The 72,089-nt window shown below is 44.7% G+C and overlaps 1 protein-coding gene across 1 annotated transcript; it reads left to right on the forward strand.

The window, feature by feature from the left end:
- Positions 1–11,731: 11,731 nt before the first annotated feature.
- LYRM9 (LYR motif containing 9) lies at positions 11,732–43,550 on the forward strand. The gene is made up of 4 exons (XM_069226966.1): positions 11,732–12,035; positions 31,727–31,874; positions 35,642–35,734; positions 38,981–43,550. Exons 2-4 carry the CDS (start codon positions 31,752–31,754, stop codon positions 38,996–38,998), a joined length of 234 nt encoding a protein of 77 aa, XP_069083067.1. The 5' UTR covers positions 11,732–12,035; positions 31,727–31,751; the 3' UTR covers positions 38,999–43,550.
- Positions 43,551–72,089: the final 28,539 nt, after the last annotated feature.

Here is a 72,089-nt window from a genome sequence, read left to right on the forward strand (position 1 = left end):
GCCCAGTTCAGCGGTTCTTGAGACGGCGGTCCCCAGCGGAGCGGTGCTGGAGACGGCGGGGCCCAGTTCAGCGGTTCTTGCCTTGAAGGGCCCAGTTCAGCGGTTCTTGCCTTGAAGGGCCCAGTTCAGCGGTTCTTGAGACGGCGGTCCCCAGCGGAGCGGTGCTGGAGACGGCGGGGCCCAGTTCAGCGGTTCTTGCCTTGAAGGGCCCAGTTCAGCGGTTCTTGCCTTGAAGGGCCCACTTCAGCGGTTCTTGCCTTGAAGGGCCCAGTTCAGCGGTTCTTGAGACGGCGGTCCCCAGCGGAGCGGTGCTGGAGACGGCGGCCATTCTATGGCCAACTGCTCATTGCCTGGTGGTGCCCTCCTGGGCAGCGGGGATGGTGCTCCTTCAATGCCCACCTGGGCTGTGGGTGGTGGGGCCCTCCTGGCCATCTGGGCTGGGTCCTCCCTGGGCAGCGGCTATGGGGGTGGTGGGCTCTCCCGGGGCAGCTGTGCCGGTTCCTCCCGGGGCAGCGGCTATGGGGGTTGCGGGCTCCTCCTGGGCAGCTGTGACGGGTCCTTCATGGGCAGCAGGCCTGCTGCCTGACTTCTCCGCCTTGCTGCCCTTGCCCTCCTTAGTCGGGAGTCTGTGGCCCTTTCCTCCCTTTGGAGCTGTGGCTGTTGACGGTGGCTGGCTAGTGTCCTGGGGGGATATCGAATCCGGGCTCCGGCGGCGGCCCTTCCGCCTTCTGCTCCTCTTCCCAGGGGGTGGGCTGGCTGTCCCCTTGCTGCTGGGCAAAGATCCAGACCTGCGGGCTGGTGGGCTCCAATAGCCCTGCACCCTTGTCAAGGGGGCTGCAGGGCTGGTGGTGGCTGAGGTGCTCTTTTTACCCCGACGAGAAGGAGGGGGGGGCTCAGGGTCAGGAAAGAAGGTAGCAGTAGAGAGATAGATTTTCTTGGGACAATGGAGAGTGGTAGGTACAGTGGGTATGGGAGTGGAGGGAGAGGATGTGGTTGTAGGCGAGACAAGTTTGCTGTCTTTGGGTGCAGGTGCAGGAGCGGGAGGCTGTCGTGAGGTGGATGGCTGTTGGGTGGGTGGGTGGCTGCGTTTGTGTGGTGTGGAAGAGGGGGTGACAGACACAGTGGGAGAGGACACAGGGGACGTGTAAATGGCAGTGGGGGTGGTGACTGCACGTGTGCGGACTGTAGTGGAGGGTATGCTGGTGATGGAAACACTGGCTGATGGTGAGGTGAATGAAGGTGTGAGTGTAGACGTCACAGGGAGGGAGGAGGTAGACGAGGAGGTGGGGGTCACAGAGGTGGTAGTGACTGTTGGCATGTCTGCATCGGAATGTTGCTTGTGTGAATGTCTGCGTGATCTGTGGTGCTTATGTTTGGATGAGCTGCTCTTGGGTGTTGAGGTGTGTGCAGGCTGGTCTGATGGTGTGGGTGGGACAGGCAGAGGAACAGGAGACTGGGAGGAGGGAGTTAGTAGAGGGAGGCAGGAGACAGGGACAATGGCTGCCGTCAGTGCTGAGGCCAGAGCCTGGAACGATCGCTGATGGGCAGCCTGACCCGAATGAATGCCCTCCAGGTACGCATTGCTGCGATGAACCTCCCTCTCCACCCCCTGGATGGCATTCAAAAGGGTAGTCTGCCCAACAATGAGCGTTCGGAGGAGGTCAATGACCTCCTCACTGAGGGCAGCGGGGGTAACAGGGGCAGGGCCTGAGGTGCCTGGGGCGAAGGAGATGCCCGGCTTCCTGGCAGAGCGGGCACGGGGCGAACGCTGAGGGGCTGCTGGGAGGGCGGAGATGGTGCGCTGGGTGGCGGCTGTACCTGTAATGGCGGGGGGCACGGATGGTGCCACCCCCGCAAGGGAGCTCCCTTCCGAGGACGTGTCCGTGTCGCTGCAGGGTCCAGTCGTCCCCGTTGTGGAGCTCCCCTCGCCCTCCGTCTCACTGGTCCAGTCAGACTCTGTGGCATGGCCCTCCTGGGCCATGTGAGATGCAGCTCCCTCCTGCCCCGATGCCACTTCTCCTCCGCCTGATGATGCTGATGCACACAAGCACAGAAAGACAAACAAAAAGGGGGGGGAGAGAGAAATAAAGAGATTTTGAGTACATGGATCACCGGTACAGTTAGCGGACATGACAGACACAGATGCCCCCTGCACTAAGTTGCGCACTTGGGGTCCGCTACGCATTCCGTGGAACATGCCCTACACGCCTAGAGTTGACAACTGCACCCATGGATGACACGGCCCAGGGATGGCTGTACTGACACACTACTGAGGGTGGTGGCTGGGGACACAGGGGCTTAAGGGGGTGCCCAGCCTACAGATATCGCCCTGGCCTAGGGGGACCCACAGCCCTCCTCCCCCACCCAGACACCTCCACTGCGCGACAACAGAGTAGATAATGCTTGTACTCACCCCCTTGTGTCTGCTGTGCTGCCCTCACGCGCCCATCCAAATCAGGGTAGGCCACCGCCAGGATCCGGAACATCAGGGGGGTCAGTTGACGGCAGGCACCCCGCCTACGTTGGGAGGCCATCCCCAGCAGAGACTCGGCGGTCTTCTTGGTCCCGCGGCGGATGTCCTCCCACCTCTTGCGGCAGTGGGTGCCCCGTCGATGGTGGACCCCCAGGGTCCGGACTTCCTTGGCGATGGCACGCCAAATCCCGATCTTCTCATGGGCGCGGACCTATGTGACACGTACAGGGAGGGAGAAATACCACGTTCAAGTTTGTCTGCATTTTCGTTGCCAGTGGCCCAACGCCCCCCATCCCCGCCAGGCCCCCCGCCAGGCCCAACATGCCCCCCATCCCCGCCAGGCCCCCCGCCAGGCCCAACATGCCCCCCCATCCCCGCCAGGCCCCCCGCCAGGCCCCCCGCCACGCCCAACATGCCCCCCATCCCCGCCAGGCCCCCCGCCAGGCCCCCCGCCAGGCCCAACATGCCCCCCATCCCCGCCAGGCCCCCCGCCAGGCCCCCAAGCCAGCCAGTGGCCCCAAATCCATATTGAATTAAACTCACTTGTTGGTCTGGAGGCCCGTAGAGTAGCGCATACTGGGGGAGGACCCCATCCACAAGTTTCTCCAACTCTTCTCCAGTGAAGGCAGGGGCCCTTTCCCCAGGCGCAGCAGCCATTGTCCCTTCCAGACCGAGGTCACAGCAACACTTGCAGTATAGGTCCTCTCCTGTGAAAGTTCAAGTCGCGAGTGAATAAGTAGATAGAAAATGGCGGTCACGCCCGCGGCGGTGCGTACCGCGGCGGTGCGTACCGCCACCGCCGGCGCCCTTCGCCATTGGCTCCTGAAACCCATAGGCTTCAATGTTAACCAATGCGGCTTCGCGCCGCGGTCTTCGACCGCCGACCGCCGCGGTGTGCCACGCCAGCGCATTGACCTCACATCCCATTGTCACACTTCACAGGTCAGGCAGCCGCCATTTCGAGGGTCCACATGGCTCAATTTCAACTGCGTCACACAGGCCTAGGCCTTGCATAGCCACTCAGACACGCCATTCACTGCATAGAGAATCGTTTACTGTGCAAGCTGTGAGTACGTACCTGTGGGTTGCTTGACTCTGTGCTCCATGTTGTCCTTCCTAGGCACCGTCCGCTGGGTTTGGCGAGGAGACGGATGAATCCTCGCGTGTACCGACCGCTGGTGGACCTGTCGACAATGGAAGAACGCCACATTATCCTGACCTACCGGTTTGACCGTGCCACTATACATGAACTGTGTGCCCAGCTGGAGCCCGACCTGATGTCCCCCATCCGCCAACCCACAGGGATTCCCCCTCTGGTGCAGGTCCTGTCAGTACTCCATTTCTTGGCAAGTGGGTCATTTCAGACAACAGTGGGAATTGCTTCTGGGATGTCTCAGCCCATGTTTTCGAAGGTGTTATCCAGAGTGTTGTCTGCCCTGATGAAATACGTGAGGAGCTACATCATTTTCCCTGAGGTGGGCGAATTGGCTACAGTGAAGGGTGATTTCTACGCCCTTGGACATATTCCCAACGTCATTGGTGCCATTGATGGGACCCATGTGGCTTTGGTTCCCCCAAGAGACAGGGAGCAGGTGTACAGGAACAGAAAAAGTTACCATTCCATGAACATCCAGGTGGTGTGTTTGGCTGACCAGTACATCTCGCATGTAAATGCCAAATTCCCAGGGTCAGTGCATGACGCCTACATCCTGAGGAATAGCAGCATCCCTTACGTGATGGAACAGCTAGAGAGACACCGTGTATGGCTATTGGGGGACTCTGGGTACCCCAACCTGTCGTGGCTACTGACCCCAATAAGGAATCCCCGGACCAGGGCAGAGGAACGGTACAATGAGGCCCATGGGCGTACTAGGAGGGTGATCGAACGCACCTTTGGCCTCCTAAAGGCCAGGTTTCGGTGCCTGCATATGACAGGGGGATCCCTAATGTACTCACCTAAGAAGGTGTGTCACATCATCGTGGCCTGCTGCATGCTTCACAACCTGGCTTTGCGCCGCCAGGTGCCTTTCCTGCAGGAGGATGGTCGAGACGGTGGTGTTGTGGCAGCTGTGGAACCTGTGGAGAGTGACGAGGAGGAAGACGACGGTGCTGAAACAGACAACAGGGACAGAATCATTGAACAGTACTTCCAATAGGACACAGGTAACAATTCAAACATAATTTAGTAAATGTGAACTACTCTCCTGCATCTCTGCTGCCTGTCTATTTGCCCCAGTGTATGATGACTGAGTTGTGGCTTTTCCCTCCCTATTTCAGATCTGGGGTCCCCACTACGAGTCCTGTGCTTCGTTTCCCCATGGACTACAGCTTTGTGGCAGCTGTTTGTTGACTTCACTATGTACAAGGACATATTTGCAATGTCATGTCAATTACAATATTTTGAAATCACAGCCAGACTCCAGATAGTTTTGTGCAAAATAGGTGTTTATTTCAGTGCTCAAAATGGGATGGGTGGTTTCAAGTGGGTGGGGGCTATGGTGAAGGAATGTCCAGGGAAGAGTCCAGAGTAACAGTCACACAGGTGCATTGTCCAGAGGCCTGTGGAGAGATGGAGCATGGGCAGTTCAAGGATGGACAGGGTGACAATGTGGGACAGTGGGCTGACATCAGGTGGTATCCTTTGCTGGCGGGGGTCTTGACATCCTACTCTGTCTTCTTGCGAGATCTCAGGGCCCTCTTGCGGGGTGGTTCTTCTCCTGCAGGAGGTGGGGGTCTGGTGGGCTGCTGTTGTGCGGGGGCCTCCTGTCCACGAGCGCCGGCGGAGGTGGTTGGCTGTTCTTGGGCCAGGCTAGTGGCAGGGGCCCTTTGTTGTTGTTGAGTGTCCGTCCTGGTGTTGATTAGGTCCTGCAGCAGCCCTACCATGGTAACCAGGGTGGAGGTGAGGGCTCTGATGTCCTCCCTGTACCCCCGATAGTGTTCCTCCTGCAGTACCTGGATCTCCTGGAACCGGGCCAGTACCGTCGCCATCGTCTCCTGGGAGCGGTTGTATGCTCCCATGATGGTGGTGAGGGCCTCGTGGAGAGTGGGTTCCCTGGGCCCGTCCCCCCCCTGTCGCACAGCTGCCCTCCGAGTTGCCCTGTTTCCCTGGGCCTCTGCCCCCTGGCCGGTGTGCCCACTACCACTGCCCCCAGGTCCCTGTTGTTGTTGGGGTGGTGGGTTATCCTGGGTGCCCTGTAGTGGTAGACACACCGCAGATTGACGCGCCCTGGAGACAGAGGCATGGGCCCGCTGGGTGGGAGCTGTGCCGGTGTTCCCAGAGGGGTTTGGGTCTGTAGTGGCCTGTGCCTGTGTGAGGGGAACCGACTGTCCAGAGGTCCCCGATGGTCCGGGCTGGTCATCAGTGTCCAGGTCGACAGAGCTGCTGTCATCGCTGACGGCCTCTTGGGTGGGGGGTGTGGAGAATTCTGGGCCCTCCGTGGCGGTGTGTTGGTGGTCGGGTCCTGCAGGGGTATAGAGGTATGGTTATAGTTTCAATGTGTGGCATATGGGTGTATCTGTGGGTTCCCGTGTCCCCAAGTGCTGGCATTCGTGTGTGGGGGCTTTGGTGAGGGTGGCTTGTGGGGGGGATGTGTATATGCATTGGGCATGCTTTGGTGATGGGTGTCCATGCTTAGTGGACGCATGCAGGCCTAGGTTTTGGGATGTGTGGGTTGTGATGGTGAGACATTGGCAGGGAATAGGTGTGCTGGGGGTGGGGGTGAGGATGGTGGTGGGGGTGAGGATGGTGGTGGGGGTGAGGGTGGGGGTGAGGATGGGGGTGAGGGTGGGGTTCGAGGATGGGGGTGAGGGTTGGGGTATGATTTGGCATGCAGGTGGGGGGGAAGCAGTATTGAAGCTTCAACTTACCAGTATCCATTCCTCCGCCGACTCCTGCGAGGCCGTCAGGATGCAGGATGTTCAAGACTTCCTCCTCCCATGTTGTAAATTGTGGGGGTTGAGGTGGGGGTCCTCCGCCAGTCTTCTGCACGGCGATGTTGTGCCTGGATACCATGGAACGCACCTTCCCCCGTAGGTCGTTCCATCGCTTCCTGATGTCTTCCCGATTTCTGGGGTGCTGTCCCACAGCGTTGACCCTGTCGACAATCCTCTGCCATAGCTCCGTCCTCCGGGCAATGCTGGTGTATTGGACCTGTGTGTCGAAGAGCTGGGGCTCTACCCGAACGATTTCCTCCACCATGACCCTGAGTTCTTCGTCTGAGAAGCGGGGGTGTCTTTGGGGTGCCATGGAGTGGTGTGTATGATGTGTGGGGTGGAGTATGTGTAGTTAAGTGTGTTGAGTGTGGTGGTGTGTGTTGTTTTGTGTGTGGATATTGTGTGGGTGATGGTGTAGTGTGCCTCTGTGTGATGGTATTCTGTGTTCGCTGATGTGTCTCTCAGTGCTTCTTTCTGAATTTTTGGTCGTAGGGGTTTGTGGGTGATGTGGGTGTGTGTTTTATATTGTATTGTGTGTGTGGGAGTGGTGTGTGTATGTGTATCAGGTGTGTGGAATTCAAATCGTCCAATGTGGCTGAGTTTTGTTCGTTTGTGTGTATTCTGACCGCGGCGGTGTGTCCCGCCATTGGAAAACCGCGTTTGAAAGACCGCCGCGTGGATTCGTGGGTCGTAATGGCATGGGCGTATTTCTGTTGGCGTGACGGTGGAGGTTTGGTCACCTCCACTTTTCCGCCGACCGCTGGTCTGGCGGTCTGTTGTGGCTGTCGGATTTTCGGAGGTTTGGCTGCTGCGGGTCAGAATGACCGTGGCGGGTTACCGCGACCGCGGCGGAATTATGGAGGATTTCTGACCGGCGGTAGGCGCCTTTTACCGCCGAGGTCAGAATGACCACCACAATGTGCCACTGGTGAACATTGAGCAACTAATATGCGCAGTGGTGAAACACAAAGTCATTGGTCAAACAAAATTAAGCCAATAGGCAGGACAGTTCCTCAAACGGGAAAAATTCAAAATGCTGACTCTAGCACAGGTGATTTTGGCGTTGAGCAAAGAGGATTGGATGGTATCTGTTGACTTACAGGATGCTTACTTTCATATCCCTATTCTAAAGTCGCACAGGAAGTATCTTCGGTTTCTGGTGGGGTCGCAACACTAACAGTTTGAGGCCCTCCCTTTTGGACTTACTTCCGCACCTCGAGTGTTCACGAAGGTGATGGCGGTGGTTGCAGCAAATCTCAGGAGGAAGGGAATATCGGTATTCCCTTACCTGGACGATTGGTTGATCAAAGCCAAGTATCCGGAGCTCGTGCTGCATCACCTGCAGATGACAACCCAGTTGTTGTTCAATCTGGGGTTTTCGGTAAACATGCCCAAATCTCACCTGGAGCCCCTCTCAACGCCTCCTGTTCATAGGGGCAGTACTGGATACAACATTGAATCGGGCCTATCCTCCGCCTCTGCGGATTCAGGACATTCAGGCGTTGATTCCAATTTTTCAAAGTGGAGCGGTTGTTCCAGTCCTCAAGGTCCTTCGTCTGCTTTGTCTGTTCACTTCATGCATTCTGTTGGTCACTCATGCACACTGGCACATAAGGGCTCTTCAGTGGTGCCTCCGCAGGCAGTGGTTTCAGCACAGAGGGGATCTCGAGGAGTCAATAAAGATCTCCAGAGACACTGCAGCGGATCTACGATGGTGGGCTGCGGACGGCAACCTTTACCAAGGAAGGCCTTTTTCGCTACCACCACCAGTGGCCACGGTTATAACGGATGCCTCCACTCTAGGGTGGGGAGCTCATCTGGGGGACCTGGAGGTCAAAGGTCATTGGTCTCCAGTGGAACAGATGTTTCATATCAATCTGTTAGAATTGCGGGCGATACGTTTGGCTCTCAAGGCCTTCCTCCCTTCCCTTTGTGGTCAGTCGGTTCAGGTCCTGACGGACAACACTACCACGATGTGGTACATCAACAAGCAGGGAGGAGTAGGGTCGTACCTTCTTTGCAGAGAGGCTCTGCAGCTCTGGTCCTGGGCACAGGACCATCAGATTTGTGTAGTAGCAAATCATCTGGCCGGAGTTCTGAGCGTACGTGCGGACAGTCTCAGTCGGAACTTCTCGCCCGATCACGAGTGGCATCTCCATCCAGACCTGATCCTTCACATCTTCCGGATGTGGGGATTCCCTCAGGTAGACCTCTTTGCCACTCGGGAGAACGCACACTGTCCGTCGTTCTGCAGCCTCCAGTATCCGGTGCAAGGAGCGTTAGGGGACGTGTTTCAGATGTCCTGGTACGGCCAGTTGCTTTATGCGTTTCCCCCCATACACTTGATTCCTCGGGTTCTGAGGAAGATTCGCCAAAACCGGGCCCAAGTCATCTTAATAGCTCCGGATTGGCCAAGAAGGGCGTGGTACACAGACCTTCTCCACCTCTCACTGTGCCCTCCGCTCTGTCTCCCTCACAGGGCAGACGTCCTCTCGCAGTCGCAGGGGCAGGTTCTACCCCTACACCTCCAGAGCCCGCACCTTCATGCCTGGAGATTGAACGGGACAATCTGAGTTCCTTTTCTCTCCCGCCAGAAGTGGTGGGTGTTATTTTATCGGCTAGGCGACACTCCACCAAATCTATCTATGCTGGCAGATGGGCAAAATGTGTTGCTTGGTGTGGAGAGAAGCAAATTGATCCTTTACGGGCCCATTTGTTGGACATATTATTGTTTGCGTTGTCCTTGGCGCAGAGGGGTTGTGCAGTTGCGACTGTTAAGGGCTATCTGTCGGCACTGTCGGCCTTTCTGTGCCTTCCTGATCAACCCTCTTTATTTAAGTCCCCTATAGTTATAAGGTTCTTACCAATAGGTTTCCTCCCACTCCATTTATTATGCCTCAGTAGGATTTGAATTTGGTTCTCACATTCCTGATGGGTTCGCCGTTTGAACCTTTACATTCATGTCCATTAAAGTTTTTAGTATTAAAGACTGTTTTTCTCATAGCCATCACGTCGGCTAGGCGAGTGAGTGAACTTCAAGCGCTTAGCGTTAAACCCCCTTTTACTTCTTTTCATGCAGACCAGGTGGTGTTGCGGACCAGGACACGGCTTTCCTACCGAAGGTTGTTACACCCTTCCATTTGGGACAATCTATAACTCTCTCTTCTTTCTACCCTCCTCCCCCATCCATCAAAAGAGGAGGAGAGACTGCATCAGCTTGACCCGAGGAGAGCTTTAAGTTTCTACAGTGAGAGAATGAGAGAGTTCTGGGTGGACGATCAGCTCTTCGTCGGCTCCGTGGGGAAGAGGAAAGGCAAGGCTGTCCACAAAAGAACACTGTCCAGGTGGGTCATTCTTTGCATAAGAGTATGTTATTCCTTGGCAAAGAAGGTTCCTCCTGTTGGAATAGGAGCCCATTCCAACAGGGCTAAGTCGGCCTCTTCGGCCTTGGCTAGAAGTGTTCCTGTGAGTGAAATTTGTAAGGCCGCAACTTGGGCTTCCCTCCACACATTTGCAAAGCATTATTGCTTGGACTCGGAGGTTAGGAAGGATGGCCATTTTTGCACGGTCCGTGCTGCAGGATTTCTTGGTGTGACCATTCAGGCACCCGCCACCGAGTGCGGTACTGCTTTGGGACTCTATTCATTAGGTGAGGAATCCACAGGTAGTTGTATCCATCAGAAGAACAAGTTACTTACCTTCGGTAATGCTTTTCTGGTGGATACACTAACTACCTGTGGATTCCTCACGGTCCCATCCGCCTCCCTGTTGCCTGGTTGGTCTTATCAAGATTTCCTAGTGTTTATGTATATAAGGATGTGCATATATGTTTGATTGTATTTGTATGTATATGTACATATATGTGTGATATATATATATATATATATATATATTATATATTTGTATATTTTGCTGTTTATATTTGATTAAATGTTGTGTATTATATTTGATTGATGTAGTCATGTCAATTATGTGATGTCAGGTGATCACCTGTTCGCCTCAAAGGCACGTAAAAAATGGTGAAACCTGACGTCAGCACGCCGGCGAGGTCCTCTTATTGCCATGATGACGTCAGACGGAGCCTCGTGGGAGTCGGGCAATAGTGACATCCTCATTGACGTGTAGAGCTGGGAAGAAAATTTCCGTGGAATGCTGGCGCATTGGGAGAATTCATTAGGTGAGGAATCCATAGGTAGCTAGTGTGTCCACCAGAAAAGGCATACCAAAGGTAAGTAACTTGTTCTTTTATTCAGTAAAACACTACAGTTTAACCTTAATATGCTATCAATAAGTACCCTTCGTGATTAGTAGCGGCCACTGAAGTGGGCACATTTTCCAAGTTGCACATTATTTCTAAGTTAATCAAGTTTTATGCAAATTCATTAACACAAATACATGAATAATTTATTAGTAAAATTTCTGCGTTCACACCAGTCAAAAGTGCAGAAATATTTTTTCATTGCTGTTTGACTGAGCAGATGTTTAGTCTACTGTGGCCTTGCGCTTTCTGCTTTCTCCCGCAGATAGGGCCAAATTGGATAGCGAATTCCAACTGAGAAGAGTATTTTCAAACTTTTTAGTAACCTTGGACATTGGAACTGAAGGAGCTTGTGCCACAGATGCTTGGATAAAATCATTTTAATTATTATAAACTCTTTATGCTCTTCAACTTCAAAAGAGAAAGATTTATTTTACTCCATGGGAGAAAATGGCTATGAATATGCTGAAAGGTCTCAAAATATATTAATGTCGATATAAAATGTAAGGAAAAACAAGGGCAAAAGAAGGAGGAAGGAAAGGGTTAATCTTACAGTTCTGGCAGAAAGAACCTTCCTGTAGGTGGAGGCTGTGAAAGGAGGTGTTTATAGTTTTCTTGACTGCTGCTATTTATTAAAGCAAGTTAAGAGACAGCATAATATGAGCCTCAGATCGTGCCATAAAATTGAGGATGAAAGATCGACTGACAAACTCCCCTCCTCCCGCCCGCCCCTCGGCCCAGGGCTTGTGGCTGCTGCCAAAAGCTTGTCAGTAGAGAGAACCTGCAACTTATTGTGTGTCATCATGTAACAGAAAGACACTGGAAATGACATGAAGAATACAGTTCGTTATTTGAAAATACAAAAAACCCATATAAATTCAAGACCTAAAAACCTCTCGTGCAAATCTGGAAACGCGTTTTTGGTTGACTTATGACAAAGCGGGGTGCCGCTGCTAAATCTAAAGCCAACGCGTTCACCCAGTCCAGACCCATAATAAAAGAAGCAGTCTACTTTTGTGCTAGGAACCCTGCGATGCTTTAGCCCTTTCTCTATGTCTATGGAGTACGTTTTCTTTCCTGTTCACGGGTTTAGCTTCGACTGTGGCAGGCATGCGAGGAGTCTTAGAGTGAGTGCTTCCCCTACGGTGCTGCACTTTAAGCTATTTGTCCACTATACTAGATCTGGGGTGGGGAGAGATACCTCCTCGTTACAGACTAGGGCACCGGCCCCTGAGTAGGGGGCGCACAACCCAATGTCACCCACAAGACCCTGATCACTGTCTGGACTGATTGAAGGTTAACGTGACCTGGAAAGAAATGATACCTTGCTCGTTTTTTCCGTGCTTCGTTTTAGCGCCATCTTTGAATGGGGTAAGTCTCAGTGTGATAAATGAGCGTTAACTAGGCTTTTCACTTTTATAAGTATTGAATGCATGTTGCTCAATATATATCGTCGTGTGCATAGGAGGTGCCCGGATTGTCGGGCAGTGTTTCTTTTGAGACCCTGTTCTGTGGGCTTTTTTTAAAGCCTAAAGCTACCTAGGTCCTCTAGCCCAGGTCTATGAGCGTTCTGAAACTTGTAGTCTTGTGTATCTGGTTTTACAATCAGGACAGAGAGTCCCAAAATGGTCCCGATTATAACATTAGAATTATTGGTCTCAAAATGAGAACCAAAACATGGACCGAGTAAGTCACTTTTGTATGGACTTGGGAAATGTGAAAAAACACGTATTGTTTAGTTCTCGTAAAAATGTACTCCATTGCAGTTTGGCGGCAGGTAAAACACGTTATCGGATTGGTCATATCCTTCTATGCCTGCACAATTTGCAGCTTAATCTGTAGTTAGCGAGGCGAGTCAGCGATGGACTCAAATAGATCTAGAATTCCAATCAGTTCCCTGACGAGGCGCTATGAGTAACACCTACTATTTGCAGCGCTTAGAAACGGCAAGTTTAAATGCTATAAACTTGTTACTGTTAATACATAATGTAATCTAAGGTTCTAGAAAGTGTATACATTATCATCCTTATGAAGCGACATACATTAATGCTGAATTCGCAACGTACACTCACGCAATAGCATTTGACTCTTTCTCACGCGTAATGATTCCTGGCAAGTTTGTAATGTTGAGGGATCATGATCTTCGTAATGGCTTCTGAACAGGGCTTTGGGTAAAGTACGCTGGTTTATATTTGGACAATTTCTGAAAACATTTGATTACCTCAATCGCTTGAATGCGCCACAGACCCAAGAAGGCAGGGCTGAAGGGACCTGGATACGCAGAGCCCAGTCAAAGCTGTCAGTTTTTTGTATAGCGCATTTGTGATCAATCCATTCTTTTAGTGTGGTAATGTTTGACATTGCACCACTTTTTGTGTTCGATGCTGTTATCTCGAGCAGTGTTGCTTAGTTTTGATACTGTGTGTGGGGCAATAAAAGGTCTCTGCTCCCCAGCCACGGTTTCTGTCGAAACCCCTTTCAGAGGGCCATGGGGTGAGCAGGAGCTACTGGGCCAAACGTGGGAGTTGAGGCCTTTTACTTATGCTGTCCGGGGGGTCGACTTACTACGAATTTCAAGCAGCTGTGCCAAGTACTCCTTCAGTATTTGACTTCTTATTGGTAGTGCAGGTTGAGCGGTGCAAGGCTTCTTGGGGAGTGTGGTGGGGCATTGATACAGGAGGGTAAAAACCAGCTCACAACTCAAAGTACGTTCAGAATGTGTCCAGTCAAATACTGACATTTATGGCAAAAGTTTTATTTAACTTCCTACACAAAGTGAAATACAGCACTCACAAACAATACACACAGTCCCCTGAGGCTTGGAGCCCACCTGTTGCTTTCCATTTGTTGGTTTGCCTGGTACTCTTCTTTACAGACGCGTAATTCACCACTGCAGGCCTGACATCTTTTCTGTTCCTTTCTGTGGAGCAGGGACCAAGCACTGATTGATTCAACTTAATCAGTGCCCCCGACATGACTGAATTACTATTTTGTTCTTTTTAACTTCTAGTGCCCAGCAAACAGAAGGCATGTGTGTTAGACCTGTTAGCTCTTGCCATGGTTTCCCCTGTCTTTTGGCTTCTGACCTCCTGTTTGATCCTATGCTGAGTTTCGTTTTTGCTGGCTTTAGGACTCTGGGCACTTTACCACTGCTGACCAGTGCTAAAGTGCAAGCGCTTTCTGTCTAAAATTGTATGGGTGATTGGTTTATCCATGACTGACATATTTGATTACTAGTAAGTCCCTACTATAGTGCACCATGTGGGCCCAGGGCCTGTAAATGAAATGCTACTAGTGGGCCTGCAGCACTGATTGTGCCACCCACATGAGTAGCGCTCAAAACATGTCTCAGACCTGCCACTGCCTGTCTGTGCAGTTTTAAACTGCCATTTCGACCTGACAAGTGCACCCACTTGGTAAGCTCAAACCTTCCCTTTTACTACATATGTCACCCCCAAGGAAGGCCCAAAGCAGCCCCATTGATAGGGTGCAGTGTTTTTAAAAAGGTAGGACATGTACTGATGTGGTTTACGTGTCATCATAGTGAAATATTGCTAAATTTGTTTTCCGTATTGCAAGGAATATCTCTCCCATAGGGTAACATGGGGGGGTGGGCTTCATTGATACAGGAGGGTAAACACAGGCTCACAGCTCGAAGTATGTTCAGAATGTGTCCAGTCAAATGCTACCATTTATGACAAAAGTTTTATTTAACTTCCTACAAAAAGTGAAATGCAGCACACACAAACAATGCACACAGTCCCCTGAGGTCAGGGCTCTAGGCTTCAATAGGCAAGCCCCTGAGTCCACTTACCTCTCACTAGCAGTGGTGGGTTACTATAGGCAAGACAGGCAGACCTTAACTTCTAGTCCTGTTCACAGGCAGAAGTATTGCAGAGGTTCTCTTCTTCTCACAGTCCAACTGCCTACTTGAGAGTTGACAATTTTGGGTGGGCTCGGGCTCTCCCTCTAATAGTCGATTTCCAGACACCAAATGTTATTTATGGGCTGAGTCTTTGAAGTTTGTGATGGGGATCTGCTTTCTTTTCACATGTCCAATCCTCTGCTCTCTCCTTTCTCAAGTAAGCTGTCTGTCCCAGCAGGAGTGACACCAAATCTGGAAGCCCCTCAACACAGGCCATGAAAGTGCGTAGAAGTTCACACCTGGATGACTGCCACAGTGATATGTGTATCAAAAGGTTACCCGAGAGCCCGAGCCCCAGCTCCTTCCTTACATGTGCTCAGGTCCCTTGCCAGTAACTTCTCTCTGCAACAAATAGTACCTTTTGAATTGTACTGAAGAGCCCAGCTCTTCTTCCTTCAGGATATGTCCCACCCAGCTCACAGGAATGCAGCATTCCACAGATCTGTCTGCGGGATTCTTCTACCTCCACATGTTCCTCCAATCAGCACTGGGTCTCCCAAAATAGAAACCGGAATCTTCAATGTATTGTACTATTCACAGGCACACATACACCTAGCACGCACTGACACAAACAGTGCTACATACTAACTTGATGTAAGCCAATGGTGAATTAAACACAGCAGCTGAACTTTACATGAGTGAGCCTGTAGCCCTCACCCAAGTGATACAGGCAAAAAGGGCCTGTCCACTTCTACTGATCACTAGATGGTATCCTGCCTCCACCGCATTTATGCTGCTGACAGTAGCCTTTCACCAGTAAGAGGGTAGTGATTTGGGGTCCCCTTCCGGTCCAGTAAGACCATAGTCCGTGAGAGAGGCCTTTATCATGGAGTACCTTTGATGTGTTTTCAATGTGTTACTGTGTGTGTGTATACAAATACTTTACACATTGCCTCTGAGATAAGCCTGACTGCTCGTGTCAAGCTACCAAGGAATTGAGAAGGGGTTATCTTAGCTGTGTGATTCCCTTACCCTGACTAGAGTGAGGGTCCTTACTTGGACAGGTTGGAAACCACTGCCAACTAGTGACCCCATTTCTAACAGTATGAGTGGCAAAAATGCACCCAGCAGGGCAAACAAAGTTGCAAGGTTTTATTTTCTGTAGTTAACTTTTTTATTTTTATTTTGCCAGGTCTTCTTTTCTCACTTTTTATTTTATTTTTGCTTATGGGCACTGCTCTCAAATGATGACGATTATCTTGTTCTAAATATTGCAAAGCGGTATTATTTCTTTGTAATGTGTAATTTCTGAAACTATGTTTGAACACATAATTTTGCAGTACATTCCAATCAATGCCAATTCACCCCACATTAATCCACCCCACTCAGTCCATTCTACCCCAGAACAATCCAGTGCACCCTATTCCAATCCAAACCACTTACCCCAGTCCAATAAACGCCAAGCCTCCCAACCCACCCCCAAAAATCTGCCCCAATCCAACCCAAAACAATCTGCCCCACTCAAAAAATCTACCCAACTCCAATCCAAAACAATCTGCCCCACTGCAGTCCCTACTTCAATCCAAAACAATCTGCCTCAGTCCAATCCAGAACAATCAGCCTCAGTCCAGTCAAAAACAGCCTGCCCCATGCCAATATTCCCCACTCAATTCAAAACAATCTGTTCCATTCCAACCCCATACAATCTGCTCCATTCCAATCCAACACAATGGGCCTCCCTCCAATTCAAAACAAACAATTGGTCCCACTCCAATCCAAAACAACTGGCCCACTCCAATCTGCACCGCTCCAATTCTAAACAATTTTCCCCACCCCAGTCCAAAACAATCTGCCCCACTCCAATCCAAAACAATCTGCCTCACTCAAATATACCCCACTCCAATCCACAACAATCTGCCCCACTCCAATCCACCCCACCCAAACCCACAGCAATACTCTGACACTGCAGTCTACGACATACTCTGCCACTGAACTCTACTCCCCTCTACGACACTGTACTCCATTCTAATACACTCTTCATCAACAAATTCACTCTACTACACTCTACTGTACAACACTTCATGCCATCAACTTTTAGCCATGCTGACCAGCAACCACACTGGTGAACAGCATGGCAAAAACACATTGCTAATGTCAGTAGCTCTTGTACAGACGAGAGAGAGTTTGCAATGTTCTAAAACAGTAGAATGTGTTTTGTAGGAATGGATTGGAGTGGCACAGATTGTTTTGGTATTGTGACAGACTCCTTGATTAGAGACCAACTAGTGAGGTGCACAAATAATACCAGGGTCCAGGAAAAACTGCTGGTGAAAAATCCAGATTTGAAAGAGGCAATGCTATTATTGAAAGCATGGAAAGTACAAACAGTCGAGTACCGGAATTGAAAGATAATGGAATAATAGCACGACATCTCACTCACAGGAGCTATCAGCGAACGTGGAGAATGTGTGTGACAGATTGTGTGAAAAAAATGACAAAAGAGAGGAAAACTTTGGGCAATAGTAAGGAGCTTGAGGATACTAAGTTTAAATGTTACAGGTGTGGTAATCCTGGTCTCTCTTCAAATAGTGTTAATTGTATTGTGAAAAATTCAAACTGTAGAAAATGGCAGGCGAAGGGACATGGTGCTTGAGTCTGCAAGAGTGACCTCCTTAAATGTTGAAACTATTGCAGAAGGCGTGAACAAATTTGTGTTCAATTTAACACCTGGAATGAGTGAGTTGGACAGTGGTCCTGTGGTCATACCTGAGTGCTGCATAAAATGAATGGTACAAGTGTGAATGTTTTGGCAGATTCTGGCTCACCCTACACAATGGTGTGTCAGGAAAACCTTAAAAGGGATTTCAGCAACATTACTTTACAGCCTTCAGACATTAACCCTGGACAGGGAGGCCTTGGCAGTAGAGAGAGAGAGAGAGAGGCAGGGACTGGGGTTAGCACCCCATGGTGGCAGCAGTAACTTTGGTTTCAGGGAACCTAGGGTCAGGGAGGACTCTTTTGATTCCAGAAATCTTAGCAAGGTTGTTCCCCCATACAAGGTGGGGGATGACATCCAGAAGTGGTTTGCTGCTCTGGAGAGGGCCTGTAAAGTTCAGAAGGTCCCCCAGAGACGGAAGGATGCTATCCTTTGGTTCTCCTTCTCTGACAGGAGGAGGATGCTGATAACTACACAGTGTTGAAATCTGCTCTGCTAGAAGGATTTGGTCTCACTACTGAACAGAATATGATCAAATTCAGAGAGACCAAGAAAGAGTCCTCCCAAGATTGGGTTGATTTTGTGGATTGCTCCGTAAAAGATTTGGAAGGCTGGTTACGTGGTAGCAAAGTCAGTGACTTTGAGGGCTTGTATAATCTAATTCAGAGAGAGCACATTCTCAACAATTGTGTGTCTGATTTGATGCATAGTACTTGGTAGACTCAGATCTGACCTCTCCCCAAGAATTGGGAAAGAAGGCAGACAAATGGGTCAGAACAAGAGTGAGCAGAAAATCTCATACAGGGGATGACCAGGATAAGGAAATGGGTAAGTCTCAGGACAAGGGTGGGTACAAAGAGAAAAGTAAAGACTCCTAATCAGGCCCACAAAACTCCTCTGGGGGTGGGTCTAAAACCTCTTCCTCCTCTACACCCAGTAAAAAGCCTTGGTGCTATGTGTGCAGAAATAAAGGCCATAGGCCAGGGGAAATCTCCTGTCCTGGTAAAGGCCCTGAGCCTTACACCACTACTACATCCACTTCCACTCCCAGTGCCCCTAGTAGTGGTGGGACTGCTGGCAATATTCAGCCCAAAAGTGTAGTTGGGTTCACATGTAGGTCCATTGTGGAATCTGGGGTAGGTGTACAGACCCCCAAGACAGTTTCCGTCTCCCAGGGTGGTACGGGCATTGCCACCCTAGCTGCTTGTCCCTTTAACATGGATAAGAACAAGTAGCACATTCAGGTAAATAATGTGTTGAGGTTGAGGCCTACAGGGGCACATATGCCTTTGTCACCATAGTTACTGAAGAGTTTGTGTCACCTGCACACCACCTTTTTGGTCACAAGTACCAAGTCATTGATGTGAATAACTACACTCAGTCCCTACCCTTAGCTGTAATGCACTTTAGCTAGGGTGGCGTTACTGGCCCTAAACAGGTGGTAGTCTCTCCTAACCTACCTGTTGAGTGTCTCTAGGTCATTCCCTAAGAGACCTCAGATTGGGCTGAGGTGGAGGTCCTTGCCCATGCAGCCATGCTGGGCATACCCAAACATTTGCTCCCTTTACTCTCTAAGCAGACTAAAGAACAAAGTAGGGGAGGAGCACTGGAGCCTGGAATAATGGTCCAGGACACTCCTAAAAGGCAGGCAGGATACTAAATTATCCACTGCCCACCCTCCCATTAAGGATCCCATTCCTCTGAGGGAGGATAACACCCCCAAGGTGGAGCCTGTACCACAGGAGCGAAAATCTATCACAGCTGAGCTCCCAGGGGGTAAAAGTACACCTCTGTAAGGAACCTAAGACAGAAAAGCAAATCTGCCCTGTCTTAGAAAACGGGGAGCAGCCCTCCTGCCCTTCCAGAGAAACTTTGGTGCAGCAATCCTGCACCACCCCTAACACTCTAGGACAGGAAGCCTGTCCTCCTGTAGAGCCTGTAGGACAGAAACCCTGCCCTGCTCTACCCCAGGTAGGACAGCAACCTTGTCCTCCTTTAGAGCCTTTAGGACCCTTATTTTGTCCTGCTCTAGGCCTGCTAAGACAGTACCCCTGTCTAGCTTTACAACCCTTAGGACAGCAACCCTGTCCTTACATAGAGCCCCAGGGACAGTCATCATGCCCTGCTCCATCACTTTTACCACGTTTTATAAATAGGGAATCACAGGGTCTACAGTTTACTTCAGGCAGAAATAACCAAACAGGGTGGTTCACCTCCCCACAGGGGAAAGTACCACATAGTGGATGATAAGGGAGTAACTACTCTATTGCAGAGCTACTCTCCACTTATCACCACTTAGACAATAATGTCTAAACTGACCAAGGTTACCCTTATTCTCCCTTGGGGGCTTGGGGGGAGGGGTTGTATAGGAAAGTAACCTCTTTCTAGCTTGGTTACCCCCACTTTTGAACAGGAAGGGGGGTTGGGAGCTCACCGCCTCACATCCTAGCACAGTTCACCCCTTTGCATCCTGGTAAATGCAGTTCACAGTTAGGGCTTACTTGAAAATTATCTGTAGTTTTTCGCCAAAGTTAGTGCAGACATTGCTGTATATCTCTAGACACATGTTTCTGGGTTTAGCCCTTCATCAGTAGAGAGTAGAGAACAAAACAAATTCATCTGGGGTTGCTGGAAATGCTGCCAAAATCCTCTCAGGTCAAGTACCGCACACAGGTGCATCTCCAAAGCTCGTTAGCCCACTGGCTCAAGGGAGCCTTGTAAACAGGAAGGGGGGTTGGGAGCACTCTGCCTCACATCCCAGCACAGTTCGCCCCTTTGCATCCTGGTAAATGCAGTTCACAATTAGCGCTTACTTGAAAATTATCTGTAGTTTTTCGCCAAAGTCGTCGGTGCTGACATTGCTGTATATCTCTAGACACGTGTTTCTGGGTTTAGCCCTTCATCAGTAGAGAACAAAGAAAATTGATCTGGGGTTGCTGGAAATGCTGTCAAAATCCTCTCAGGTCAAATACCACTCACAGGTGCATCTCCAAATCTCGTTAGCTCACTGGCTCAAGGGAGCCTTTTAAACAGGAAGGGGGGTTGAAAGCACACTGCTTCACATCCCAGCACAGTTTGCATCCTGGTAAATGCAGTTCACAGTTAGCGCTTTTTTGAAAATTATCTGTAGTTTTTCACCAAAGTTGGTGCAGACATTGCTGTATATCTCTAGACCTCCCCACTTTTGGCCTGTTTGTCAGTGTGTTTGACTGTGTTCACTGGGATCCTGCTAACCAGGACCCCAGTGACTGTGCTCTCTCCTCTAAATTTGGTTGCTGGTAACTTTTTATCCCCACAATTGGCATACTGGTGCCCCCATGTAAGTCCCTAGTATATGGTACCTAGGTACCCAGGGGATTTGGGTTTCAGGGGATCCCTATGGGCTGCAGAAGTTATTCTGCAATCCCATACGGAGCCCATGCAAAGGACTCTGCAGGCCTGACATTGCAGCCTGCGTGAACCAGGTGCACGCATCTGGTTTCACTACAGGTCACTGCACTAGGTCACTGTAAGTCACCCCTATGGTAGGCCCTCTCAGCCCAGAGGGCAGGGTGCAGGTACCTGTGTGTGAGGGCACCCCTGCACTAGCAGAGGTGCCCCCACAAACTCCAGCTCCATTTTGCGAGACTTCGCGAGTGCGGGACGCCATTTTACGTGTGTACTGGACATAGGTCACTACCTATGTCCAGCTACATAATGGTAACTCCGAACCTGGGCATGTATGGTATCAAAAATGTCGGAATCATACCTCAGATCTTTTACAAGTATTGAAACTATGATTCCATGCACTCTGGGGGCTCCTTAGAGGACTCCCAGCATTGCCACCACCAGTCTTACAGGATTTCCGGGCAGCCCATCTGCTGCCACCCCTCAGACAGGTTTCTGCCCTCCTGCTGCTTGATCTGGTCAAGGCCAGAAAGGCAGAACAAAGGATTTTCTTTGGGCGAGGGAGGTAACACCCTCTCCATTTGGAAATAGGTGTGACTGACTTGGGAGGGGTAGCCTCCCCAAACCACTGTTTTGCTTTGAAGGGCACATTTGGTGCCCTCCGTGCATAAACCAGTCCACACCGGTTCAGGGACCCCCAGTCCCTGCTCTGGTGTGAAACTGGACAATGGAAAGGGGAGTGACCATTCCCCTGTCCATCACCACCCCAGGGGTGGTTCCCAGAGCTCCTCCAGAGTGTCCCTGGGTTCTGTCATCTTGATTCCAAGGTTGGCAGGGATCTCTAGGTGCATCTGAGTGGCCAGGCCAGGCAGGTTCTGTCAGAGGCTCCTCTGATACGTTGTTCCCTGGTTAGGTGACCAAGCCCCCTCTTTGAGCTATATAGGGTCTTCCTCTGGGGTGGGTCCTCCGATTTGGCTTGCAAGATTCCAGCAGGACTCCTCTGCAACCTCTGCTTTGACTTCTGGCTCCCAGAACCGCGACTGGACCCTCCAGGAGCCTACAAGCTGCAGATCCACGAGGAAGACTCTTCTGCAGCATTGTATCCAGAATTCCTGCCAGCTTTTCAACATTTCCCCAGCTGTGCATCCTCAGAAGACTGCAACTCTTCAGCCTGCACAAGACGAAGAAGGAATCTCCCTTGGGATGAAGGCCTCACTCCCCTGCATCCGAGGTACCTGGCTGCATCGACAACTGGCTGCGTGGATCTCCCCTCATTCTGAGTGGTGTGGATCCTGCATCACGGGTGGTGGTCCGGAGAGTTCCCCTTGGTCCTGTTTACCAGCTGTCGTACTTTAGTAGTGGTAAGTCCTTTCCACTCCACCCAAGACAGCACCCCATGCACTGCGTCCTTTGCAGCTGCCAAGGCTTGTTTGCTTCAACTCCAAGGGGAACTTCAGGCAATGTGTAGCACTGCGAGGTCCTCCGACGACATGGGAGCAACTTATGTGGTGCTGGGTGGGCTGCTTCAGCAAATTCTGTGTCCCTGTCCTGTGGGACACCTGTGGGTGCTGCCTCTGTGGGCTTTCTGCGACGCGGAGTGTCCCCTGTGACTCCCTCTCCTGGGTTAAGTCCTCCTGGACCTTGCTGGTCCCCGGCAGCACTAATTTTCCTCCAACCACGAGTTTGCCTTTGCCAAGGCTTTTTGGTGGAAATCCTTCACCGACACCCATTTACAATCCAGCTTCCAGCTTGGGACACCTTTTGCATGAATCGGGAACTCTTCTCCAACGTCTGTGCTGCAGTGCTGACCTGTCTTCCTTCTTCGTCGACCAACTCCAAAAGGTATCTCTGGGTGGGTAGTACAGACACTTCTGGACTTGGTCCCCTCTCTCCACAGGTCTCCATCTTCGTTAATCCATTGCTGATTTCTTGCAGGCTGTTCTGGGTGTCCTCTTTTTCTTCTTTTCATCGTTTGGGGTGGTTTTTGGGAAATCCAGTGTTTTACTCCTGCATTCCTGGACCTGGTATAAGGTGTAACTACTATAGGTAACCACCACCCAGGCCAGCTTTCTGCAGTTAGGCCCCCATTTCTCAAGATAAGGATCAGATACGTTCCTTTTTAGGCTTGACCGTACTTGATTCCAAGTTCAGCTGCAATTTTGCAAGTGTTGTTCAAATCATTAGGGAGATTCAAAAAAAGAGAACCAAGCTTATGGGGAGTGAGGAGTGTGAGACATCATTTTGTAAAGTTAAAAAGACCATAAGTAAACTGTAAACTTCGCACTTGTATAGTGCACTACTCACCCGTTAGGGTCTCAAGGCGCTGTACGCATACCGCTATGGAACCCCCCCTGGCTTTTCCCTGTGAGGTGCCCACTCCTGGGCACCCCCAGGGTGAAGCCAGGCATCCAAGCGCTGTTGGGGCCGTTGTGGAGATTAAGCAAGCTATTGCCCAGAGTGGGACCCATTAATTAGATTAGGCACTGAGGCGAGAATTATCTGGTTAAAGGGAATTGAGCCCAAGACCTGCCGAGGCAGGACTTGAACCCTGGTCCTGGGCCAGGTCTCTGCGTCAGGGTCTGCCGCTCTAACCATTGTGCCACACTTTTCCACTAAGTGAGATGCCCACACTGGGTCACTTTGATGCAATTATAAAAAACAATTGTTACTACTGATTGCAGTCTTAGAGGAATGGGTGCAGTTCTCTCACGGGTGATAGGAGGGAAGGAAAAAGGTGGTGGCCTTTGCCTCACCCTCACTTACGGGTGCAGAAACTCTGTATTCTGTTATCGAGAGAGAGAGGCATTGACCTGTCCATGGGAAATTAAACATTACCTGTGGGGCTTACCGTTTGCAGTCAGGATGGATCAGCAACTGCTAGGGTAGATTTTCTCTACCACAAGATATGAAGATGTCACTCCCTAGATCAAAAGATTTTTGGAGGGTATGACTGAATTCAGTTTTGTCGTAAGGCATTTATCTAGGGTAAAAAAAAAAAAAAAAAAGGTTGCAGTTTGCCTATCCAGATTGCCTGTGTAATCTAAGGGTAAGGGGATTGGATGTGCAGTGTATCAGTTTGGTGTGTGAGGATGCCATCAGTGAGGAAGAATGGAAAATGGCGAGGTGAATTGAAGGCACTTAAGGAGCTCCCAGTTAAAGGCTGGCCAGAATACAAAAATATCTCAGAACATTTGAGAGGTTATTGGAATGTGAGGGAGGAGTTGAGTTGGGCTGATGGACCTTCTTAGGAGAGAAAGGGTCATACCTCCAGATGAGAGAAAAGGTGATAATAACCCTGGCACATGAGGGTCATCTTGGGAGGAATGTGACTAAAACCCTGAGTAATGGAGGTGTACTGGTGGCCTAGTTTGGAGAGGCAGGTGGGAGGAGTAGTGAAGGATTGTGAATTATTTTCAAAGAATGACAAAAGTAAGGTGTGTCTAAGGCTCCTTTAGCTCCAGTTGAAATACCAGAGGAGCCTTGGAGAAAGCTAGGTTTGGGGTTTATGGGTCCTTTACTTTTGTTGCCATCAAGTGAATATTATGTCATATTGAAGGTAGACTACATGTTAAAGTTGGTGAGGATCTAGATATGTCAGTTCCTTGGACATCAGAGTGGTGATTGATTTTCTTAAAGAGGAGTTTTCTTGTGAGGGAATTCCTAATCAGGTGATCACAGACAATGGTGTTCGGTTAACTTCCAAGAAGATAAAGGATTTATTGAGTTTTCTCCATTGTATATCTCAAGACAGCATTGTATTCACCACAGGCATATGGTTTAGCCGAGTGCATAAACAAGATTATAAACTCAGGTGCTCAAAGGGCACTTAAGGTTCATGTGCCACTGGCAGTTGTGCTTTGTAGAATTTGCTGGGCACATTGCACCACTCCAAATAGTGTGACTGGCAGTCACCCTAAAATTGTCTGAGCAGGAGGGCTGGAAGCAATAATCTCAACTCGGCTTGGACGAATTGTTGGCGACCTGAAAGGAAGTTTGAGGCTAAAGAGTGTGACTTGCCGGAGTTGCAGAGGAAGTGCCAGTTCCGATACAAACAAAGGTACAATAGTAAAAATGGAGTGAAATAAGTGAAGTGGATTGTTGGAGATAAGGTGTTAATTAAAAATCCCAGATTTGCCTAGAAGGGATCCTCAATGTTTATGGGTCCATATGTGATATAGGGGGTTATTACAACTTTGGAGGAGGTGTTAATCCATCCCGAAAGTGACGGTAAAGTGACGGATATACCACCAGCCGTATTACAAGTCCATTATATCCTATGGAACTCGTAATACGGCTGGTGGTATATCCGTCACATTTGGGACGGATTAACACCTCCTCCAAAGTTGTAATAACCCCCATAATCTGTTATGAAGATTGTTGTGAGATTGGATTCTGGAGATGTCTGGAACATGTCAAGACTGGTGAAGTGGAATGGCGAGAAGATCTCTGGGGATTCCAAATCTGTGCTGTTAGTCATGATCAGGAAGTTCACAAGAGCAGTTAAGAATGTTTGTGAAGGTCAAGCGATGCTGGCTTTCATGTTACCGAGGGTGCACAGCTGAGTGTTTTGCTTCACTAATGACCAAGCTAAAACACTCATGCACTGACAAAAACCTCCGGAATGTGCTTCTTAGTCCAAAGAAGACATTTATTATTTCACTACGCAAGGTTCCTAAAAGGAGATTAGCATGCTGAAAGCACACGTTCAAAAATGGTTACAGCAATGAAATGAAAGAATGTACAAAGATTCTCCACTGCAACATAAACAGCAAATATATGTATCTATGTTATTATGCAAAGCAAATAATGAATTAAAAAATATGCATCACCATTAGAAAAGGGCATCACTGCTTCATTTCCCTCCTATTCAGCATCAGATCGCCAGATCCCAGATTCTATTGAGGAGAGAGATCAATTATCTTCACAGGGAGGATGGCACACTCCAGCGTCCTGGATGTGCCTGAGATCTGCAACCACTCTCTGTCCCTGGTCCATCTGGTCTCAGCCTCTTATACTTTGAACAAACAAGAGAGGAAAAGTTTAGAACATCCCTCTCCCTGCAGAAGTTTATTTAAAAAAATGCTGATTGCTTTAGGCCTGCTTAAAATAAAATTACAAGCAAATTAGGTATGCATTGTACACAGCAACATAATGAAATGACAAGAGCAATCACTATAAAGCAATGGAAGTGGGATTACTATTATAAACAGTTAAACCAGGCACATCTACAATAAAAAGACTGAAGCTTATATATTCTGATTGGGATAATAACTAATTGAATAGTGTCTCTAGGATAGCGAGTTAGTATAGAGTAAGATGGAAACATCATGAGTCCTACTCATGTAAAGGTACACGGTCCACCTGTAAAGTTTGCTGGAATTTAAGTGAAAGTGAGGTTCCCATATGAGAATTGTCAGCCAACTGGCAACTTAAACATGCTTAATGTGACTGGCAACAGTCATCAGGTGAAGCCATGTTGTTTGTTCCATTAGAATTGCAATCAAACAGGTTGATAGAACATCCATGGTACTCTGCATTATTCCCATGCAGAACTTTGATCTGTGAAGCACAATTAGTGCCAAATGGATCCATAGGTACCGCCCTTCAAAAGCAGCAGGGGTGTTGCGCAACGTAATTGATCAGTCAGGTTCAGGTTGGGGTTGCTGTTCCACCCCACCACATACGCCCGAAGGGAGACCACACGGAATACTCCGGGTCAGAGGCAAGTCGTAGTATGAACTGTAAAAGAAACAAGTATGATCTTTCTTGCAAATAACATTTGTCAGCTGCAATGTGCTCCTCTTTTCCTTTCCTTGTTTTATGATCAGCAGAACATTATTAAAGCCCTTCACTATAATTTCTGCAGGTTCTGGAGGACCATTTGGGGATTCCACCCACACCTTAGCATCAGGGTTTTTGTCAGTTGAACCAAAACCTCCCTTTCCTTGCACTGTCAGAAGGGCTGGTGCCGTCACCTTCCTCACCAATCCTCCATACTGGACTTATGACAAGTTGGGCAATTTTGTGAGCAAGTAGGTTAAGACCTGCAGATTCTGGTGTGGCTCTGTGACGAGCTGAAGCTCCAGGTTTTATTTCCCAGTACACAATGGTGTTGGTGGCCACACGTGGTTGTATCAGGGTTAACATTTGCATCAGGGCAGTTTCAGCATTTTGTAATGGTCTGTTATTTAAACTCTGGAAGGCTACAGTTAAATGCTCACTCCAGGTTTTCAAAGTCCCATCAGATAATTGTTTAGTCCAAAACCCCAGGGACACTCCTGTTCTTCTCTGCTTTTGCAACCTGCTCCACTCTACATATTGTCCCTGGATAGTTACATGCAACACAGTGTTTCCTTCCTGCACTGTCTACAAATCTAAACGCTGTTGAATTATTTATTTTGCCAAATCAAAAGCACACTGCTGCTCTCCACCCCATTCAAACTCATATTTTTTTCTTGTCACTTTGTACCAAAGGGTTCAAATTTTACTAAGATGAGGGTCATACTGTCTTCAAAAATCAAAAAATCTCATGAATTGCGGTGTCCCTTGCTTAGTGCTCGAAGTAGCAAACTCCAGAATCTTTTGTTTTACCTGTAGCAACATCTCTAAATGTCCTGGCCACATTTTACTCTGCAAAAGCTCTGTGAATATATTGTTAACATCCTTAACTTCTTAACTTCTTTTAAAGAATGCATTTAAACTCCTGCCAATTTCTGGGGACTACTCTGTATTTTTTGTCTAAATATTGGCTGTGCACGCACGCACTACGTTCTGCTCATGTAGCTCACACTGGCCCCCACCTTTTTTAACCTCCTCATTACTGGAATGTGAAAAATCAGATTTCCCTGTGACATCTTGGTAGATATCAGCCTTATCTTGTAATAACTTATTCTAACAAGACAATATAGTAACAAGCCTGTTGCTGTAATTTCTTTTTCTCAGCTTCTGTTTACACTTCTCTTGCATTTTTCTGTAAGCAGACAAAAGTATCCAAAACCTCCTGTCAAGAACAAAAGGGACATCATTCTGTTAAAAAAAGAACCTTTTTTAAACATATAGGTACAGTTTTTAATTCTGTTTTATCCAAGCACCCATCCCAAAACTTAGAAAGTCCTGATAAACAAGAAAACACATTTGCCAAGACATCATAAGGCATTTTAATTTCACATGCGTTTTCAGAAAAGGTTTTCAGTGCTTCCTTTAACTCTCTGAATAAAAACATATTTTCACTTTTAAATTGCACACTTTCAACTTCCAACCTCCTTTTAGACTGCAGACTGCGCTAAAATGTTTTGCTTCACTGAGGACCAAGCTGAAACACTCATGCACTGACAAAAAGCTCTGGAATGTGCTTCTTAGTCCAAAGAAGACCTTTATTATTTCACTACGCAAGGTTCCTGAAAGGAGATTGGCATGCTGAAAGCACACTTTCATAAATGGTCACAGCAATGAAATGAAAGAATGTACACATGATTCTCCACTGCAATATACACAGCAAGTATATGTATCTATATTATAATGCAAAGCAAATAATGAATTAACAAATATGCATCACCATGAGAAAAGGGCATCACTGCTTCATATCCCTCGTATTCAGCATCAGATTGCCAGATCCCAGAATCGATCGATGAGAGAGAGATCAGTTGTCCTCACAGTAAGGATGGCACACTCCAGCGTCCTGGATGTGCCTGAGATCTGCAGACACTCTCTGTCCTCGGTCCATCTGGTCTCGGCTTCTTATACTTTGAACAAACAAGAGAGGAAAAGTTTAGAACATCCCTGTCCCTGCAGAAGTTTATTTATTTAGAAAATGCTGATTGCTTTAGGCCTGCTTTGAAAATAACACATCGGGACTTGGCCACAGTTCCAAGGTGCCAATTCAAAACAAGTCTGTTTCCTGCCGTCTGAGTACATTCTTATCAGCCTAAGCCCTTGGTGGGATAAAACACAAAGAATAAAAACATGTGACCATTGTACAATGTGGAAAAATACTTGCAGCTTTTAACGTGGCAGTGTCTAATGCTAAAATAAAGTCAGTAGGCAAAATGAAGTTGGTGGTCACTAATGTGACGGTGTGCTGCTAAGCTAAGTGAAACCTGGAGTCCGTGATCATAACTCACATATTATTACACTGAGTCAGCATCCCTGAGGGAAACCAGTGTTGTAGAAGGATTATACTACATTAAGTTGTGGTTGGGGCTATGGGTATACATTTTTCCATATTTACATTGTTAGCACATCATGAAGGCTGCGTCAGCTTCCCAAACAAGTGTTCGCTGATAACACTGTACACATGCCATGGATCTTGAGCAAATGCAGGGGCAGAGCTCAAGAAGCACAGAATGCCTGATTTTAAAAGTGGTGATGTGCTAATGCAGGGACTATGACTAAAGTGCATTAATTTAACCCCTGATATGTCACTCTTGGCAGAGCTGACTCGAAAACTCTGTGCACATGTCAGAGCTACATAGGTTTCTTTCATGCTCATTTTTCATTCATTAGATTTCAACATTTGCATAGATGCACGATCGGTACATAATGAAACCTGGGCTCAGTTGTTGGCTCTGGGTATTTTATGTTTTTGGAAAACCTATAAACCATATTTATCCTTGTGATCAGAAGGGTCTGACGGACGTAATGGTAGGCTGCATTTGAAATCTGCCATTGTGACAAAAAAATACAGATGAAAACATTGTTACCAGTTCCTATTTTTTCTACTTATTTTCAGAATTTTTTTATTCCATTTATTTCAACAATTTGATTTTTTAGGAACACCTTCAGGCATCTACACAATTGACCCCTTGATGAATTTAGAATTGTCTCTACTTTTCAGAAATGTATAGCTTTCTGGGATCAGTATGGGTGCGGTACATGTCGGACAAGACACAGTTTTCTCAGAATATTAATTATGGCACAATTAGGCCTGGTCAAATTACTTAGAGCAACCTCAAATTGGTCTGTTCAGTCCAGGTTTTTGTGGTTTTAAGTTGTGCAGTGAGAGTGGAAGGTATTGTTGTATTAAATCTTAAGAGTACTGATTTTAAATGAACCGAGTGGATGAGTGGTGAGCGGAAGAAAATTATAGTTTTGTTGGCTTTGGTGTTCTTGGATCTGGAGAATGTTGTGTCTCCAATTATGGTGGACTTACTGGCGTCATAGCTACCAACCGGTCTAATGTAGCAAATGTTATAAGGGACAGAAGTGTTCCTTAGAGATCGTTTGAGATTGTTGCAGTTAAATGCAGTGTCAAGAACAGGACTTTACCTAAGAAGTGCAGGAATGTGTTTTATCATCATTTGTTGTATAACAGTGTTGTCTTCAGGTTTTTTTTTAAGGAGTGACTTTATTTGACAGTTTAAGGGGGCATGCATGTGTGGTATCTGAAAATGAGGGTCAGTGTGCAATGGACAAGGCCCTGTCTGTGAGTGAGACTGGAATGGCTCACTAGCAACACAAAGCAATGCCAATTTTCCCTCACGCCACCCCTGCTTACATCCTCCCCCTCATAGGCAGACTACCCTCTTACTCTGACATTTCATTGGCTCATGGGTAGCACTCACCAATCAGACTTACTCATAGGCAGCCAAGCAGGCACTCATACTATTCCTGTGTATTTGCATCCCATCCCTCTCATTTAAGGAGCTCAAAGACAGCCTGCCCTTCTTACTTTCACTCAGACAGACAACCTCGCTTAGACGATGCCAGCCTGCAGGTACCCACCCTATTCACCCACAAAATAGCATAATTCATAGCCTATGCCTCTTGCCATCACTCATAGGCAGTCTTCCTCTTACACTATCCCACAGACAACTCCCTTCTGCCCTTGCTCACAGTCCATCCCGCTCACCCACAAATTTACCTCACTTATGCAAAGATGAGTGTTTTGTTTCTCTTCACAAGGATGATGATAAAAGTGAGTAGCAATGCTTTTATTGCAGACAGATGTGTAGGTGCAGTGTGTGGGATGGAGTGGAGTGATGGGGGTGACGGTGTGAGATGGCATGCAGGTATGGGGGGGTGATATGTAGTAAATGTTGACTCGCCAGAGTGCAGTCCTCTGACAACTCCAGTGAGTTCCTCTGGATGCAGTAATGCCAAGACTTGCTCCTCCTATGCTGTGAGCTGTGGGGGAGAAGGCGGGGGTCCACCGCCAGTCCTCTGTGTGGTGAGCTGGTGCCTTGCTGCCACGAATGTACCTTCCCCCGTAGGTCGTTCCACCTCTTCCTGATGTCGTCCCTTGTTCTTGGATGCTGTCCCACAGTGTTCACCCAGTCCACGATTCTCCGCCATAGCTCCATCTTCCTGACAATGGATATTTGCTGTATCTGTGCTCCAAACAGCTGTGGATCTACCCTGACTATTTCCTCCACCATGACCCGCAACTCATCTGTGAAATGGGGGTGCCTTTGTGTGGTGTGTGTAAGTGTGTGGGTGTTGGGTACTGTGGTTGGGTGTGCGAAGTGGGGTGCATGAGGGATGTATGGGTGTATGTGTCTAGTTGTTGCAGTGGTCTTGGTGTCAGTCTGGTGGCAATATTTTGTATTCGTAAAAGGTTGTGGGTAATGTGGGTGGGTGTTTTATAGTGCTGTGGGCGGGTGGTTGTGTTGTGTGTATGAGTGTCAGGTGTGTGTATCTGGTATTGGCCAATGTTGTGTAGTTTAGTATTTGGGTGTCCGTTTTGAGCGCGTAGGTGTGTACCGTCAATGATTTACCGCCATTGAATGTCCGCCGTGGTGATTTGTGGGTCATGATTTAATTGAATTTTTTTAAAAACAATTTGATGCAGGGAGATACATGAAGTATCACACCTGGCATCCAGAATATTGATGGCAGTGCACCATTACACAATGTGTGCAGCCTGTGCCATTGCTTCTCTTATGGTCACATAGCTGAGATAGTTCTGTATAGCTTGAAGTGTGGAGTGCATGAGTGCTTGCTTCCATCAGAACTCTGTTTATCCTATTTGATATCTCTGCTTCCATCTATGCAGTTCAGGTAATGCCAGTATAACTGTACTGGGTCAGTTTTCTTTCTGTAGTTGATTTGGATTTTTGTAGATTGTCACCAATGATAATGTTTCTCTGTTTTTTTTAGGATTGGTGAACACCTCAATTAGGTGATGCCTTTGCCAGGTGCTGAGTTGGTGCACAGGCCCCTGCAGCTCTATCGTTATCTGCTCCGTTGTTGCAGACAACTGCCCTCCGAGCCCATGCAGCACCATTATAAACATGCAATTCGGCAGGTATGTCCGCACATCTAGAGTCCTTTTGGCATACAGAACTGACAGACCTCTATAACTGCTTGTGTATTTTAACAGCTTATTATCTGCCAAATACAAATGTATCTATTTTGCTTTCAAGATGCCTCCTCTGTTTAAGCTAAATTAAAGTTGCACTTTCCAGGCTGATGCTGATTTCCTGGCAAATTTGAGAACTTAAGAATTTATGTGGGTCTTCTGGCAACAAGAGCCTGATAAGACATCCTTTTGGAAGGTGGACAATTTCCCTCTGGTGAATATTCTTTCCCTCTGCTTGCTACTACCTACCAACAAAAACATGCACCACCACCATGCTTGGCTTGAGGGACAGGATGGGTCTTCTCCTTCAGAGCAAGCAGACCTTTCCCAGACTAAGGAATATATTTAATTCTGTTCATTGCATGGATGCCAAGAAACCTAGCAAACAACCTTTGAGATGTTAGTTATGAGCAGCATAAGTGAACGGTGAATGTTTCCCTGAGTTACTTCAGTGATTCACCAAAGAAAACGAATTCCTGATAAAGCTTTCCTTACCATGCTAGGTCTAAGGGCATTCTGTCCCTTTCAGTCCCAGCTGTCTGCCCCGTGTGCATCAGCTGATGAGGAGGGCCTTTTAGCTTGGCGAGTCAGGGATACATCTTATGAAAGTAAACTGGGTGCATAAAGAAGCAATAGCGGCACATATAATATAGCTGAATACCAAAGTATACTTGTACTTTGCCTTCATAGGGATATTCCTTGGGATTCTGATCCTGGGAACATTCTGTCCGTGTCATAATGTCGAATAAGTTCCATGGGATATAGAAGTAGGATATGTGTACACTTTGTAGGAAAACCTATTCTGCTGGTTTTAGAAGCCTAGGATTCAGACTCTGGGAAACACAGATGACTGGGCCAGAAATCCCACAGCTTCCCTGAAACCTAGAAACCTTATGTCTATTGAAATTATGCATAGGTTCCAATGGCTTCTGTATTTTTTTTAGGGTCATTTGTAATCTTGAACATAAATAAGGTGTGCATTTTTTAGCTGATTGTTGTGGCTACGTATTTCTGGAAATAATTTCAAGGGCCTTTCGCTTTTGAGGATACCTTTCGATGGAAAGCATTGACTGTGGATTCTGGTGTTGTTTTCTTGGGACACTTTGCTTTGCAAAATCAGTGTGGAAAATGACTGCCAGTCTAAATGGGACATTGTATGTATTTTCTCGTTCAAGGATTCAAATAGACTTAATTTTATGATGTTACTTTCACACATGTTCAAATTTAATAACTTCTTTGTAAAGTTTTTATCACAGATAATTAATCAGCATTGTGGCTATAGAGAATCCTCCTATGGCGAGGGGAGCATTACTTTTTTTAATAAAAAAATAAAATAAAAAAAAAAGCATGTCACATTTTTTAAAAGAAAATATTCAATGCTTCAGTGATGCACCCTTGTAGCAAACAGTAAAATGCAGCCCTGTAGCAACCAGTAAAATGCATTGACTGTGATGGCGGTTCCTGCCTTTATAAATGAAAACCTGCTTGGAGGTAATTTATTAATTTGATAGGCAGCCTCTCCACTATGGGGAGGAGTAGTTTACTTTCTTCTCCATGTAGGACCCACAGGCCGTCTGCCTAAACATAGATCAGCCCCTTAGTCTTATGTTTGATTAAAAACGGCAAGAAAATATTTTTAAACAAAAATATAAACAGTTTCCAACATTTGCTCCAATCCTTGAGAGAAGGTCTGCAGTATCCAGAATCAAGTAAAATAGTTAATACATTTGTAAAATGCAAAGTAAAAAAAAAAAAACGTCTTTTGGAAATAGAATTGGGCTTTTTGTTGATCACACTTTTAAAAAGGGTACAATAAAAAAGACAGTGCTGCTGACACTAAGCAGGGAGAGTGTGAAATGGCTTGTGGTGAGTTGCGTCCTCTCCTACCTTTTTATGTTAGTTTGTTCCTTTCTTTGCTGCTTTCTTCTTTTTCTTATTTTATGTATTTAATTAGGAGTTTTGTAAAATTCTGGTTGTCATCCTGAGATATCGTAGGACAGTTCAAGGTGTTGCTGTGTTCTAGAAATAAAACCGATAACATTTTCAGCATTTAACATGAATGAACTTTGGTTTATACAAAATTGTTTCAAATAAAGAATCATAAAATATAGTGCACAAGTCTTACATCCCTATGAGCTTTGTAGTTACCAGGTTCTTCCTGTAGTTCGTTGACATATTTCTTTGGGTAGTTTGATTCATTAGAACTCTAAATTTTTCAAAGTGAACAACAACAATTTTAACCTTTTTTTAAACAATTGTTTATTTCATATACATCCCGTGGACCACATTATGTGTTCTAGCTTCCACATAATGCTATTTAGTGGTATTGTCCATGTTTTTATATTGATTAAATAATTGAGAGTTCTGATGCATTGAAATCTAACTACTAATAATTCTAATCGATCGATATCTTAAGCATTGAAATTCTAAGCCATCAAAATCTATTTTCCAATTTTATTTACCACAGCTGTGTTGATCCTAGTTTGTGGCGAAACCTTTAATCTGAGGCTTTTCCCCCAAAATAAGCTGCTCTTCAACTTTCAAAAGTGCCTTTTAAGTTGCTGGGTTGATGCTAAAAGGTTTGAATCCCGAAGATTCTCTCTCCCTTAAATGCCAGTGCATCAGAATTCTTTATCATTTTCAACCTTATTATGAGAAAAACTATGCCTCGTGATTTGTAATCTAAATTGTGAAAGAGAAACATGTTTATTTCTACTGCACATTTGCCTAAATCTGCTGTATTTTATGACTATTATATCAATACAAAATTGAGGCATTATGAGCCTACATCAAAGCATTGCATTATATAATGAACATTCATTATGAAATAATCAACAAAACATGCATTTGTGAATGATAATAGCCACAAATAAATTAATAAATGAATAGCATGAGGAGCTCCAAACATGGGGAAAAAGCACATGTATCCTCAGATATCTATTGAAACATTACATTGAACCATTACCTAATGCTTTCCTGTTGGCCTCCACGTTGACCATAAAGATATTACGTTGATTACCAACTATTCTAATCATAACAAAGATCTTTGCTGCTTTTGGTTATGTTTGCGTGATATAGATACACGTGGATACATATTAAATTGAAGGATGGGCTTTAATTCAGCCAAACCCTATGCAAAGTGGGTTACCCCATCACATTATACATTAATGTCCACTGTCCCAAAATGTTGTGTTTGTCAGTTATTTTACCGAATTATGAAGACATTTTCATGCACACCATACAACCGATTCATTTTCCTCATGGTGCTAATTTACAGAAATTCCCAGGTAGTTTTTTTTTTTATCCTTTTCATATAAGAGGAGCATAGTGTTTTACAGAGTAAACGTATTGTCACAAAAGTCTTTCAAACATGGCATTGTGTACATGAAATTTATATTTTTTTATATTAACATTTAAACAAATAACTATCAGATTATCCATATTTACAATCTTATGCACAGAGAATTGAGGTTATGTGCTCAGAATTTCTAGGCTCTCTCTTCAAATTGAGAAGCTGGAATTAGACTCTCCAGGCTCCCCTCAGGTGGCTGTGGGAATGGCACCCAGGCATCCTTAGCCATGCACCTCTCCTTGTTTTGAAGTGATACAAGCACGAAACTGATAGGAGTATTTTGCCAATTATTATTCCTCCATAATGCTTCTCTCCTGTTTGTCATTTTAAGTAATGTATCACTGTACTCTTTGTTCGACAGAGTTTTCGGGTTCATGCAGACGAGGATGACCCTGAGCGGATTCAGCAAATCATTAAAAGGGCCATTGAGGACGCTGACTGGGTCATGAACAAAGTAAGTCTGGTGGAATCATTGCATTTACTTTCTTAGTTTACTGCCTAAGAGGTGACTTGTGATTCTTTTTTATGAGTTTCTTTTTTTAGGGTTCAACCTATCATCCTTACCTGATAAGTGCCTTGGCACAGGTACGTGCTCTTGAAGGCATGGCGTGGGTAAATAGCTGTTTATTTGAGCTGATCTCAGAAAATAATAATCTGGTGGAATAAAACTGTATATCTACATATACTGCTAGGCTTCTCCTCAGTACCAGAAACGTGGGATGTTTGCTTTTGAACTAAAGAAGCAAACATCTTAAAATCGAATTACTTCACAAAATGTATGTGGAACTTGGTAAGCCAGCAGGATCCAGGCTTAATGGACTCTGCAAAGGTTTACAAAGAAGGTGCTTGGAGAAAGGCAGAAACTACATCTGATATTAGACATGTATTTCTCTTTGTAAGGTTGTAGTTGATTTTTAAGGCAAGTCTTGAACAATTAGAAGGAGGTAGCCATAAATGTTTTAGGTGGGAGGGAGTTCCACATTTTTAGGGCATTGCACGAAGATGAACACGCCTTTGTGAAGTTTTTATTATACTCTGGAATGATATTTTCTTAGTCTTTGCTTCCATCATCTAACGTCTGTTTTTCACCAGGTATTTTGAGGTGGCCTTGTGTAATGCCCTGTGTGGAACACAGGTGTCTTGCATGTTCTTGGTACTTCAGCAGGCATTCAGTTCAAAGTTGTGAAGATGTAAGTGGTGATGTGATACATTTTCTTGCTCTGGAGATGAGGTGGGCAACAAAGCAGTAGGATGCTTTTAATGGTGCAATTCAGGTCTTGGTGATGCCCATCACATTAGTGGCATATTCAGGGCTGTGCATGACCATTGCTTGAACTAAGTTCTTCAAATCAGATCTGTGGAGGAAATGTCTAATATTCCATATGATTCTGTAATGGCAGTTGGCTTTTTTTGTGATGGACTGTATGTGGCTGTCCAGGTTGAGTTTTGAGTCTAGGATGACACTCAGGAATAATGCTGACGAGATTGATTTAGATTCAGTTCTTATTTTTGTTCAGATGTTAAGTCCACTTTCTCAGTAATTCACACTTTTGTTTCGTTGAAAGAACAAGGAACTCTGTTTTCTGGGTGTTGACCTGTAGTGTCAAATTTTCCATTCAGGTCGCTTTTCTGATGTGCATGTGATTAAGGGCAGGAGGCTATTTGGTCAGTCAATTTTCAGGTTTACCTGGAAATAACCATCGTATTTGTGAAAGGAGACACTGTTTTTGGAGCAGTTCACCTAAAGATTTACCATAAAGAATGAACAGGATGCAGGTATGTTGCCAATTTTGGCCTTCCCAAATCGGTTAGTAAGTAGAAGCAGGACTAGTACATAAAAGTGTCTTTGAAACTCATAAGCACTGTTAGAAAAGTGAAGAGGATAGCTTGGCCAGTTATATCAAGTGATGGGGATACGTAGAGTAGCACTAGGAGACCTGCATTTCCTTTGTCAAGATGTTGGATGGAGTGTTCTCTAATACAAGGAAGCTTGTTGCGACACATTCTCCTGATGTGATTGCAGACTGAATACTTTCTAGGAGCATGTAGTTGTTGTACTTGGATGGCCACACGTTTGAACTATTTTTCCCAAGAATGGGAGGCCAGTGATAGGTCTGAAAACGTGCCATTCAGTCCTTTAAGGTGTAGTTTATCTAAATTCCTTCTTTAATGTGATCAGTGCCATTCCCTTTCCTGAGTACAGTGTGTTCATTAGCAATGCAGTGGGCACATTTATTGCAACTGGATTCATCAAGCTAGTAGGTGAGAGTTGAGGAGTGTTGTTTTAGGAGATAGAATAGCTCTTTAGAAAGGTCTCTAGATTTATTTAGTCTGCTTTTAAGTAGTGCTTCTACAGGAGCTTTTAATACATGTGCTGTGAGATGCTCAGTTCTTTGTGGGTGGCTTCAGACGGGTGCTTCCTCCTTTTTGTTTCAGCTGTTCTCAAGATTTGCCTTGGACTACAAATAGAAGCTTTTTCTTGCTTATGGTAATGTCTTAGCATGAGGGGGGGAGAGATGTCCAGTATGCAACTAAGGTTGTGGTTGTGTTCTCTACCAAATAAGTTGGGCTCAGCGCATGGAGTTCAAGCAGCGTTTAAGGAGGTAACCTAAACACTTTGGGAGCAATGCTTTTGAGGTTTCTGGTAATTCTCAGGGTTTTCTTGGTTACATTGTCTTGCGTAGTAGATGTAGATGTAAATAAGAGGGAGTTGTAAATTATCAGACTGGTCTCATGGTAGAGCCTAGAGTGTGTATGATCTCCTGCTGGGCCATTATGAGGTTACTCATGGGGCCTTTTTCTGCACATGACATTTCAAGTACTTGATGAGGCACTTTTCACCCAGAAACGCAAGGCCGGCTTTAGGGCGGTGCAACCGGTGCAGCCGCACCGGGTGCTGACCGGGATGGGGGAGCACTGTGTTTAACAATAAGCTTAAAAAAACTTGCAATTTAAAAGCACCTGCTGAAAAGTTCCTTGTGTGTCTAGCCTTCAGGAAACAATTACAATTTCAAGATAACATTAGATTAATATTCTTGCTAAAGCGAGAGAGATAGAGCTTCGTCCAGTGGCAGTTTTGACTCGGCATAAAGTAGTGCAGAGGGTTAATATGTCTGATGCAAAGAACATAACTACATTTTAAGTGGCTAGCTGAGTGGATTAGTAAAGCAAGCCTTTACCAGCACTTAAAACCAATGAAACCTATGTGGTTGGATAGGTGAGTATTCGAGGGAAGTGTGTCTTTCACAAGAATGTTGAGGGCTGATCTGATGGATTCATTCTGAGTGCAAAACATTTTTCCTGGTGACACAATTCGTAATGTTGTTGAAGTGCACGTCTTTTGTGTGAGGGCAGGTGTGATTTATTGACTTATTTGTTTACCTTACTGAGCCAAGGACACCTGCCTTCTTGCGCCGATAAGCTAATAAAAAGAAATGGCCGCTACACCATTGAATAGGCACACACCTGCGTGCATGTAGGGAATGACACAGCCCCATGCATTTTTTTTTTTTTTTTTGGCCGATGTTACACAGTATCTATAAAAAAAACATTAGCAAAGCAAATTGGTCAATAAGGCAAAACCTACTGGCTTTGCCAGTGCTTATTAATAAAAATACATAATTGACTATTTTCTATGACGCCATGTGACAGCTGATAACACTTTCATTAGTTAATAACTTTCTATTTTTTCTTTTTGCAGTATAAAAAGGATAGGTAGATATTGGATACGTGGGACAGCGACGGAGTGATGGTGCACTATTCTTGAAGTAACCAAGAGCAAATAATCGCATATTTAAGAACATCCGATTAATCGCCCAAAAACATGGAAGCTTACATTCTTTCCTGTTCAAAAAAGACCTACTTGAAGATGTGCCTGGAGATGACATCCTACTATGTATTTTAAGCTGTTAATTTACAGAGGCAAAGACATTCGAGTGTGCATTTGCTTTATATAAGGATGGACTGTCGGCATCCAGTCTAGGGGCAGCACAGGCAGGCGAGGCCACATTACCACTGTTGTCTTCCTAATATTGTGATTCATGGAAATATATGAAGAGGATTGTTCAAGTGCTGATCTTGTGAACTTCAGACCTTTCCCCACAACAATTTAGGAGCATGATCATGGGAGATCTCCATGCAAAAACGGCATGTAGGTGCCTTATTTGCCTCCCGCAACTTTACGGCCACCTCCATCCAGAGCTACTGTAACATAAAACAAAACTGTACATTGGTGTACATTTTCTGAAAGTATAATCTGTTTTAAAGCATTACCTGAGACATCAAATTGGAAAACCAATGTGATGAGCAAGTAAAACAGTGGGTTGACACGTTAATGTCGATTTGATGTAAATGGACTGTGATTTGTGGCTATGACAAACCCTTGTGACTTTTCCTAAAGGAAAATTAATTCTGGAGTTCAGGAAATACTATAAAGTTGCAGAACTGGTATTAAGACTTAGTTTCGAGTCTCAGTAGACTGAAAATTGGAAACAATAGGGGCCGATTCACCAAGAGCCTCAGAGCCTCTGCGTTTGTGGTGGAGTCTACACAGTTGTGGCAGAAACTCTGCAATGAGACCCTGCAGTGGCAGAGGCTTTTTGTGGATCGGGCCCTACGTATCTGGATGGCCATGTTCTAATTTATTTAATTCACAACATATTTTACGTGTTGTCACATGAGTGTTTCTTTATCATCGGCACATGCAAAGTGATCACTCCAACCATTATAAACACATTTAATTGAAATTCTCCCTTCTGGAACAAACGGCAACTTTTGTAGAGGAGCAAAGGAAATGAATTTGCAGTATGCAAATCTAAAAACGTGTGCAAAAATTAAAAATGTCAAAGTAATCTTTTTCCCATAGCATGCAGTTAGAAAGAAGCTTAACGAAGAATACTAATGTAGTTTTCTAGCTACTGTAAACTCTGCAATGCTCAGTTGTTGAGACAACTGGATGGAAACTTTATCCTCCATGAATCCTTATCTTGTTTGAAGAGGAAACGGAAACAATCATCCATTTTTCCTTGTGTCCAAACTATTACTGTTCTGGATTTGGCAACCTATGTTCATGTACAACGACCGTCCCCTTTCACATCACCTTAACACATTCAGGTTTTTATAAAGTGCAGACTGCAGCCAGATTATCTGTGTAATATTGTTGTGGTCTTGGTCACACAGCAGCTGGAGGCGTTCAACACTCCTGTTATCCTACAACCTGCTAACAAGCTATGCAGTGTAATCCAGACATATTTCCTGTATGAATTTGTTGGAGCAGGGACCCCTCAATTTTGACACCCCAAAATTTTCCTCAACAGAAAGCTCACAATTAGATAAATCAAAGACGGTGTTAAACCTCAGTTTCACGAGGCAATGTGCCCCCAAGGTAAGGCACCTCCCAGTTCAACACAAATATTGGAAATACAGTCAGTTAAGTAAAAGGCTCTAATCAGTAACTTAGTTGTAGATCAACAAAATAGCTTAAAGGATTTATTTCAAATATTCATATTAAATGTGGTACAGAGTCAATGCCATGAAGGCTCTTCAGCAAATAGGACATTAGGAGAAGTCCAAAATCAAAATGATATTAAGTCCCAAGTGGGAAGTAAAAAAAGGAGAAAAACGGACAACATCCCGAGTAATATTCGAATAGTCTGTGACTCACCCCCAAAATTGATGGGTTTTAACATTTTTTTTTTCACATATAAAATTTGTTAATCTGCAGAATCATTGTTGCATGAAACGCGTTACTTTCTTAGCACATCAGAGCACAATTTCAGTAAACCTCGTATTGACTATGTCCATGACCCTTGTTCTTTTGACAGGTTCTGTGTTGACTAGAGGCATAACGCTGAGGCTTCATCTTCGACCTCAACTTTAAGGTGTACATAACGGACCCTTTGTTTCAGAGAGGTTTCGGCCCCCTTATTTTTGTTATGGTTGTTATTCTATTGAGTATTTCTGTGCGAGTGGGCTAAAATGAAATTGTAATTTCTTGATCATGCAAATCCGAAATTGCATTTCCAGATCATATAGTTTGGTGATTTTTGGGAGTGGGCAGCATTATATTGTTCTTATCTGGTCTAATTTTAACTATGTGCATTCCTTTAACTTTTAAATCATATGTTGTATTGTATTTTATTCTTCTTATACCAATTAAAGGGCCTGATTTACGTCTTGGCAGGGGGAATACTAGATCACCAATGTGACGGATATCACAACTGTGACAGATATTACGATCTTCATAGGGTATCATTTGATCGTAATAAGGCGGACGGGATATCCGTCACGTTTTTGATGGGGTATTTCCCCTCCGCCAAGACCTAAATCGGGTTCAAAGTATTTTTATTTGATTGGACTATTCCACTACATGAATAATAATTTTGCCCACTCTATATTAATGCCATCTGGAGATGGTGGAACAAACTAGATACATGAATAACAGCAAGCTACTAGGAATGAATAGAGTACGGTGAGCTAGTAGAAAGACTTTGAAGTAATGGTTGCAGTTTTTTGACTGAGCCTGTGAAGATTAATTGATGACAGTATTATCAATGACACTGGAAATAAGCAAATATGATTCTGTTTAACCACGTGCTGCAGAAATAACAGAGTGAAATGTGCAGGTGTGTAGTTAACAAGAGAACACACTCTTCTACACAACAAAGAAAAATCACTTTAAAAGCAGCAGTACCATATCACTGTACATGTGTAATTAAGTGTGAAACTACATTCTGTGCATTTTTAATGATGTACAAAAATATAAATGCACAAAATCCTCTACAACCTGTCCCCTCTGATTATTCTAAAACCACCAAAGCATATAATTGATCTAATTAGTCAGCAATTTTAACACAGTCTGCATAATTTTCTGTTTCTTTCGAGTTGATTCTTTCATCAGTTCAAGCTGATCTCTGGCATTCTCCAGGTGAAATTCTTCCCTTTTCCTCTTTGACGATCCTCTTTTCCCCTTACACCCACAACTTAAAAACAAATACTCAGAAAATATGAACAAGACAAAAATGATTGCACAAATTAATACAAGTATTACAGAGTTAGTATTGGCATAAACATACCCCCTCCCAGACTATGGAACCATTCACCAACCTTGCTAAACCCTTTTCCTATTTCAGTACACCAGGAACCTACTGTTTCACACAAGCCAATCTCCTCTGAAGCTTGAACTTCATGAGAAATTGTTAGTTACGTTTAGAACATCTGCATTAATAACCCTTCAGTAATCTGGTATGAAAGTGTGCCACTCCATAACCTCCAACACCCTGCAAAAACCACCTTCCTTCATAAGGCAGTTTTGAATAATCATAGTGCCCATTGCAGTTAGTTCAGATATATCTGCATTATAGCACCAGCAGTGTTAAAAGCAAGCCCATCCAGAAGTGTAGACAACTGTCTAATCTTCATATTATTAATAAGCGCACCTAGAGGTGGAATCATAGCACCTAATACGGTCCACCCAAAACCACATTTCACTCTTTTCAAGCTGACAGTGTGATTCATCCCCCTCACATGATAAACTCTAGGAAACACTGATAAAGATAGCACACACTGACCCAATTATGAGGCAGATTGAGCTAAGCAGTCTTACTGCACTCATAATAAATCCCTCTTTTTCAGAATTGGTTTGTTACCAACCAGGAAATCACCACTAACACCTCCTACAACCCACATATTCAATAAGCCTAACTATTGCAAGATTGTGCGCATCTTACACAATTCATCCTTTCTCTCATGCTCCATTCTCAGTCTTGGATGCACATTTGACAAACTAAAGGAGTCCTCAGCCTTAATCTGCTGTCTTGTCTTTTCGTCTTTCAAATCTCTCACAAATTTCACTCTTCTTTTGCTCTATTCCCTAACAAATTCTAGTTTTTCTTTAAACTGTATATATACTCCTGTTTAGTTTTGTGTTAATAATATGGTTAAATTATGTAACTGTATTACTAAATGTACCACATTTTAAACCATCATTAGCATCTTCTGCGACAGATAAGGCAATAGAAACACCTGCTTATTAAAAATGCTAACAAACATGCTATAAGTTAGACCACAGGACAATGGAAGTTGCATGTAGGTCGCTCCTTCGCCTTTTCACATTTTAGTATCGATGTTATCATTACATCCACTAACCAAACTTTCCCTATGTGTCAGTGTATTAGAAACAACATCATTATGTACCGTGGGTAATTCAACTTCTGTGAAGACATATCCCACTGGAGAGAGGAGGCACAACAATAAACCAATTAAGACCTTGAGAGTCATTATTCGGGAGATTAAAACAACAATTTTGCAAGATTTCCTATATGGCAGTTTCTCTCAAAAACAAAAAGTAACCAGGAGTTCCACAAATCAACTAAAATTTTCTTTACAACAATAATACAATTTTTGTTCTGCTTTTTGTTCAAGGTAATAATCAAAAATGAATAAAATGTTGGATAAACGGGCGACAGCTAACTCCAGCAGCCATTTCTGCACTTTCCTGTTAGGAGGCGGGGTCAACAACGAAGCCTCATTAAGGACAGTGACTCTCCCGCAGCACGGGACAGACAAATGCAGCATTACCTGGGGACCACTACAAACTCCAGCAACTATTTCTGCATTACCCTTCAGGAGGTGGGATCACCAACGTTAATTGGCAACAAAAGCCCTCAAAAGGGCAGTGACTCTCCTGCACAGTGGGACGGACAAACAAATGCCACACTACGTGGGGGCGACTACAAACTCCAGCATCCATTTTTGCACTTTCCCGTCAGAAGGCGTGGTCACCAACATTTATTGGCTTCAGAAACCCTCATAAGGACAGTGACTGTTCCCGCAGCGCAGGACGGACAAACCAACGCTGCACTACCTGATGGGCAAATACACACTCCAGCAGCCATTTCTGCATTTCCCTGTCAGGAGACGGGGTCACCAACGTTCATTGGCTCCAGTAGCCCTCGTAAGGTCAGTGACTCTCCTGCAGTGGGTGATGCATGCAGGTGTGCTCTGGCCATGCCCAGGCTAAGGGTAGGCCCGCCTTCCCCCCCCCCCCCCCCCCATCGTGCCTGACCGAGGCTGGGAAGGGCCACCCCTCTAATGTTTGTTCTTCGCCTTTCATGGTCTCTAGAAGATCATCTAATTTCATCCCTGTGCCAATACAGTCGCTCTTGTTCACCTATGGGCAAAAGAAGGGCTGTGGAGCCTCTGGTCTGGAAAGAAGACCAGAGAAGGCCCAAAGCTCTTCAGGCCGAATGCAGGTGTCCCTCCCTGCAGCTCTCTGGTGCTAAAGGACATTGAGGAAAACACCCTGTTAAGATCACTCCTTTGTTTACCATAATGTCAAAAGGCCTCATTAAACAAGTCTCAGGCGAATCTCCTGGCTCGGACATAGCTGCAAAAGGTGTGCCTGGGGAGGACTCAGAAATGCTTGTTTCGGTCCATGGTTCCCTGTCCCCTCAGGAGCCTGTAGTCATTGTGACTAACAGATTTGTGCCCCTTGCAGACATTGCGGAGGATGACGTCCAAGATGAGACACAACAGCTGGCAAATCCAGGGGAAATTTGGGGAACGCTAATTGTATGTGTGCTTTCAGGGGAGTTGCAAGTGCAGAGGAACTGCTTTTGATTGAAAATCTCCAGGATGACGTTAGTAGCTTATAGTCTCATGTGACAGACATAATGCGAGAATTAGGGAAACTGAAATTGTCCAAGAGTCTTTTGAGGGGCAATGTGCTAAATTCTATCGAAAATTACATGCACACAGCACTTATGCAACAACATCCAAACACCAGCACGCATATTCCTCAGATGATTAATATCTGACCACAAGGCGCTCCACACGCTATGCATACAAGGGTCAGGAAAGAGTTTGGATCATTAGTGCCAGACCCACCTACACGCGCATGCAGTTCACAGCCAATCCAATACTCAAGGGAGGGATTATCCTTGGGAGGACACTCTTGAGTAACTCAGTCTGGATTCCCAGCCGTATGCTTAATCAATGTTTTGAAGCTAGCTGTGGGGGCAAAAGAAGATGAGGGCTCACTCAAAAACAATTGCATCCATTTAATTATAACTGTACCTAAATGTTGTTCTGTAATCTATTCAGATATAGTTCAGAAGATGCAACAACCCCTTAATAGGAAGTGGGATTACATAGAGCTCAGTGTTAAACACTTGTCAATAGTTGAGGGCTTGATGTGCATTGGTCTGCACATAATTCCTTCCTTGGGCTTGCTAACGCGTCCCTTTATGTCAATTTTATACACATTAGGACTCGTTTTAGGCCAATGAATCTTTTGACCCAGTGGTGAGACACCGTAGGACGAGATAACTAATCAATATGTCAAGTAATATATCAATAAGGTCACTTATATTTATCACCACAATACACTTTACTTTGGATAAAGACATTGATTAAATTGTCGGCGCAACCATGACCCTTTAGTCATGAATAACCACACCTTTATTGGAGTTTAGTGAATATTATTCCCTATTGATTACAATCTAATAGTAGAAGTGTCAATCTCAAAACCAAGAAGCAAAAGAGCAAAATCATAATATGGCAGCTGTGATAAGACTTCGAAAATGCAAAGATCACAAACAAAAGAGCACCAACCTAAGATACGCATAGATCAGAGTGCATAGAATATCATATACATCTCAGTTCAGCATAGCACAATGTCAGTCACGTCTATTTGTGTCAGTCAAAGTGATCACCTAGCCTAGCCACTAATTAGCATCAGCATGTTGGACTTCATGCAAAATAATTTTGAACACAAATTTGGAAAACATCTGACTAAGGTCTCTATCCAAAAATACAGCAGTTGGTACCTAGAAAGGAAAAGCAAGCAGACAAGTTACAATAGTATTGTCATAATTACCCTCCTTGGAATAAGTCAGCATACAGGATCAGTCTTCGTCTTCAGGACATCAGTTAGATCGCCGTCAGTCTATTTCATCTAAGGGACAGGGGACACGTCCCTCATAAGGAGGAAAAGTGTAAGGGGCAGTCTATGGATGAGGATGGTTTTGTTTAAGTCTCAAATCACCAAACAGAGTGACAGAGTTTCTGGATGCAATCGATATAATTCCCTACCTAATTCTAACGACCCTTCTGTGTCATGAGTTTTTATCCCTTTTTCACAATACCTTCCCCCAAAATTCTATTGGATATTCGCTATACCCCACTATCTTTAAGCTATCAAATTATACATTAGGTAATCCAAATTGTCACCCCACGATAATTTATAACACTTTGATTGGTCTTCATAGTTGACGTCTTCGTAGGTGGCACATCCGGAGGATGTCATCTCCTTGGCACGTTCCTCAGGTCAAAAGTTCTCTTTTCCATGTCCAAATGTCCTTGAATATTTCTACTTTTGTTGCAAAACGTATAAAGTCCACTGTACAAACAGCCAATATGCGGATGGGAAGAAAATCATTATGGCTACATGAAACGAAGAAAAAAACAAATGCTGGGTCATGGCCCTTTGCGAGTCAGCACACTAGAAAAACAGAAAATATGCTTTAATATGAGATTTACACGGCTAAAACTTCGACTCACGCTAACTTAAGGCCTATAGAATTTTCAATGTAATATCGTAAATACTAATATAAGTTTGATTAATCATATCATAAACAAGTTTTCTCATTATTGTCATTAGTTCAGTTTATCATAGTCATGATTCAAATGTACGTTAAGCAAATAACTAAATTATTGTCGTTTTCTATGTGCAGCATTGTTAAGCATTTCACGTTAGCATATGTAATATTTAAACTACGCTCTCTCAGTCCCTCCTCTGATGACGCTCGTCATCACACAATCTTTCCTTTGACCTTTCATTTTTAATTTTTCACCTTGCGCATAATGCGCATCTCAACATCTTGGCCTTTACGTGAACGTTCCCAAATTTCATTAAACATTTTCTCTCTTTCACTTTCTTTATTTCTCCTGGTTCTTTTGGTCCAATTTCTCTTTATTTTGTCATTAATTTTGCATGCCCCCCACAATCCTAATAGACAAACCAGAACAATTAATGAACCCATCAAAATTTTTGCGAGTACCCCATTCCAAATATTGGTAAACCAGCTCCCAACTCTGGCAATTCCTTTTCCAAATTTTTCCCAAACACCAAGTTCTTTCAAATCCTTCAAATCTGTACTATCTCTAGTAAGGTTAGTAAGCATACTTCTAATCTTCTTACTGTTATCTGGTATGAATGAACAACAATGACGCTCATTGAGCATCTTGCAGACCCCTCCACTCTTAGCTAAAAGAATGTCTAAAGCAAGCCGATTTTGAAGAGTCATAGCTCTTTCTGCAGCAAGTTCAGTATCCATCAGGAGTATAGCCCCTGTAAAATTTGTCAGCATGTTATCCACTATAGTAGACAACTTTTGAATCTTCATAGAATTCAAGATAACCCCTACTGATGGGATTATAGCTCCAAAGATATCACCAATGACAGCCGCCACTGATTCTCGTTTTTGTCTAGGATGTTGTAGTTCAGACGTCTTAGGTATCTGTTTTAAGTCATCAATTTGGTAAATCTTTGGGAATACTATCCCCAAATAACATGTCCCATACCATCCCTTAGGAAGACGGTAATAAGCATTTAGCCCACAGATGTAATAGATTCCAGGAATCGCTGGATCTTGTCCATTGAGCATAAAGGTCCATTTACTCTGAAACAAAAACATATGCCTGCACTCACTCGTTCCTACAAACAAATTATCCTGTTTGGATTTTGGCCTATATATACACAAAGCCTACCTACGTGTAATGCATCTATAGCTAATTTTCCTTGTGTTTTGATTGCAGTGTAAGCATAATCATTTGCGTATATACGTTTCTCTAATCCTTTTTCTAATCTTTCTTTCAATGCTTTGCGTCTATCATCTGTGTGATCTAAGAAGCTTTTCTCTATAGGCGATAATAAGCAAGTCAAATTTTTGCGATGTGCATAGGCAGTTCCAAATGTAAGCGTCGGCTCAAAGAATCCCCTAACTATTTTTATATCATGTTCCTTAGCTAACTTGTTTAAAAATTCAATCACAGGCACAAAAGAAAACACAACATCCAGATTTGAATAAAAATATTGCTCATGCTCTTCATTATAGAATCTTGTTAGTAGCAAACTGCAACTAATTCCATAAGTAAGAGGGAGGCTGTGATATGTAACTCCCTCCTGCACAGACAAAGGAATTTTAGTACATACATAACAATCTTTCGCATCCATAGTTTGCACATACTCGTTTAGTAAGCGATAGAAGACATTAGTAGAAAGTTCCCCCTTTGCATTAGTTCCCTCATGCATGTGTCTTGCATCTTGCTCAAATCTCTCCCACGGTGTTAGTTTCAGGTTTTGAAGTAGCGTTAATAGTTTCTTTCTCTATCCATGGCATTCCTACAATCACTCCCACAATTATTACTGCACACACAACACCTATTATAAGTCCTAGCCAACCACACACTTTACTTCCCTTGCTACTACCTCTATTGTAAGCCATGCCTGTATAGAATCAGATAGTAGAGCAACAATCAACTAGAGGATAGTTCACATTCTCTTGCTTTCTGCATTTATTTACAGCGTCTTCACTCACTCCAGGACCTCTTTTTGTCAAATCAGGTTAGCAGCTTGTCGTAATCAAGTTTTTCAATAGTCAAATCTGGTTCTAGTGTCACTTTAGGTATTTCATAAAGTCTCTCTTTTCTTTCAATTTTCAGTTTCAGATTTTATCCAAGATTTCCTCAGATTCGCTCAAGTACCGTAGTATTGGCCTGGTACTTCTCGATCAAAACAGAAGGCTAAGAATTCTTGTTGCCATTCCGATGTGGTAGCATACGCCCATTCAGGACCTGTATATCTTCTGTTTGCAATTCTTTTTCGTTTCAGCCTTCGTTTACCCTGTTGTTCTCCCTCACTCAGTTCTTCCACTCAAGATGTATCGTTCTCTTCTATTATCGTGTCATTTGATACGTCTCTTATCTTGAACAGTGGTTTATCTGGCCAATTGTCACCTTTTTTGTCTTTTCTCGATGTGTTCTTTCAGAACGCTGAACAGCACCCTCCTCTTGTGATATGGTGTTTTCTCTTGATTGACCTGCAGCTGGTTCAGGAGACTCTGATACGTTCTTATTTCTCTCTACAATTTTTCCTTCTTCTTATTCTGATTCTGTGCCGGGTTCGAGCTCTAACCCGTATCCGTCTACTTCTGGGAGAACCTCTTCTTGACATAGTTCTCCTGCCGCCTCTACTGAGATAGGCATTCTGTCACCTCTCTGGGACTCATTGACTGTTTGAGGGACAAGGCTGTTCTCAGTGGGTTCTCCAGTAGTCTCAGTTTCTTCTTGACTGTTTTCTGGCCCTGAGACTTCTCTTTCTAAAGTTGTTGTGCCGGAAACTTCAAGTTCCTCTTCAACAGGACACGTTACCCTTTTCGTATGATTGGCATGTATCCAGTTGGGAACTCCGGCACATTTCACAGCAGTAGTAGTCGTCAATATTACTTGATATGGCCCTTTCCAACGTGGTTCTAGACACGATTTTCTTACGTGCTTCTTGACAACCACCCAGTCACCGGCTTGTAGAGAGTGGCCTGGATCGCCGCTAGGTGGCAACGTGTTAGCTTCCACCTGCTGAGAGAAAGAGCGAATCACATCAGCCAAGCCTTTGCAGTAATCCAACACCATATCATCTTTAATATTCACTAGTGCATTTGCAGGTACTGCTGGTAACCTCATAGCTCTGCCCATGAGGATTTCATGGGGGGATAGTCCCGTTTTTTTGTCTGGGGGTATTTCTCATTGACATCAGCACCAGAGGCAAGGCATCTGGCCACTTCATGTTAGTTGTTGCGCACATTTTTGCCATTCTCGATTTCAAAGTACCGTTCATTTGTTCTACTAGTCCTGATGCTTCGGGGCGATAGCTACAATGCAGCTTTTGTTCAATGTTGAGTGCGGCACACAGGAGATTAATCACCTCATTGTCGAAGTGTCTACCCCTATCCGATTCTATAGAAACCGGAAACCCGAACCTTGGTATCAGTTCCCTAAGTAGTAGTTTGGCTACTGTAAGGCTGTCATTTCTACGTGTGGGATATGCCTCAATCCAATGACTGAAAACACACATAATCACCAACACATACTTTAGTCCTCCACAAACAGGCATTTCAATGAAATCCATTTGCATTTTGTTAAATGGACCTCCAGCTCTTCCAATATGGCTCAAAGTTACCACGGTTCCTTTTCCTGCATTCATCTGTTGACAGATGACGCATCTGTGACAAGTAATTTCTGCGGCATGTCTAAATTTTTGGTTAAACCAATCAATTTTAAATAACCTGATCATGGCATCTCTTCCCAGGTGAGCCTGCCCATGATAGAGCCTGGCAAATTGTGACAGGAGACTGTTTGGGAAGACTAATTTCCCTTCCTCTGAAACCCATAAATCATCAGCTCTCTGTACACATTGCATTCTTTGCCAAGAGCGTTTTTCTTCCTTGCTTGCACGGCTTTGTAATGTTTTTAGTTCGTCCAATGTGTCAACTACCCGCAATGCTAAGTTTAAACATGTGTCATTTTCAGTTTGTGGTAACAATTCCCATTGCTCCTTGAACGATATACAGTTCAATGCACAAAATCTTGCGACTTGATCTGCATAGCCGTTTCCCATGGATACAAAGGGGGTGATTCTGACCCCGGCGGTCTTAGACCGCCGGGGCCAGGGTCGGCGGGAGCACCGCCGACAGGCCGGCGGTGCCCCGCAGGGCATTCTGACCGCGGCGCTTTGGGCGCGGTCAGTGCAGGAAAACCGTCGGTCTCCCGCCGGTTTTCCGCTGCCCGTCAGAATCCTCCAAGGCGGCGCAGCATGCTGCGCCGCCTTGGGGATTCTGACACCCCCTACCGCCATCCTGTTCCTGGCGGTTCGCCCGCCAGGAACAGGATGGCGGTAGGGGGTGTCGCGGGGCCCCTGGGGGCCCCTGCAGTGCCCATGCCCATGGCATGGGCACTGCAGGGGCCCCCGTAAGAGGGCCCCGCAAAGTATTTCAGTGTCTGCAAAGCAGACACTGAAATACGCGACGGGTGCAACTGCACCCGTCGCACCTTCCCACTACGCCGGCTCCATTCGGAGCCGGCGTCCTCGTGGGAAGGTCGATTTGCCCTGGGCTGGCGGGCGGCCTTTTGGCGGCCGCCCGCCAGCCCAGGGCAAATCCCAAAATACCCTCAGCGGTCTTTTGACCGCGGAGCGGTATTTTGGAGGGGGAACATTGGCGGGCGGCCTCCGCCGCCCGCCAATGTTAGAATCACCCCCAAAGTCTTGTGATCTAATGTGAGCACTGCATTTCACCACGGCAATTTCAAGAGGTAACTGAATCGCATGTAACAAATCCTTTATTTGTTCACCATTTTTTACAGGAGAACCAGATGAGGTCATAAAACCTCTCTGTGACCAAAGTTGGCCAAAATCATGTACAATTCCGAATCCGTATCTGCTGTCAGTATAGATAGTGACTTTCAAATTTACAGCTGCGTGGCATGCCTTTGTAAGGGCAATCAATTCTGCCACTTGTGCAGAAAACACTTTTTCGAGCCAGGAGGCTTCAACCATACCAGTTATGGTACACACCGCATAACCAGCTCTCAGTATTCCTGCAGAATCTCTTAGGCAGGACCCATCGACAAACATAATGCAATCATTTTCTTTTAACTGTGTGTCCTGTATGTCTGGACGAGGTTTGGTACACAGCTCGGTTACCTCAAGACAATCATGGTCAAATTCTTCCCCATCTTTGATTTCAGTATTTTCATTAGGAAGTAAAGTTGCCGGGTTCAGTACAGTGCATCTCCTAATCGTGACGTTTGGTGACCCCAGTATGATCATCTCATACGTAGTGAGACGTGCATTTGTCATATGCTGAGTCTTAGTTCGAGTTAACAGAATTTCAACTGAATGTGGAACCATTACTGTTGGAGGGTATCCCATGACTATGCCGTCACATTGTAAAAGGCTCTGACCAACTGCTGCAACTGCACGCAAACAACCCGGTAAGGCTGCTGCCACAGGGTCCAAAGTAGCTGAAAAATATGCTACAGGGCGGTTTGCATCTCCGTGGACCTGTGTTAAGACAGACAAAGAACAAGCATCACGTTCATGACAAAACAACAGAAAAGGTTTCTCGTAATCTGGTATTCCTAGTGCTGGTGCCCTGCACATGCATTCTCTCAATTCCATAAATGACTCAAGCTCTTCTTTTGACAAGGTTATGGTATATGGCTCATCCTTGATTTCTTTTCCTGTCAGTTTTATCAATGGTTTCGAAATGATCGAGAAGTTGGGTATCCACTGGCGTCAGTAGCCCACATTCCCAAAAACATCCTGACATCTCTTTTTGTCGTTGGGGGATTCATTTGCAACACAGCTGTTATTCTTTCCTTTGATATTCTCCTGGAACCCTTCTCAATCAAATGTCCTAAGTATTTCACCTCCTTCTGACAGTATTGTAGCTTTCTGGGTGACACCTTGTGCCCATTCTTTCCCAGATGATTCAGCAATGCGATGGTATCATATTTACAACTGTCCCTTATTTTGGACGCGATTAGCAAATCATCAATGTACTGCACAAGAGTTGAATTAAAAGGCAGCACCAGTGGCTCCAAATCCTTCTTCAATATCTGATTGAAGATGGATGGTGACTCAGAAAATCCCTGAGGAATTCTGCACCAACTGTACACCTTATCCAGGAATTTGAAACTGAACAAAAATTGGCTGTCCTCATGAAGAGGTACTGAAAAGAAAGCTTGTGATAGGTCTACTACGGTAAACCATTCAGCATCACAGGGAACCTTGAACATTATTACTGCTGGGTTGGGCACCACAGGGCAACATTTTATCACAATTTAGTTTATTTTTCTCAAGTCCTGCACAATTCGAACCTTTCCACAGGGCTTCTTTAAATCCATTATTGGAGAGTTACATGGACTGCTCAAGACCTCTTTCAGAACTCCCTGCCTGAGAAAGTCTGCAATTATTTGTGACACTTCGATAAGAACATCTTGTGTCATGTGGTATTGTGGCACTTGTGGGAACACTGCATTTGGTTTTATCTGTACTTTAACCGGTTCTACACCTTTTATCAATCCTACTTCTTTCCCAGTTAAGTCCCACACTTTCTCTGTTACTGTCCCTTGTAGTTCGACAGGCAAATCGATCAAAGTATGCATTGGGAATAGAGTAATCAGAGGGTAGTCCTCATTTGTTCCTGTTTCTTCCTCTAAAAATTGACTCTCATCTCCCTCATTGTCACTATTTGTCTGTACTTCAATTCCATCATTGGAACAGGTAATTGAGCATTTTGTCTTGCACAGTAAGTCTCTTCCCAGTAGGGATACCGGACTTGAATCACATACTACAAATCTATGTAGCCCCTGGAAGTTGCCAATCTCAACTTGCACTGGATCTGTAATCGGGTTGGTCAGATACTGATTTGCTACTCCAACCACTCGTATGGTACGCTCTGACAGAGGCAATCTCGGAACTTCCGCACTTCTGACTGTGGAGCGTGTGGCTCCTGTGTCAACCAGAAATGAAACCTTATACCCCATCACCTTTCCCTCGACATATGGGCCTCTCTGATCTACTTCTAAGGACGCTGGAAGCCTGCACTCTTCACTGTCTGAGCTATCATCTGACCAATCTTCATTCATGCCATTTTCACCTCGTAATGGGAACTGTTGTACAGTATTGTTTTGATTCATTACCTGGCCTGTGACCTGCTGAGGAAGCATCACCTGTTGCTGTCCCATCGGAGCCATTGGTAATTGCATTTGCTGTGTAGGCACCATAGGAATCTGCTGCTGTACTGGTTGCATTTGTATTGACTGAAAACGCGGCATTTGCATCTGCTGCATGGGCTGTACCCCTTGCATTTGCACCAGATTGTTCTGAAAGTTCGGGTTCTGATGTCTTATTTTTGGACCTCGCGAATTTTGTAATGCACCAACATTAGTACCTTGCTGAACAGCACCATATTCGGGCACTCCCGTTTCCAGTGCCCCACGTCCCCGCACACGTGACATGGTGACATCTTTTTCGCCCCTTGGATGTCATTTTGAATTACAACTGTATTCAAATCTGAACCACGGTTTACAAACCCTCTGCCTCGACCTCTCGGTTGTGCCTGAAACACACCATTCATGTGCGGTTGCTGCTGTATCATCTGTTGAACTCCATTTCCCTGTATTCCTGCCTGTGCAGCCCTTATCTGCATCACCATCACCTTTTCTTTCAACTTTTTCTGTTTCAACTCAATCTCATCACTGCAGTATTTCGCATACTGCAGCACCTCATCAATCGGCTTAGCTTGCCAACAGATCAAATGATTCTTAATCATCTGACTAACCTCTGGTCGCAACCCTTCAACAAATCTAAACACGAGATGGTTCATATCCTTTGGTTCAATTGTCTCATTACCAATGTAATGTTTGAATGCCTTTAACAATCTTTCATAATATGCATGTATTGATTCATAAACCTCTTGAGAGGTCTGGTCGATTTTCTGCCAATCAGTCACCTTGGGCGAAACCTTTTGTTTCAAAAACTCAATAACTTTATGATAATACTTCATCACCTCTTCAGAAGGTGCTCCCGTCACCTTATCCCTTGCTGGTTCTTTTATCGGCCAATCAACACCTCTCTTGCACTCGAGCCACAAATCAGGCGGAACAATGATTTCAAACAAGGTGTTCAAGTCTTCCCAGAGACACTTTGCAAGTTTCACAAACCTATCTGTTTGTTGATACCACTCGATCCGCTTTTCTCTCAATCTGGGATAATCGTTAGTGAAGGATAGAATGTCTCCTCTAGTCCAAGGCACATGAACTAAAACACCACCAGCTGTCTCTTTCATAGGTAATATTTTTACCAAATTCAAATCGGGTGAGGTCTTGGCTTGATTAGACCCTGGGCTGTCACCCTTTCCCTTATCTCTTTTCTTTGCCCATCGGCCTTCCCATTTCTCCAGTGCACCCCAAATTTGTGCGCTTTGCAACAGTTCTCTCAAATGTGCCTTCATTCCTGCAGATCTCATATGCTCAAAATCCTTTGTGTCAAAATCTAATCTGTAACTCCTTTTCAAATGCTTAGTGTTTCCAATATCAATATTGTATTTGTCTGCCAAGTTCGCTAATCTCTGATGTACTTTGCCTACTTCTTTGGTAATCTTAGGGCATAAATATCTAAATTCCACTTCTGTGTATGACTCCAATCTATGTACTCCCATTGTCCCTTCTACTAACTCAGCAGCTTGCGCCCCTACTCGTACAAAGTTCAGGTATTCATCCTGTTTTTCTTTCTCTGGTTCGACTGTAACCACTGCGGTCTTCTGTGAAGTATAAGTTTTTTCTAACCATTCATTTAACTGTTGAACTGTAAAACCTTGCAGTGAAATGTTCCCTGCATGCATCATTGGGGAATGTGAGGTGTTCGTGCTCATGGTTTGCGGAGTTAGAACTCCCAAACCTGCTTGACGCATTGCTTCGAGGGGTGCTCCTACTGGACTAAGGTCCATTAAGGGCCTAGGCAGTTCAATTACTTTTTCTCTGGGGGCCATTATCTGTGGAGTTCCCATGGACCCTCCTCTTATCGCCTCATGAGTCATCACTCCCTCATCAAACACACCCGTTTTACCCTGTGCATACAATGGCACTTGTGGACCGACAGTAATGGGTAACGTTATGGCGGCAGGTGTCTGACCCGGACCCAGACTTCTTGGAGCAGCAAATCCATAGGTCTGTTCCAATGTACCCGGAACCGGTACTAATGGTGGACCTGCTACAGAGTTGTACCCTGTTATCAGCTGTGGTTGTGGTTTGGGATATTAGTTTCGGAGTTGATTCAATCTGTATTAACTTTGGCTTCGTATATATATCGGGTCTGGCGGCACGATTAAATTTGTAGTTGTCTCAAGCATTGGGACGTCGGGGTAGATTCTCTGTATCTGCGGTGGAGGCTGCAACTGTATCGGTATGTCTGGTGCAGTGGGTACACTGTCACCATTCTGTATCGAAGCTATATCGCTAGTCTGTACCGTATCAGTAACTCCCTTTTCCTGCGTCTGGTTCCCAGGATCCAAGCTAGTACTTGGAGCACTGTTGCTTACTGCATATGGTGGCGGACGATCAAGTAATAATCTGTCCATAAATTCCTCGTCGTCTGAATCATCTTCCTCTTCCCAAGATCTTTTATTCTCTTTAGATTTGTACGAGTCTTTATCTGTTTTGCAAGAGGCTTTCATTCCCTGTGTCTCTTCTCCCTGTGTTATTGCTGGGAATAATTTCAATCCGTCTACAATTCCCCGTCTCCACATTTTGTTCTCATTATCCCACCTAGCCTCTGCATAAGATTTTTCTGCTCTTCTCAGTCTTCTCTGAAACCTTTCTTGTCTATGTTTGAGAGCCATCAAATCCCAAATTGCCAAAGCCTCATACTGAGCTGGTCTCAGAGGTGGTTTCTGTGTACTTAACATCCGCCTCAAATTTTCCAATACCTTTGGATTAAACGTCCCATGTTCTGGGAACGCTAAACATCCCTCTTTCTCTGTTAATTTGCACCATTGTTTCATCCATAAACAAGGTGCGACACCCTTCTCTTCCATAACTATATAAGCTGGAGTACCCTCGGGTGGTGTAGGTTCCCCATTGGTTGCAACAATATACACATCTCCTTTCAGAGAGCTCTTGAACGCTTTAACAAAATTCATTTTGCGATTCTCTGTTAGTTTTGTATTTAATCAGAAGTGACTTAGTTCCCAGGACACTCTTCACCCACCTTTCTCAACCTATTGCCTCTCACGGACGGCAGCCAATCCGTGCGCGACCCCTCTCGACGACTGACCTATCTCAGCGCGGCACCACTGACGTCACACTCACATACACACTGCGGCTGACAAAGTCTTGCGGCTTGTCTACTCCTCACTGAACCCATACAAACCCATACAACTAATGCAATTATTGCGAGAACCTTAAATGACAACACAACTCTGCCAGTTTACTACAGGAAGGGTAACACATTCGCTTTAGAACTTTACAGGCATTTCACTTGAAGCCTCGGCAGCTACTCTCTCCTTATCAGTTCCCACATACGCAAGCAGAATTCGACCCGCAAATTCTACTCTCGACTTGTCAATGACTCCTTCTAGTGCACTTTAGAATTTGTCAAATCTCCATCGAAGGTTTCATACACACATTATGACTCAAACTTGACTTGTCAACCACGCCCGATTGACCTATTAAACCGCACAGATTACAACATAAACCATACTTGTCCTCATACTCCGGAGTCTTAGACCTCAACAGGTCCGTACATAAACAACCAACCACGTGGATAATTTTGAGCACCAAGCGCCACACTCATATGAAGTACGCTGACTTCCCTACTCTCATACTGTGGAGTACGCCCACTCCTATTAACAACACATATTTTGGCCTAATTACACACGAATCTTCACAATCACCTGCAAAATGCATAAGCTAAGCAAGCGCAAAAACCCTAACCACATACATTATGGTGCCGAGAACATTCCCAACTCACTTAGGTAGGCTCCGAGATCCCGGGAAAGTCATGGTGAACTTAGAAACCCATCATATCTCCAATTTGCATTATCACAGAAAAACAAATTAAACAATGAATCTCCGTCCTACGGCCCCCAAGGGCCAAACTGTCGCTCTGCTACCAGAACTGCTAACGCGTCCCTTTATGTCAATTTTATACACATTAGGACTCGTTTTAGGCCGATGAATCTTTTGACCCAGTGGTGAGACACCGTAGGACGAGATAACTAATCAATATGTCAAGTAATATATCAATAAGGTCACTTATATTTATCACCACAATACACTTTACTTTGGATAAAGACATTGATTAAACTGTCGGCGCAACCATGACCCTTTAGTCATGAATAACCACACCTTTATTGGAGTTTAGTGAATTTTATTCCCTATTAATTACAATCTAATAGTAGAAGTGTCAATCTCAAAACCAAGAAGCAAAAGAGCAAAATCATAATATGGCAGCTGTGATAAGACTTCGAAAATGCAAAGATCACAAACATAAGATCACCAACCTAAGATACGCATAGATCAGAGTGCATAGAATATCATATACATCTCAGTTCAGCATAGCACAATGTCAGTCACGTCTATTTGTGTCAGTCAAAGTGATCACCTAGCCTAACCACTAATTAGCATCAGCATGTTGGACTTCATGCAAAATAATTTTGAACACAAATTTGGAAAACATCTGACTAAGGTCTCTATCCAAAAATACAGCAGTTGGTACCTAGAAAGGAAAAGCAAGCAGACAAGTTACAATAGTATTGTCATAATTACCCTCTTCGGAATACAGGATCAGTCTTCGTCTTCAGGACATCAGTTAGATCGCCGTCAGTCTATTTCATCTAAGGGACAGGAGGAAAAGTGTAAGGGGAAGTCTATGGATGAGGATGGTTTTGTTTAAGTCTCAAATCACCAAACAGAGTGAAAGAGTTTCTGGATGCAATCGATATCATTCCCTACCTAATTCTATTGTGAAAAATGGATAAAAACTCGTGACACAGAAGACCCTTCTGTGTCACGAGTTTTTATCCATTTTTCACAATACCTTCCCCCAAAATTCTATTGGATATTCGCTATACCCCACTATCTTTAACCTATCAAATTATAGATTAGGTAATCCAAATTGTCACCCCACGATAATTTAAACACTTTGATTGGTCTTCGTAGTTGACGTCTTCGTAGGTGGCACATTCGGAGGATGTCATCGCCTTGGCACGTTCCTCAGGTCAAAAGTTCTCTTTTCCATGGTCAAATGTCCTTGAATATTTCTACTTTTGTTGCAAAACGTATAAAGTCCATTGTACAAACAGCCAATATGCGGATGGGAAGAAAATCATTATGGCTACATGAAACGAAGAAAAGAACAAATGCTGGGTCATGGCCCTTTGCGAGTCAGCACACTAGAAAACCAGAAAATATGCTTTAATATGATAGTTACACGGCTAAACTTAAGGCCTATAGAATTTTCAATGTAATATCGTAAATACTAATATAAGTTTGATTAATCATATCATAAACAAGTTTTCTCATTATTGTCATTAGTTCAGTTTATCATAGTCATGATTCAAATGTACGTTAAGCAAATAACTAAATTATTGTCGTTTTCTATCTGCAGCATTGTTAAGCATTTCACGTTAGCATATGTAATATTTAAACTACGCTCTCTCAGGCTCATCAATCCAGTATAAATATAGCTATCCCCACTGCCGTGAGCAGACTCCCTCAGTCCCTCCCAACACTCCAAGTAAGAACATCCTGGGGGCCTCTCTAATTGATTCTCCCGCCTCCTACCTCAGAGCAGGGGGGTACTTTGGTTCAGCTCTTAGAAAGCTAGGAAGGGGAGATTGTGACCACCCCTAAGGGAAGAGAAGGAGAGGTGTGAGGAACATTAGTGGATAAGTGCTAGCCTGAAACTTCGACTCCTGTAGGAGACAATGACTTTAAAATTAGCAACATATATTATCCTGGAATGTCTCAGGCCTTAAAAACAAATTGGGTGATCCAGATTAGGGCAAGTTCATAGACCAATTCGATGTGTGCCTATTCCAGGAAAAGGGTGTGTGAGTTTTTAGGGCTGGTTTTTCGAGTTTTAGCATCCTTGCCCAACACAAACACATGGTACTGGCCTCCGATCCGGGGGATTACTAATATGGGTCCGGCTCACAATGAATGTAGATAGCAGGCCAATTGAGGTTGTTCCCCTGATATCCAAGGCATACGTGCAACTAGGAAGGAGGGGTCTTCCCTTTGTATGTATAACATCTATAACAGACGAGTTAAATGGGTGAGAGAATCACCAACTTTAAGGATCTTTTCTGCTCATAGGGCCAACCCTATATCCTATGACCCCTTAATTGTTGCTGGGGACCTAAATACTACTTTTGAGTCCTTGGCCAATCGGGGTGATGACCCAGGTGAGGACGAATAATGGGGAATCCCAGCCCTGGATATACCTCCCATTAAGAGATACACAGAGGTAGCCTACCAGATGCTGGTGTTCACTCTAACCCTTGGTCGTAAGGGCCGCACCAAATCAGACCTCAAGTGCACCATACATATAATTGGCTGGGGCACACCAGTAGGATAGATTACATTCTTGTATCCCTGCCTCTGTGGAGATCAGTGGTGGATATGCAGATTATCCCAAGGAAAGATAGTGATCACAATGCTATCCACTGTATGGTGGCCAATACCATGCTACATTATAAGCCCACTCCCTTATCTTTTATTAGATATATCAGCCTCACTAACAACAGAAGCACCATGAAATGCTCCCAAATTGTTGCCCAGACGGACATATTAGATAGGTTAAATGTGGACCTTCTGCCTGCCTTGGATGACCTAGATAAACTTTCTAATCCTTCAACAAGGAACCAGGATATCCTGGTCATCCACAGGGATTTGTACTCTTTAATCGGCAATCACCTCCAGAATGTATGTAGGAAAGCCAGTTCTAATTCTAGTTCCAAAGACACCGGGTTCAATAAAGACTGTAGAATAGCAAAAAGGGATCTACTGGCAGCCTTAAGAAGTGGAAATGGTGAACTCGTCAAGGCTAGCTGGACAAGGTATAAGGGTATGCAGCAAAAGGCCCAGAGACAGTGGGATGCCCTCCTACGGGACGTTATCTTTGATGCAGCTAAATCAAAGGAATCCACAATGTTTTGTAAATTAGTGGCTAATGGCAGATGGTCATCCCAAACCTTCAAGGCCAATCATGTTCAGCCCCAGACACGGTGGGAACACATCCCAGCACTTTACGACACAGCAGGGAAGTGGCAGGCAGTTCTTCAGATGTACCGAATTCAAGGAGGCCCGCCACCAGAGCCGCCCTTAGTATAAAGCTTGAGGTAATTATGACTGTAATTAGGAATACTATCCCCAGGAAAGCTGCAGGGCCAGATGGAATTCCTTGGGACCTCTTCATCGCACATAATGATACATGGGCAGTGTACCTGAACAAACATACCCAGGCAATCCTGGGGGGTGGTGGAGTGCAGAGATACCATACTCCTGGAAGGCTGCCAAAATAGTACCTATTCAAATGAAGGCCCCAGAGGATATACCTCAAAGTTCTAGCCTAATCAGCCTGAAAGATGCTTCACAGAAAATATTTGCAAGGCAGATTCTCTCCTGCCTTGAAGCTTGGATTGAGGGGACAGGTGTTCTATTTGACCTCCAGGCAGGACTTAGAAAGGAGGTGAGCACTATAGATCAGGTCTTTAAATTCATGTGCATATATGGGAAAACAGTGGCTATCCAGAAGGAACACTTGTATGTCATTTTTGTGGACCTAAAAACAGCCTTTGATTTAATTACCCAAGATAGTCTGTGGAAAACGCTAAGGTATGGGGATCCCTCGGCTGCTTCTTGACATCACCATGTGCCTGCATTCAGAAACGTTTGCGCATGTTCGGTGGGGGCAGCAAGGGGAGCTTACAGATATGATCAAAGTTAGGCATGGAGTACGCCAGGGGTGCATGCTGGCACCAACCCTTTTTGCACTGTATCTAAATGATGATATGGCTGCCATGGGGCAGTGCAGTAGTGACGTACCTGTGCTAGAAGGCTGTAAAATACCGATCTTGCTATTCGTGGATGATACCTTGTTGGTAACTAGGACTCCCATGGGTATCCAGGTTTTGATGAATCAGTATGCAGACTTTTGTTGGGATAGAGGACTAGTAATTAACCTGAGCAAAACTAAGTTCATGGTGGTTAATGCCCATAGATCTTTTAGACGGCAGATCATTTTGGATGGCACTAGCTTGGAAAAGGTGTCTGAATGCAACTACCTGGCTATTAGGCTCTCCTTTAAACATGTCTTGGCTCCCTCAAGTTAGGAAGAGTGCTCTTAGTTTGACCCATTGTGCTTCAGGGGTGTCACGATTATTCATCTCCTCTAAAACAAGACAGGTCTCACCAGTACTTAAAATCTATCAAACAAAAACAGTAGGGAGTACCCTATACAGAGCAGAACTTTGGGGACATGTGCAACCTATGCCCTTGACATCAGTTGAAAATGACTTTCTAAGATCACGTTTTAGCCTTTCAATGAGTACGCCCATTCTACCGTTGCTATGGGACAATGGTGTAAAACCCATCATTAGCAAGGCCAGACGTAGACCAATCACCTATTGATTGAGGTCAACTCCAGTCTTGGATAGTTACTACCAAGCCTTCAGAGACATTGTGGCCCTGGACAAGGGTGGGAGGATCAAGTGGTTCTCCTTCCTAAGGCTAATGTTAACTAACCTGGGTCTTGAAGACGTTTGGGGATTAGAGGCCCTTAAGCCTCTGCTCTTAAAGGCTCAGCTAAAAGAACATTACTGGACCTACATATGGGTCGAAGAGGTTAGTAATAAAAGCCCTGTTCACCTTGAAGCTGATTTTATTGACATCAAGTTGAACTGCAGATTTGAAGGATTCCTGGATCTCATCTCAGTACAGATGGCTAGAAAACTGTATATCCAGTTCCGCTTTCGTACACTCCCTGTTTTGACGTTCTCCCAAAAATGTAAGAGTGCAACAAGCTTGGATTCTGTATGCTTGGTTTGTTTAGGTGCAGATGAGACCCTTCTGCACTATTTCTTCTACTGCCCAGGCTATGCCTGCCTGAGGAAGAAGTGGATTATCCCATTCTGTAGACAACAAAGAATATCAAAATCAAAATCATAAGATTTTTTTTCAACTCTTTTAGTTCAAATCACACAGTTCATATTCTTAAACTATTTTCTTTATCTGGATTCTTTTCAGTATTCAAAATGATTCCCACTACTGTTAGTCTATGCCAGTTCCTTGTGGCTCTCCTTCTTCTGGTTCATTTAAAAAACAAAAACAAATTAGCAACAGTTTATTGGCCTGATGGTTTCTGTAGCTCACTCTTCTTCTTCATGGCACTGATGCTTAATACACTTGATCAGGGGAAGCATACTTTCTCTTTTGAATTCTTTCTTCCTTGTGTTTTAGCAACTAGGAACTCACTTTCACTGTTCGCTGAGTCAATTTCAATTACTTCAGGTTCTTCTTTGATTGATTTCAGTCTTTTATTCTACCAGTGCTTTATTTTGCAGCCTCTCCTTAGTGCCTTTGGTATCTTGACTCCTGCATCTTCACTTGTGACTACTGCTGAATTGTCTTCATTCACTGATGGACTTAAAGTATGATCAGCATCCTCAACTCGACTCACTGTGAACTGCTTTCTTCTTCTGGAGGTCTCAGAACCGAATATCTTGGGTTCAAGGAGTAACACTGAATTTCTTTTGTTAATGCTGTTGCCCAGTTTACATGGTGAGAAACAGATTTCACTATATCAACCAGACCTTTGCAGTAATCTAGTACAACGTCATCGGTCATTGAAACAAGTGTAGTTGAATGAATGTAGGCCTGTCTCATTGTTATGCTAATTAGCACTTCATGGGATGAAAGTCTTTTCATATGGGTTACTTCTAATGCGCATTAGGATAAGTGGAAGGACATCAGTCCATTTCAGAGTAGTGGATACACATAATTTAGCCAGCTTATTTTTTGATGGTCCCATTCATCATCTCGACTGTGTCTGATGATTGAGGACAATAGCTATGATGGAACCTTTGATCAATTTGGAGAGCTATACAAATCAATTTCAAAATTTCATTTTATAAATGGGAGCCACGATCCTTCTCAAGAGGTTGGCAGGCTAAAACAGGATATTGATTCCACCAATCAACAAAAGCTTGGCAACTGTCCTACCGTCTGAACTCTGGGTGGAGTAGACTACACCCCACTAATAGAATAAACAGGCAATCACAAGGATGTGTTAAGGCCATTGTAAACTGGCCTCTCAATTAAATCTGCATGATGTCTCATATATAGGCCCTCTGATTGGCCAGTATGATTAATAAGGAAAGTAGTTCTTTTTTCCTAATAATTGTTCTGACAAATTAAGTATCTCTGACACAAATCCTCTAAATTTGGAAGTTGGCGAATCCTTATTGAATCTCTCCCTGTATGTGACTTATTATGCAAAAGACTTAGGCCCATATTTATACTTTTTAAGCGCTGTATTTGCGCCGCTTTTTGACGCAAAAACAGCGCAAACTTACAAAATACAATTGTATTTTGCAAGTTTGCGCCGCTTTGGCGTCAAAAAATGACGCAAACGCGGCACTAAAAAAGTATAAATATGGGCCTAAGTGTTAGACCTGGCAGCCTTAAGGTAGTCTTTTCACAAGTTTTTGCTTGCCTCCCTCCATTTTTCTGATCTTGTTTTTGCTGGTATTAGGACTCTGCAGACGTTACCACTGCTGACCAGTTGTAACATGTTTGTGCTCTCTCCCCTCAACATGGTAACATTTGCTCCTACCCAAATGGCATATTTAAGTTACCTATACGTTCCTGGTAAAGTACACTAGATGTGTGCATGTACTGTAAATTAAATGCTCCTAGTGGGCCTGCAGCACTGAATTGCCACACAGGAGCCAAGGTTTTCCTCTGTGTTTCTCTTCCTCTGTGGGTTTGGTTAATATTACTTTTTGTGAATTATCCTTTATCTTTTTGGGCACTAGTTTTTTTTTCTCCACAAAATCCATGTTTCACAGAGGGAGAGTTGGCTGTCATTGTGGAAGTATACTGCTTGTATCATACTGTCAAGGAGACCAGATCCCTCGGGGCTTGCGCATGTCCCCAACATGTCCACCTCTTGGCAGCTCCAAACTCCACTAGTAATATAGCACAGAGTTAAAGAATGGCCAAGTGGGGGAATGGGTTGGGAACAGCGGGGAAGGAGACCTGTGGAAGCAAGAGTTAAACAACACAATTGCAAGATTAATCACAATGACTTTCAATACGTTTTGTTTCAATTAAACACTTATACTGAAAACATGAATGGCCTAAGGCTTTACTATAACTAGGCCTCAAGAATCTAGGTACCTGGAAATCAAGAAAAGGTTATACAAGGTTTTCATATGAACATTAAAGAATTAACATATTATATTTTTGCACCTTAAACGCTCTCCAAATAGTTCTTAGAGTAGTCACTGCATTGTAACAAGAATCAAAGAACACATGTTTTTTTCTCTGCATGAATGAACTGTACTAGATTCATGAAGAACGCGGCTACGTCACTCTCTAACTAGGAGTTCCAAGACTCAAATGTTCAGGAAATATTATGCACCTTAATCAAGCTTACACTGTTAGATTTCAATGTCTAGAAATGATTGCGCACTCTGCCGATCTGTATTTCAAAGGTTAAATGCCTGGAATGAATCGCGCACACACTTGCAGATTCGATTATCAGGAACCAAATGCCGTGAAGTGATCGTACACTCTCCAGATCTGAATGCCAAGAACTAAATGCCAGGATTGAATCACGCACACTGTTGCCGATTTGGACTTCACAATACAAATGCCATGAAATGATCGCACGCACTGCCGATCTGAATGTCAAGAAGTAAATGCCAGGATTGAAACACGCACACTTTTGCCGATTCGGACTTCACAACGCTAATGCCATGAAACGATTGCGCACACTGCCGATCCGAATGCTAAGAAGTAAAAGCCAGGAATAAATCGCGCACACTGTTGCCGAATCGGAATTCACAATACAAATGCCATGAAATGATCGCGCGCACTGCTGATCCGAATGCCAAGAAGTAAATGCCAGGAATAAATCGTGCACACTGTTGCTATTTAAGGGAGCCAGCCCAGCTCCACAAGCTCACTATTCAGTTGTCCCGGTGCAGAGCAGCAGCATTTTCCTGAGCTACCGTTCCGGAGGCCTACCTAGGCATTTCCAGGCCTGCCCTTATTTCCTTGGTGATCCTCAAGCAGGGCGATAAGGTGGAGGTTGGGTCAGGCCCCCAACTCAGTTTTCAGTGACATTCGAGTTTTGGGCCTAATTCTGAAATCGCATGTGCGATTGTTTTCCCTGGCATTTAACCTTGGCATTCAGGTCTGCAGTGTGCGCAATCATTTCATGGCATTTGCATCGTGATGTTCGAATCGGCAACAGTGTGCTTGATTCATTCCTGGCATTAAACTCTTGGCATGCAGGTCGGCAGTGTGCGCGATCATTTCATGGCATTTGCATCGTGATGTTCGAATCGGCAACAGTGTGCGCGATTCATTCCTGGCATTAAACTCTTGGCTTTCAGGTCGGCAGTGTGCGCGATCATTTCATAACTTTTGCATCGTGATGTTTGAATCGGCGAGTCATTCCTGGCATTAAACTCTTAGCATTCAGGTCGGCAGTGTGCGCAATCATTTTGTGGCATTTGCATTGTGATGTTCGAATCTGCAACAGTGTGCGCAATTCTTTCCTGGCATTAAACTCTTGGTTTTCAGGTCGGCAGTGTGCGCGATCATTTCATGGCATTTGCATCGTGATGTTTGAATTGGCGAGCATTCCTGGCATTAAACTCTTAGCATTCAGGTCGGCAGTGTGCGCGAGTATTTTGTGGCATTTGCATTGTGATGTTCGAATCGGCAACAGTGTGCGCGATTCATTCCTGGCATTAAACTCTTGGCATTCAGGTTGGCAGTTTGCGCGATCATTTTATGTCATTTTGCATTGTGAAGTTCGAATCGGCAACACTGTGCACGATTCATTCCTGGCATTAAACTCTTGGCTTTCAGGTCGGCAGTGTGCGCGATCATTTCATAGCTTTTGCATCGTGATGTTCGGATCGGCAACAGTGTGCGCGATTCATTCCAGACATTAAAACTCTTGGCATTCAGATCGGTAGTGTGCGCGATCATTTCATGACATTTGCATCTTGATGTTCGAATCAGCAACAGTGTGCGCGATTCATTCCTGACATTGAAAACCCTGGCATTCAGATTGGCAGGTTGCGCAATCATTTCATGGCTTTTGAATATTGACGCTTGAATCAGCAACAGTGTGCGCGATTCATTCCTGGCATTTAACTCTTGAAGTACAGATCGGCAGAGTGTGCGATCATTTCTAGATCTTGAATTTTTTAATGTACATTTTGATTATTAATTTGCATAATAATTCCTGAACAATTGAAACTTAAGACTCTTAGACAGAATGTGACGTTGTAGTGTTATTCATGATTCTAGTACAGCTCATTCATGAAGGAAAAAACATGTGTTCTTTGATCTTTGTTATAATGTTGTGACTATTCTAAGAACCAAATGGAGAGTCTTTAATATTCAAAGTGTGAGATGTTAACTCTGGAATGCTCATATGACAGTTTGCATAATCCTTCTTGATTTCCAGGTACCCAGATTTCTGAGGCCTAGTTATAGTGAAACTCTAGGCCATTCAAGTTCTCAGTATAATGTTATTTGAAAACAAAGCTTATTGAAAGTCATTGTGTTTAATCTTGCAATTGTGTTGTTTAACTCTTGCTTCCACAGGTCTCGTTCCCCGCTGTTCCCAACCCAAAACCCATTCCCCCACTTGGCCATTCTTTAACTCTGTGATATAATATCTAGTGGAGTTTGGAGCTGCCAAGAGGTGGACATGTTGGGAACATGCGCAAGCCCCGAGGATCTGGTCTCCCTGACAGTTGGGATGTCTGGTGCATGTAATGTACAATTACTGAAATTGTTTGTATTTCAGGACATCTCTGCAACATCCTCACTGGAGTTTGCATCTGTGTACACCGGCCTGCATGTGTAAAACAATGAAAATCACACAAAGGTCTAAACATTCTATCAGTCTGATTTTACTTTTTTAGGCTGCCCCAGTTATAGCTAAAGACACATATGTGGTATAACCCAGATCATAATTTTATATTGTATGCATTGTTCTCAGGACCAACCCCCCCAGGCCATTGTACCACCCTCTGCCACTTAAGACACCTCCTCTCCAGACCAGGATCAAGCCTTTGGTGAGGACTCCACTCCTGCAAGTCCAGATGATCAGGAGCCATCTGGTCTGTCTGCCCAGACAACTCCAATGAGTTGCACTTGGCCCATGCCTATACCTCCCACCCCAGCTGCAACAACACGTCAGCCAATGGATACCGCCACTTCCTGTTTCCAAGGGAACATCACCCCAATTTTGTGCCCCCAGTACTGGCTGCTGTTGAGACAACACCGGCACCAATTCCAGCTGTGCCAGGACCCAGTGGGATGGGGCACGCTGCCTCCAGGGCACAGGGTAATGGGGGTAGGTGTTATGGGAGGGAATTGGTGGACCAGGAAAGTGAGGCCACTGGTGTCTTATTCAGCAAGATCACTATAGACTGATTCTTGGGAGCATACAAGAGTCCCAAGACTTGATGGGCCAGGTCGTTAATGAGCTCAGGGAGCTCAAGGAGGTGCAGAGGGAGCTCATGTTGAAAATACGCAACCACAAAGACATAATGAGTTCCCTGACTGGGGTGCTTTTTGACATCTATCACCACATGTGCAGGGCTTTTCCCAGACTATCAGCCTTGTCTGTGGTCCTTCTACATCTGGACCAAGCACACCAGAGCCAGCCACAGTCAGGGAGGCTCTGCCACAGGAGACGATCATCCAGACCACCAGGAGAGGATGGCAAGACCCCCACCACCATTTCCAAGAGACGCAGATCCTAATTTTCTCAAGTGTGTCTCTAGCATTCACTCTGTGGGTTATTTCAGGGACACATTTACCTTTTTTGAGGACAGTTGTATTTTGTTCATTGGAATCCAAACTGTTTTTGCCTCTGCTCCTATACTTTCATCCACCATAATATACTCTCATTATTTGAAATACTTTTCTGTTCCGTTGTGTCATGCAAATAAATGATCTGGACACAAACTACAAGACTGTTTTTGTATTTATTGTGGCATTTCATTTTTCATGTCTGTCTTCCACCATCATTTTGTCAAATCTTTTGAACAATTATTTGCAAAGGAAAATTAGAAATGACAAAGGGGTAATGTGTTACCCATTTTCTTCAAAGCAAATCAAAATCCCAATGTATTGGTAACCTATAAATTTAGGTAACAAGACTTAGACAAAATCAGAGCGGAATTTCACAGACCAAGCCTAACTCCAATAGTCTGTGCCATTTAGGGGTGGACGCTCCATGACACGCCATGGAAGAAAGGGAATATTGCATGGGATCAAATATAAATAGGCAAACTATCATTAATGCATGACCTCAGTTGGAGCCATACATCCTATCCTCACAATAGGAATCCTACATCAATAACACCAATAGTCTACATCATGGCAATAATACAATTTGAGGCCACATGACCATTACAGGACACTGTGGCAGTACCTGGAGCAATGACACATCCACCATTCGGTGGTGTGCTAAAAAAAGGGTTCTCTCAGCTATGAGGCGACACATCAACAGCTACCTCCACTGAACACACATTCAAATTTTAGTAAGTAAGTAAACTTTGATTGATTCATTTCAATATAAAATGAAGTGTAAATAAAATTAATTAAACCATCTTGGCATATAAAAGCCACAGGGTCTCATTGCGCGTCGGTCCGTACCCCAGCCAAAAAGTCATGTCCTAATTTATGCAATAGTGCAGGAGTCGCATAACATGTATGAGGTGCCTTGTGCGGAAGGGAAACATATGCAAAAAATAACTAAAATACATTATTAAAATCCATGAGTTCAGAACCACTGCTGCAAATTGTGGGAGAGGTACTTTCCTCCTGTCATGGCTGAAAATCAGAGATCATGGCTGGGGGAATAGTGCGGACAAGGAGCTTTCTTTAGAGCCTGCTGACCACCTGCTGAACACCCCTGCAGGTATTTACCATATTGGAAATCGCTCAAGGGTCCTCAGAGTTTAAGCATGCTTTTATTGCTTCTCTGCAGGAACGCACCCCTGCCTAGATCCAGAATGTCCTGAGCTAGTGACGCTGTATATTTAAGGTGGATCTGCATATGCAAAAAGAGTGGATCACGCTTTCTTTTGAGTGGCCACACAACTTAAACGGGGTTTCTCCTGCTACCATTAGCAAGGGAGCTGCATGTGCATTTGTGGGGGAGAACTCCAAGGTGATATTTAAAAAAAGGTTCCCTTAGTCCTGCTACTGAAGGCTTCGCTCAAATATTGTTGAGGTTTTAGCTGATCGTAAGTATTTAGTGCCATCCATGCATGGGCACGATTTTCAAGGGAAGCCTTGTCCTCTAATGATTAAATTAGTTTTGACATTTTGCAGGTTGTCTTTTAAATGACTCCAGGGTGGGCATTACAGACCATAGCTGAGCCAGTCCCAGCTGGTTGATGGAGTCTTTGAGGAGTTTTCCGGCTGCTGAATGGGGTTTATTGATTCCAGCCAAATGTTATGGTTTAGGGTATTCCTTTCAGCAGACTGGAACCTGTAGCACATGATGACAAATGTTGCACATCTGGAAATCGTTTTTTTGGTGAGAACAAATTCTAACCTAATCTGGGCTGCCAAGGTGTAAATTGGCAGATTAAATATTTCCCTTTTGATGACCGTGTTGTACAGAGTGGTTGAAGCCCTCCCTAAAAGGGCATCCCTTCCGCATGACAAAGTTGAGAATATCTTCGCCCTAGCTATTTCCAAAATGGGGCTATAAGATAGTCTGTTGAAGTTCAATAGCTCAGTGGTAATGTCACCTGCCTCTGATGCTGAAACCTCTCCTGGCCGAGGGTTCAAATCCCGCCATGGGTGGTAAAAATTGTATTTTAGTGGAGAAGTGTGGCTCAATGGTTAGAGCGGCAGACCCTGAAGCAGAGATCTGGCTCAAGACCAGGGTTCAAGTCCCGCTTCGGCAGGTCTTGGGCTCAATTCCCCTTGACCAGATAATTCTCGCCTCGGTGCCTAATCTAATTCATGGGTCCCACTCTGCAACTCTGGGCAATAGCTTGCTTAATCTCCACAACGGCCCCAACAGCGCTTGGATGCCTGGCTTCACCCTGGGGGTGCCCAGGAGTGGGCACCTCACAGGGAAAAGCCAGGAGGGGTTCCATAGCGGTATGAGTACAGCGCCTTGAGACCCTAACGGGTGAGTAGTGCGCTATACAAGTGCAAATTTTAATGAGCACACTGAGCCCTGCGGCCAGGTCATGCCCTTTTCTCTTCATTTCCTCCCTGTGTGGCTTAAAGTTACCTTTGCTGTTGAATATAAGGCCAAAATATTTGTAGTCAGTGACTTCTTCGACATTTCTGGAGTCTAGGAACCAACTCATTTTGCCTCTTTTTTTTTGTTCTTCTGCAGCAATTCATTATTTTAGTTTCCTTGGTGTTAACTGTCAGGTCGTTTCTTAACGAGTAGTTGTAAGTGGTGTTCAGAAGGTGCTGCATTCCCACCTTGGTACAACTGATCAGCAGTAGATTATTGGCATACAACAAGTGTGTAAATGAGATGGTGCTGAGCTTTGTATGTGAGAAATGACAGCAGCCAAGGATGAAAGAGGTCATCCAGAAATAGATTAAAGAGCACTGGGGCCAAAATTCACCCCTGCTTTAGCCCTCAGGATGTTGGGCTGGCCCTGGAGAGGCTGGCCCCAGTGCCCAGCTTTATTCTGACCCAAGTGTCTGTATATACGTTTTCAATTTCCCTTAAAAGCACGGAGGAACGCCCCAGTCCTTTAGCTTATGCAATATCAAGTTTCGTGGGACACTATCGAAAGCTGCTTTGTCATCTATGCGACATAGATACAATGGTTGTTTGGTTGATTTTGAGGCTTCTAGCAGCAAGGTCAGCGCCATGATGTTTTTCAAAGTCCCAGTTTTTTTTTAGAACCTCGTCTGATTGATCAGGATGATTTACACGGTGT

This window comes from Pleurodeles waltl, chromosome 3_2 (assembly GCF_031143425.1).
Source record: "Pleurodeles waltl isolate 20211129_DDA chromosome 3_2, aPleWal1.hap1.20221129, whole genome shotgun sequence".
Lineage (NCBI taxonomy): Eukaryota > Metazoa > Chordata > Amphibia > Caudata > Salamandridae > Pleurodeles > Pleurodeles waltl.

What these genes read in the sequence shown, in the direction of transcription:
- LYRM9 (XM_069226966.1), top strand. Translation starts at nt 31,752, where the DNA reads ATGCCTTTGCCAGGTGCTGAGTTGGTGCACAGGCCCCTGCAGCTCTAT. An exon ending in ATAAACATGCAATTCGGCAG is followed by an intron (nt 31,875 to 35,641) that starts GTATGTCCGCAC and finishes TTTGTTCGACAG; the next exon opens with AGTTTTCGGGTTCATGCAGA.